The sequence below is a fragment of the Leptodactylus fuscus genome, chromosome 1 (assembly GCF_031893055.1).
Source record: "Leptodactylus fuscus isolate aLepFus1 chromosome 1, aLepFus1.hap2, whole genome shotgun sequence".
Classification (NCBI taxonomy): domain Eukaryota; kingdom Metazoa; phylum Chordata; class Amphibia; order Anura; family Leptodactylidae; genus Leptodactylus; species Leptodactylus fuscus.
The window spans coordinates 363,786,193-363,858,281 of NC_134265.1; the positions used below are offsets into that span (position 1 = coordinate 363,786,193).

Genomic DNA, 72,089 nt, shown 5'->3' on the forward strand with positions numbered 1-72,089 from the left:
GGCAGACAGGTCCAGCTACCTTCATGGTTTAATGCCCCCTCCAGTTGTCCCCAGTTTAAGTGCCCCCTTCATCTTCCCCCAGTTTCATGCCCCCCTGCATCTCTCTCCATTCTGCTTAAAAAACAGTGACATAAAAGGGTTTCCGTTTTTTTAAGTGGATTGGGTTTCTGTTTTTCAAGTCCCCAAGTGGACCCAAAGAACAGAAACCCGATCCCAGGTGTGAAGCTCGTGCCCCTTGTACCCCCCATCCATACATCTAATCCCTCTACCTCTCACCTGCCTATACACATACTCTAATACAAGGGGGTATTCACATGCAGTAAAGTGGCGCTGATTCTGCCATGATAACTCGCGGCAGAATCAGCGAATAAAGACTCCCATTGACTTCAATAGTTTCCGTTTTCCACGCAGAACACAATGAAATCAATGGGAGTCTTTTTATCAGCGCTGATTCTGCCACGAGTTATCATGGAAGAATCAGCGCCACTTTACTCCATGTGAATACCCCCTAATTCCCACATCCCCGCACACTACACATGTACAGCTGCACTTTTTCCCTTTAGCCACCTCCCAATATGCAGTCTCATGTAAAAATCTTTACTCCTCTCCCCTCCCCCACCTACAACATAGGACTGCATACAGACAGCACTATCCTCTCTGCCTGCTTCAGCTCCATCCTGCAGGCAGTCCCATGAATAAAGCCGCCCTACAATTTATGCAGTCCCACGCATTTTAATTTAAAAAAAAAAAAAAAAAAAACAACCCCCCCCCCTCTCTAACCTACCAGGACTAAATACTGTCATGTCGGCCGCTGACTGCTATTTTCAGCGCTGAAAAAAAAAGCCACCCATTGAATTCAATGGGAGGTGTTTTTTTCATCGTGGAAAATTCAGCGCCAAATAAAACATTTTCCTCCATGTGAATGGAACCTAGGACCCGCTCTTCTGACAGTGGAGAGATATTGCTGCCGAAATTAATGGCACTGATATCTCCAGCACAGGGGCACATACCGTGACAGCTGGCAGTGCAGTGAATTCAGTATTTATAGTGCTATAAACTGTAATACCACCCAGCTCTGAGGACAGGAAAGGTCTAGGTTTAGGACAGCTATAGGATCTGCTCCATAATTTGCAGCTCTTCAATTTGTCCTGGTCACACGGCTGCAATTTTTTTTTAATTTTTGCAGGACAAATTTTTCTTCATGATGCCACCATTAATTATTCTGTATAATGTACTGCGAAGCAGGAAAAAAATTCAGAATGGGGTGGATTTGAAGAAAAAATGCATTTCTGCGACTTTCTTACGGGCTTTGGTTTTACGGCGTTCACTGTGCAGCCAAAGTGACCTGTCCCCTGTATTCTGTGTTTCGGTACGATTCCGGGGATGCCAAATTTATATGGTAGTAAAGGAAACCAGCTGCATCCAGGAAGACGGTCAAGTAAACTCCACGGTAATTAAAATTTAACTTTTATTTTCCATAGAGGAATAAAAGGTTACATAGTAACTGTTGCGGTTAGTCAGTCAAGAAAAGCGATGCCTTTTGGGAACACATGGTCCCTTCCTCTCGGCTCCAAGCATGGCGGAGGTCCCTGATGGTTTGGGGTTGCTTTGCTGCCTCTGGCACTGGACTGCTTGACCGTGTGCATGGTATTATGAAGTCTGAAGACGACCAACACATTGTGCAGCATCATGTAGGGCCCAGTGTGAGAAAGCTGGGTCTCCCTCAGAGGTCAGGGCTCTTCCAGCAGGACAATGACCCAAAACACACTTCAGGTCAGCACTAGAAAATGGTGGTGAGAGAAAGCCCTGGAGACTTGTAAAGTGGCAGCAATGAGTCCAGCCCTGAATCCCATAGAACACCTGTGGGGGAGGGGGAGAGATCTCTTGGTTGCAGTCTGGAGAAGGCCCCCTTCACATCTCAGGGGGGACCTGGAGCAGTTTGCCAAATAAGAATGGTCTAAGATTCCAGCAGAGCCTTGTAAGAAACTCATTGCTGGTTAGTGGAAGCGGTTGTGCGCAGTTATTGTGTCTAAAGGTTGTGCTACCAAGTATTAGGCTGAGGGCGCCAATACTTCTGTCCGCACCAGTTTTGGAGTTTTGGACTTTTTTTTTCATTCTCTTTTGTGTTTTTTCATTGCAAGCAAAATAAATGAAGATATTACCAAAGAGTTTGTGCTTGTAATCATTATCTGGGAGACACCAAGGATTATCTGACAGGACTGCAGGGGGGGCGATACTTTTGGCCAACACTGTAGTAGATGGTTGTTGAGAAAAAAGAGTCAAGGTCAGGTCAGATCACAGAGAAAATCATCCAATATTAGAAGAATAGTTATAATATACAATGACTGGCACAGACAACAGTGCAGAGAAGATTAGAATACAGAGTCAGTCCCTAATCTACACCCCCTCCCCCATCGATCCACTGAATCCACCGATGTAACCTCCTGTCTAACTTGAATAGGCTGTGTAGTTTTTTTCTGTGATTGACCGATAATGAGCGGCTGTTACAGGAGAGCAGGGAGGTAAGTGTGTACAGCAGCTTAGTATAGTGATAGAAATACATGAGCAGCATTTACTATGGCCTGTAATATGATGAGAATTACAATAACAAGAACCTCAGGAAACTTTCAGACTTGTCCACTACGTGTATGATCTATGTAGGAACCTAGAGATGGCCGATAACCCTGAGCCCTATAATCCCTATCATGTATTACAGGTAATATTATACATAGAAGCCTGTACTATATGGAGAGCGACACTCAGCACTTCTCTTATGGACCATACATACATAAGTAGGACTTACTCTGAACACAATATATCTGGCTCATTTAACTCTGGGATTTTTAGATCTCTTGTAGATTGATATATTGTCAGCAACCCTCAAATAATGAGATCCCCATCCCAGTATCAAGTAGGGGGATGTAACAGATGGCAAGGCGCAACAACCAAGGAGCGGACTGCGACCCGTCCCCTTGGCCGCAGCTGCGGCACTGTCCTAACACTACTCCCCCTCCACGGCTCCGCTCTCCGCTTCCGTTCAAATTGCGGCACAAGTCATGTAGCGTGAACCTGATCCGCGGGTTCCCAAGTACGGTCCTCTGGACCATAATCCGCCCAGTCAATCAGGTAAAACAGCCTACCCCGAATAGTCTTGGCATCCATTATCTTTGACCTCGAAGTCATCCTGAGGCGAGTCAGACTCCTCAGGAAGACGCCTAGAATACTGGGTTAGGACCAGAGGTTTCAGAAGAGAGATATAGAATGAGTTGTTGATTCGCCAAGACCTGGGTAGCTGCAGTTTATATGTCACCTGATTTACTCGGGATAGGACTTTAAACGGACCAACAAACCGTGGAGTAAACCGCAGTGACGGAACCTGGAGACGGAGAAGGCGGGAGTAGAGCCAGACACGATCCCCCAAGGACAATTCCGTCCCAGGCCTGCGTCTGACGTTAGCTGTTGCCCTCATTCTGTCCTTGGCCTGACTCATGGAGACCTGCGCCTGATCCGACACCTCTCTGGCACGCACGGCCCAATTGGCCACAGCCGGCACATCAGAGATCACTGGGATGGGCAGAGGAATGCGCGGATGACGACCATACAGCATAAAGAATGGAGTTTTCTCCATGGAGTCAGCCACTGCATTGTTAAGTGCAAACTCTGCCCATGGCAGCAGGTCCACCCAATCGTCATGGCGGGAGGAGACAAAGTGGCGCAAGTAGGCCTCCATAGTTTGGGTCATCCTTTCCACCAGACCATTTGACTGCGGATGGTAGGACAACAATAGGCATAACTCCACGTGCATCAATTGGCACAGTGCCCTCCAAAAATGAAACTATCTTTTATGGCATACTATGGATCCGAAAGATATGCCTAATAAAAAGACGTGTCAACTCTCTGGCAGAAGACAGTCCTGGTAATGCCACTAAGATAGTCATTTTGGTGAAATAATCTGTTACCACCCAAATCACCTTCCTGCCCCCTTAAGTTGGCAGGTCTGTGACAAAATCCATGTCCACGATTTGCCAAGGTGATTCTGGTATAGGGAGAGGGTGCAATAAGCCCACTGGATGCTGGCGTGAAGAATTGTTGAGCAAATGTCACAAGCTCGCACAAAGGCCAACACATCTTTAGAAAGAGATAGTAGTGTCGAGAGTTAAACTCCCGGGTGCGGCAGAGACCAAAATGTCCTCTGACGCGAGAAGCATGCCCCCACAACAATAATTCTTGTCGCTTTGAGAGAGGAGCCAGAGTCTTCCTAACTGGCACACGAGTTAGATTCACTGGGTTGACCACCAGTTGTTTTTCAGAGGGAATGATTAACCTGGCCTCAGATTCCTCCTCATCAGTTTTGACAAAGGAGCGAGACAAAGCATCTGCCCGCAAAATCTTTTCCCCAAGTACATATTGCAACCCAAAATTAAACCGAGAAAAGAAAAGTGCCCATTGCGCCTGGCGAGCATTCAGTCTCTGTGCTGACTGAATATAGATGAGGTTTTTGTGATCCATGAAAATGTGCACAGGAAGTGCAGCCCCCTCCAGAAGATGGCGCCACTCCTCTAACTCCAATGGTCACCAATCAAGTAATTCCTCTCTGCTGTGGAGAAGAGTTTGGAAAGAAGGCACACGTGACCTTTTCCCCATAGCCCCAGCTCCCACTGAAGATGCATCATCCTCCAGACAGAAAACTCTAGACACATATGGTCGGTGTAAAACTGGCGCTTCCACAAATCGCTGCTTTAGCGTGCAGAATGCCTGTTCTACTGCAGGAGTCCAATTATTAGGGTTAGCTCAATTTTTGGTGAGAGCTGAAAGAGGGGCTACCAGAGTGGAGAAGTGTAGGATGAACTGCCTGTAATAGTTAGTGAAGCCCAAGAACCTCTGAACAGCCTTTAGAGTTTGAGGCTTAGGCCACTTGAGGATTGCCTCATGCTTTTGAGGATCCATCTGGTGGCCTTCGCCTGACACAATGTACCCCAGAAATGGCTCTATCCTGCTCAAATAAACACTTTTCCAACTTTGCATAAGCCGATTGTTACACAGGCGCGAGAGGACCATGCACACTGTTTGCCGTTGGTCAGTCATGTTAGATGAAAAAAATTAGAATATCATCTAAGTATATCACCACTGAGGTCTGCAGGAGATCACGAAAGATGTCACTTACAAATGACTGGAAAACTGCTGGGGCATTGGCAAGGCCAAAAAGCATGACTAGATATTCGTAATGACCATCCCTGGTGTTGAACGCAGTTTTCCATTCATCTCCCTCACGTATACGTATAAGATTATACGCCCCCCCGTAGGTCTATTTTGGTAAAAATGGTAGCCCCCTTGAACCAATCAAACAGTTAAGCAATGAGGGGCAGGTGGTAGCTATTTTTCACCGTGATGGCATTTAGACCCCGGTAGTCTATGCATGGGCGAGGGGAGCCATCTTTCTTCTCCACAAAGAAGAAGCCCGCGCCCACGGGAGACGAGGATTTACATATAAACCCCTCTATATAGATTCTCCTTAATATAGGCTGACATAGCCTTAGTCTTGGGAAGGAAGAGAAGGTAAACCCTTCCCCGATGTGGCGTAGCCCCTGGCAACAGATCTATGGCGCAGTCGTAAGACCTGTGCTCTGGCAGAGTTTCAGTTGCTTTTTTTTTGAGAAAACATCTACAATCCCTGCATACTGAGGGGGCAAGCGCTGCAGTTCCAGAGGCAACAGTGGAGAGATGGTCGGCAGTACAGGTACCATACACCTCTCCTGGCACTCCAGACTCCACCTAATGATCTCCCCCTACCTCCAGTCAATAACTGGTCATGGGGAGACCCAACAATACCGCATCTGCTAAACCCTCCATGACATGAATGTAGAGCTGCTTGGTATGCATTACTTCACTTCGCAGAAACATTGGCGGTGTCTCAAACCAGATCTGCGAGCGGATTTTGGACCTGTCGACCACCGTTATGTCAATGGGGGTCTCAAGCACCCTCATGGGAATGGCATGTTCCTGGGCGAATTGGTCTGAAATAAAATTCCCCATGGCCCTGGAGTCTATAAATGCCTTGGTATTGACCAACCTTCCTCCAGCCTAAGGGCTACTGGAAATTGGATACGAGTAAGTAGTTTTAGTGTACCAAGTAGCCCCCCCCCCCTTGACGGGCACCTGGCAGGCTCGTTTCCAGGTGGTTTAGAGCATTGAGGGGCAATATGACCTGGTTGGTTACAATGGAAACAGACCACCCCCTTAGCGTTCCTTCTTCTGCTGCCACCAGAAGAGGGAACTTGGGAGGTGTTCATGGGTTCCGTGGATCCCTCACCCGGCGGGGCAACAAATGGCTTAGAGACCACCCCGTGTGACATTTGGTTATACTCAACCTCCCGCTCCACCCTTCTATCAAACAATTGTATATCGACACGAGATACCGTGTTGATAAGGGAGGTGAGAGAGGCAGATGGTTCCCTTCCTGGTAATTCGTCCTTTATGTGTGAGGACAAACCTTCCCCAAAAAATGGCCAGTAATACTCTGTCTGGCCAATCCAGTTCTGAAGCTAAGGTGTAAAACTCAATGGCAAAATTTGCTACCGAGTTCTGGTTTTGCCGCAACGGCAAGAGCTGAGATACATAGGTGGACTGGGGCATGGGGCTTTGAAACGCCAAACGTAGTGCTTCAAACAGAGAGGCTAGCATAGCCAACTCTGCTGTGCCCTGTTCTGGGTTAACCAGGCCAAAGCAGGGAGACTACAAAGGCCACCTTAGATTTTTCTACTGGAAAGAGGCTGGGACACACCTCAATATATGAGGTGCATTGGTGAATAAATCCCCGACAACCCCTCGGATCACCTGCGTACCGTTCCGGGGGTAAGAGAGGACACGGTAAAACTGCAGGGGTTGGCAGATTACCCAATAACTGATCCTTAGCCTTAACTAAGCTCTGTGACAGTGTGGAAATGTCAGCGGAGGCAGCCGGTCGAGATTGCTGCAGCAGATGCTCCACTGTGTTCAGGTGAGTATTCAGGCTGCTCACCAGATTTGCCAAATGAGTATGGGAATCCATAATGCAGCGGTGCTCTGGCCCTAATGTACTGTTATGGTTAGCAGGGTTATAAAAAAAAAACCCTAATAAACAAAAACCCTGCGGAGCCCTACTGGGCTCTGAACCGCAGGAACACCCTGGTGTGAACAAGGTCTGGCAGTTAGCGTCACTGCCAGATCACTACACCAACCGGATGTGCACTGCTAAATAACAGAGGAGGACTGTGCAGCTCAGAGCAGCTGCTACTACAACAAGTGTCTAGTCAGGACCTCTGAGCTAGACAAAGACCAATACCCAGTGTGTGTTACCAGTGCAATCAGAACAAGGCAGCTTACTGTTTAACTAACGATGGCTTAGGGGCAATTCTAGCTAAGGCCAACTTAAGATTGTTCAGGCTGGAACCAATTCACACACACTCAGCAATCAGGATCTGGAATGACATTAGGGCAGCGGGCTGAGGAATCTAGTTCCTTAAATAGGGAAAGGGCGGTCCCAAGTGAACAGCCCAGCTGCGCACTCCCAGTGTACATTGGCCGACACCCTAGTCAGTCAGACAGCCGGCCACGCCCAGCTGCTGCAAGAAGATGTTAACCCCTAACCCCTGCAAGTAGGACAATATGAAGTAGGGGGATGTGACAGCTGTCTCACTCTGACTGGGTGATTGTACAGCCTCATAAGGCTATTGCACTGGGTCACTGTATGGCATCTGCCACTGGATCACTGTGTGGCCTCCTCACGCTACTGCACCATCCCCTCTTTGATTTTGGGTCACTGTATGGCCTCATAAGGCTGCTGCAGTCTCCAAATTCTGCTACTGAGTCACTGCATGTCCTCATAATAAGCGCTTCCCATTTGCTGATACAGCTGTTCTGTTGTGCACACTAGCATATTTGCTTTGAGAGTATACCCTTTCCTCAACAACAATTGGCAATTTTTGTGGTGACTGGATCTGGTCATCCTAATGTACACAGAGACCTGGTACACAGGGGACTTAATTCCTGTATTTGATGTATTATACATACCATTATTAGCACTTACCAGAGTCTGAGGATGGTCCTCTTTGGACCGAAAACGTTCACTCAACTGTACACAAAAAATGCTGATTGCACCATAACAATACTTGTGAGGTCTATCCATTACTATTGAGACAGGGTGGGACCCTATCCTCACACACAGTGAGTAATTCCCAGATGATAATCTCATTGAAAAAGGTGTGAGGACAGGTAACTGCAGATTTTAGTAGCTGATGATTCCCTGTTTTTGCTGTACTGCACTGAAAAAGGCTTGTTGTGTTCCACCTTGAACACATAGGTATAAATAATGAGCAGCAGCATAGCGGCATAGTGGCATAGCAGCATAACATAGCTAGCTGTGCATAGCAGGAATGTCATCTTGTATGGTGGGGATAATACATATCATCTTATAAAGTCACCCCATGCTGTAAGGGAATGCTTGGTGTAAATCTTGGATCATATTTTTTTTTTTTTGAGTGTTAATAAACTTTATTTGAGAAAAAAAGAGGACATACAAAGAGAATGTACATCATTTGGTTACAAATCGCTGGTGAATAAACAATATGTAAAAGTAAGGCAAATAAACAGTTAGTACACAGGAACATAGTACCAATTAGAACATATTATTAATTATAAAGAAATCCATGTCTCACAGATAAACATTGAATACATAAGGTAGAACTAGAAAGCTCTGAGGAACATAGATTTCGAAACATATATGTGGCTGCTGGTGGGGGGAGGAACTGAAGGAGGGATCGTGGGATAGTGGTATGTGGTGATGAAACGGGTGGAGGGCTCCTAACTAATCGAGAAGAGGCAGGGGAATCAGTAGGTCGCTTCAAGGAGGTTTCAGTTGGGTAGAAATATGTAAGTGAGCTCTTGTATCTAAGATTAAAAGGAGATGAGTAGGTAGGGGTAATGAAAGCAGGGTGCAAAGAATATAAGGAAAATGTTAGAGAATTAAAACATGTACAGAAGTAGACATGGGAATAGATATAAAGGCGGGTCTGGGCCCGCTGAGACCAAAGGGCAACGGCATGGGCCAGATGTATCAACTGCCACATCCAGCGATCACAGATTCAATTTCTGCCATGGGGACCATAACTTCAGAAATTTGTCATGTTGCCTATCTTTCCAACTGGAGATTTCTTCGAATCTCATTATTTGATTCAGTTTTTCTATCCATTCGTGTTTAGTCGGCGGTGATGAGTCTAGCCATTTGCGTGGGAGCAAGGAATTGGCTGCTGCTAGCATGTGGGAGACCAAGTTCTTTTTGGAAGGTTTATATTCAGGTGAGGGGAGAGAGAGGAAAATCATCTCTGGTGTGAGAGAAAGGGTCAGACTTGTGCATTTGCGGATGAGCACCTGGACATCATCCCAGAACTGTCGTATATCAGGACATTGCCACCAAATGTGTAGGAGGGAGCCAACTTGTTGCTTACATCTCCAACATTTGTCTGAGTCAGATAGTTTCATCCTGTGTAGCCACTGCAGTGTGTGATACCATCTAGTGAGTAATTTATAATGTGTTTCTTGTAAGCGTACACGTATGGAGAACCCGTGAGCATGTGAAAGAATAGTAGAGACCTGTTCGCTGGAGAGCGTGATCTGGAGGTCCATTTCCCAAGAAGAGAGATATGCAGGCTTAGAAATATGAAGTGGATTGACATATTTGGAGAGAACCTGGGACGTCTTGCGGAGGGACTTACTCTTGGCTGCTACTGACCTCTCGAAAGATGTGAAGTTTTTTTCTAATTGAGTGAGTTTGAAACCATTTTTGAGCCATGAGTCTGATATGTGCCATATTAAGGAAAGAAAGGGGCTCAGCGGATACTAAGGAAGTTAGTTTGTCTATGTCTGGATGTCCATCATCATTCAAAATATCAAACCCCTCATGATAACTTAGTTTATGCCAAAGGGCTTCTGGAAATTTTTTAGAATTGTCATCCCAAAAAGGAAGGATACCAATTGGTGTGATGGGCGAGATACCTGGCGCCAGGGAGTCAGAAAGAAGAATCCATGTTTCAGCCGCACCTAGTAGCAATTGATCTATATTTTTGCACTTATGACCCGGTTTGGCGTGAAGCCAGAGGTCAGCTAGTGAGGAGGGGCCAAAGGTATTCAATGACATTGAGAAAATAATGGGATTCACTTTGGGAGTGGGAAGTTCAATCCAACGTTTAAGTTGAACTGCTTTGTAGTATTCCTTGATATCGGGTAATCCTATACTACCAGCCGCCTTCTTCTTCATCAAGGACAGACGGGGACGTTTAGATTTTCATAAGAAAGTAGTAATAATGGAATGCATGGATTTAAAAAAAGAAGGCGGTAGACGTATCGGGAGCATGTGAAGACGATAAAGAATCATATGTCTGGAGTAGGCTTCGTCTACCAAACCATGAAAATGGAAAGGATGTGTATGAGTTCAGTTTAGTTTTGATATCAGTCAGGAGGGGAAGGAAGTTTTCTTGGTATAGAAGGTCAGGGTTGGCTGTCAGTTTAATACCAAGATATTTGACCGACTTGGTCGTCCATTTTAGGGGGAACATCTATTGAAGGGAGTTCATTCGGTGCTTGGGGATATTAATGTTAAGAACTTCCGATTTTCCCAGGTTTATTTTATATCCCGAAACAAAACTGTATTGGGTTAGGGTTTCTAAAATTTTTGGTAGACCTGTCTCTGGGTTTGTTACTAGGAAAAGAACATCGTCTGCAAAGGCTGCTGAATAAAAAGTGTGTTGGCCGATCTTGAGTCCTGAGATCTCGGGGTATAATCTGACAGACTGTAGAAGGGGTTCTAAGGTGAGAATGAAAAGGGATGGGGAAAGTGGGCACCCCTGTCTCGTTCCATTGTGTATGTCAAAACAGTGCATGAGCGTATCGTTTATTTTGAGGCGGGCATGAGGTTGGTCATAAACGGTAAAAATTGCCGAGATAAACTGGGGAGGGAAATTGAGTTTATGTAGAACTGATTTCATAAAATGCCAACTAATCCTGTCAAACGCTTTTTCTGCGTTAATCTTGGATCCTATTTTGTGGTGTATTGTGTGTAAAAGATTTTAGAATTTATGTATAATAAAGAGATTTAGTATTTTTATATGAAATTATACCTCCATTGATGTATTTTTGGATACAGACTTAACTGGACATGTCCAACCTGGAAGATGGTAAATGAGGACACATCTATAGAGATCTGATAGGAGAGTTCCCTATAAATCTGTCCCCTGTGTGTACATGTTTATGAAAGGGAACATTAGATTGTGGCCTCAGTAGTGTCAGGGGTTAATGTGAGTGGTGACAATCTTTGTACAGGGCTGTGGAATATGTCTATGGTATATTCTGTATAACACAAGGACGGCTGGGACTGGTTATTTCTTCTACAATTCTCTATAGTAAGGACGGTTCAGAGCACAATCCTCGGAGAGCAGATCCAGAATGATGTGCGGTGAGAGCAGAGAATGTAACATCTATCCCATCATACTGTATAAAAGGAGGGGAGATGAGAGCAGTCACCATATAGCATGTCCTGATCCTGGGGGCCGTGCTGTCTGTGTCACTGCTGCCTCACTGCTTCTATCCATCATGTCTCACTGAGGACTGGAAATACGTCATTGTCATTGTCCTGTTCCCACAAGGAGATGTGCAGTTTCCTTATTCTGTTGCTTTTTTCACAGTTTACTCTTACACAATTATTCTGTGACCTGAAGATAAGGAACATTGAAGATGAGACAGAGGAACGTTACTGGGATGGGGATCTCATCATTTGCGGGTTGCTGACAATACATGAAAATACAATAGATGAGGAGATCCCAGAGATAAATGTGCCAGATATATCGTGTTCAGAGTAAGTCCTACTTATGTATGTATGGTCCATAAGGGAAGTGCTGAGTGTAGTTCTCCATATGGCACAGGCTTCTATGTATAATATTACCTGTAATATATGATGAGATTTATGGGCTCCAGGGTTATCGGCCATCTGTCTGAAAGTCTGAAAGTTTCCTCAGGTTCTTGTTATTGTAATTCTCATCATATTATAGGCCATAGTAAATGCTGCTCATGTATTCCTATCACTATACTAAGCTGCTGTACACACTCACCTCCCTTCTCTCCTGTAAGGTGGATCGATGGGGGAGGGGTGTAGATGAGGGACTGACTATTACAATCTTCTCTGCACTGTTGTCTGTGCCAGTCATGGTATATTATAACTAGAGATGAGCGAGTAGTGTTCGATCGAATACTACGGTATTCGAAATACTCGTACTCGATCGAACACTACTAGCTGTTCGAAGTTTAATGTTCGATGCAGAACCAGCGTTGATTGGCAGAATGCTATACATTCTGCCAATCAACGCTGGTTCTTCTCTTACCTTTCCGAAGTCTTCTCCGCGCTGCATCCCCGCGTCTTCTTCCGGGTGGAATTCACTCTGCCTAGGCATCCGGCCTAGGCAGAGCCGACTGCGCATGCGCGGGTATGCATGCGCATACACGCGCATGTGCAGTCGGCTCTGCTCAGGCGTCGGGCCGGATGCCTAGGCAGAGTGAATTCCACCCGGAACTGGGATGCGGGGACCCTGCGTCGGGAGAAGACTTCAAGCGGAATCCAGCCCGACCGTCACTCGTGGACTTGGTAAGTATGATTTTATCGAATGTTGCCTACCCCTGAAACGAGCATTTCCCCCCATAGACTATAATGGGGTTCAAAATCCGTTCAAACAGCCAAACAGTGTGCGACTGTTCAAATCGGATTTCTAACCTCGGACACTTTAGTGTTCACTCATCTCTAATTATAACTATTCCTCTAATATTGGATGATTTTCTCTGTGATCTGACCTGACTTTGACTCTTTTTTCTTTTTTCCTCTACTGTGTGATCTGTGTCTTGTTTCTAGACTGTCCATTTGCCTTATGTTCTGGAACGTTCTGTACTTTAGATGGATTGTGTCTCTGATATTGGTTTTCTATTGGCTATAGCATGTTCCCTATTTACCCTTATTCATGAGGATCTGACTAGTAAATATTTTTGTTTTGTTTTTGTTTTTTTGTTTTTCATATTATTTCTTCAGCAATTTTGGTATAGGGAAAGGAAGAAAAAAACAAGACCAACCTTACAAGGTTCTATAAATATACTGTACATTGTACATCCCTCACATAGTTACACATAATACATGCACAATAATTTCTACACATTACATACATATTACCTACATATACAATTATATACACATTACATACTGTAAGCCGATGGCTGGTCATGTAATGGAGGGGGTGTACATCTCACCCAGACTACTCAGGTGGGTGAGATGAGAAAACTCCAGAAAGGATGGTTCTCAGCAGATAACTACTGAGGGTTATTTCAAAGTACTGTTTACTGGGCTGGATTTTTAGGAATGGCAGGTAGGATTGGTAGTGGGACCTGTCATTCCACCCCCCTCCAGTCCACACTTTGGGGATGTTCCGGCAGCAACTCATCTGCAGAGAGTCTGCTCATCAAGGAGGCTTAAGAAGTCATCTCCAGCAGACATTGGGCAGAGCTTGGCTGGAGAGCTGACAGAGAGGTCATATTTTTGGAGCTGTGTCCTGAATGATTCTACTGGATCTTGATTTCTGTTATCCTAGGTGAGGTAACCTATTCTATGTTTAGTTAGAGCCTAGCCGGGCAGGGATTTATTTTTGAATTGTTTCCTTTTGTTGCTGCACTACCTTTTGAGTGAAAATAAACTCTACCTTTGTTTTGGACTAAGGAAACTGGACTTGTGTATCTATGCCACCCCACCTAGCAACCTCCGACCCTGAAAATAGGTGGAGGATGCCGACATACAGCAGTTACTAGGGTAACGGCACGTCCACTCCTTGCTGGAGACATTTTTTTTTTATGTCCTGGGTGAAGGCTGCTGCCGCTATACAGACCTGGACTATGGAGGAGATACTGAAGCATCTTGTGCAGTCCACTGTGCAGCAACAACAAATGAATCGTTTGCTCATGGAGCAAATTGTGCTCCTTAAAGAGACTGGTGTCACTAGCCTGCAAAGACCTGTGGAGCACAGAGATGAGAAGCGGGCTGTGCAAAGAGCTCTGCAGAAGATGACCGCAGATGATGACGTGGAGGCCTTCCTGACTGTGTTTGAGAGAGTGGCCAAATGGGGGAAACTGCCAGCTGTGGACTGGGAAGATGTCATTGCACCCTATCTGACCGATGAGCTCCAGAAGGCCCATTATGACCTTTGCCAGCAGGATGTCCAGGATTATGAAAAGTTAAAGTTAATTCTTGCTCGGCTGGGGGTAACCACTGCTGTCAGTGCCCGGCGGGTACATACCTGGAGCTACCATATGGACAAGCCTGCCAGATCCCAGATATACGACCTGATTCAACTGGTGAAAAAGTATCTGGAACCAGACACCTGTACCCCTGCAAAGATGGTGGAGAAGTTGGTCCTAGACCGGTTCACCAGAGATCTTCCTCCTGCGTTGCAGTGCTGGGTTGGACATGGAGACCCCAAAGATGCCAACCAGCTCATCAGCCTTCTGGAGAGGTACCTGGCGACTGAGGCTGAACTCCATGATGACCCTACAGCGCGACCATCCCCCAAGAACACCCAGTGGAGGGCGCCTCCCGGTAATACTGTTCCATTATTTGACAGCGGAGGGAATAGATCTGGAGATGTGTTTTCTAGGCCGTCCACCAGCCCAAGAAGGGACTCTCTGCTAGAGAAACCACGGCTGGTACAGTGTTGGAGATGCTATGAGCGGGGACATATTGCTTCCCAGTGCCCATTCACCTCTGAGCCAATAGACTGTGATGCTAGTGAGCGTCGATCATTATTTGCCAGCCCTGTCTGTGCTGTGGCACCGTTACTAGAGACTGGGCCTCAGGTCTGCCAAGTTGTGGTGAATGGCTGTCCGGTCCAGGCGTTGTTGGACTCTGGTAGCCTGGTCACTCTGGTGCATGCCAGCTTGATAGCTGGGGACTTTATCCCAGACAAACGTATGAGTGTTTGTTGCATCCATGGGGATATCAAGGATTACCCCATGTCCAAAGTCACAATAGAGACTATAGTAGGATTTGTTTATTATGAAGTGGGTGTTGTAAAAAACCTTATATATAATGTGATTTTGGGACGTGATTTCCCTTTGTTCTGGGATTTGTGGGGAAAAGGTAAAGGCACACAGCCAAAGGTGGAAACCCCACCTACACCCAAAGTGCATGAGGAGGGTGACACCTTTCCGTTACAGGTCCTAGCTGGGAGCAAGATGATGCCTCTTCCCCAGCCTCTGAGCCTATTATACCTGAATTAGAGGTCTCACAGGATAGTTTTGGTACTGCACAGTTGAGAGATCCCACTCTTGCTTGTGATAATGTGACATTTATTAACAATGTGCCCCAGGAACCTGATGCTGACCACCAATTCCCACAATTTGCTTTGAATAATGACCTGTTGTATAGAGTTGCAAAAAGTAATGGGGAAATTGTGGAGCAGCTTCTCGTACCAAAGCCATACCGCCATGTGGTACTTGATATGGCCCATAATCATGAGCTTGGGGGACACCTAGGTGCGAAGAAAACACAGGAGAGGATTTTCCAAAGATTTTGTTTGCCAGGTGTATACAAGGAAGTGAAGGAGTACTGTGTGTCCTGTCCTACGTGTCAGGTACATGCCCCAGCCACACATTTCCGTAGTCCCTTGGTTCCCCTGCCCTTCATTGAAGCACCTTTTGAAAGGATTGGTATGGACTTGGTTGGTCCAGTAGTCAACTCAGATAGAGGTCACCAATATATTCTGGTTGTCTTAGATTACGCTACTCACTATCCTGAGGCGGTTCCCTTGCGTAATACGACATCAAAGAGTATTGCCCGTGAGTTATTCTATATGTTTTCAAGAACCGGCATACCTAAAGAGATACTGACCGACCAAGGCACGCCCTTCATGTCAAAGGTGATGAAAGAGCTATGCAAGCTGTTTAATATTACCCACATACGGACCTCTGTGTATCAACCCCAGACAGATGGGTTAGTGGAGCACTTTAATAAGACTCTCAAGCATATGCTTAAAAAGGTGGTAGAAAAAGATGGTGGTGACTGGGATTGCCTGTTGCCATACCTGATGTTCTCTATTAGAGAGGTTCCACAAGCGTCTACAGGTTTTTCCCCTTTTGAATTAGTCTATGGTAGACACCCCAGGGGCTTACTAGATATAACCAAAGAAACCTGGGAAACAGAGGCTTCCCTATACTGTAGTGTCATAGAGCATGTAGCTCAAATGCAGGACCGCATTTCAACAGTCATGCCAATTGTAAAAGAACATGTGCAAAGAGCACAAGAGGCCCAAAGCAGAATTTACAATCGTTCTGCCAGAGTCCGAGAGTTTAACCCAGGGGACAGAGTCCTTATTTAGATGCCTACTGCGGAGAGCAAGTTCTTAGCGAAATCGCAAGGCCCATGTTAGATTGTGGAAAAAGTAGGGCCAGTCAACTATAAGGCTCACCAACCAGGGAAAAGGAAGCCTTTTCAAATCTACCATGTGAATTTGATTAAGCCCTGGAACCAGAGGGAATCCTTGGTGGCCTCAAATACAGAGGTGGGTGATTTGTTGCCACCAATCCCTCCAGTCCGTGTGAATGAGACCCTCTCAGTACCCCAACAACAAGAGGCAAAAGAGTTCCTGCAGAAAAATAGACGCAAGTTCTCTGATCTACCAGGGCGTACACACCTGATAAAGCACCATGTAGTGACAGAACCTGGGAGGAAAGTAAACCTCAAACCCTACAGAATACCAGAGGCATGTAGGGAGGTAGTGTCAGCTGATGTTAAATGTATGCTGGAGTTGGGAGTGATTGAGGAATCCAAAAGTGAGTGGTCTAACTTAATTGTGTTGATACCAAAGCCCAATGGTACTTGGAGGTTCTGCAATGATTTTAGAAAATTGAATGAGATTTCCAAGTTTGACGCTTATCCCATGCCCAGGGTTGATGAGCTGATTGAGAAGTTGGGTAATGCCAGGTACATAACCACACTGGACCTGACAAAAGGTTACTGGCAAATACCTTTGGTTAAGGAAGCCAAGGAGAAACTGCCTTTGTTGTTCCAGAAGGGCTGTTCCAGTACAGGGTTATGCCATTTGGTTTGCATGGAGCTCCTGCTACCTTTCAGAGGTTGATGGATCAGATCTTGCGGCCACATCGTGACTATGCAGAGGCTTACCTGGACAATGTGGTCATTCATAGCCCAGACTGGGGAAGTCACCTCTGTAAGGTGCAGGCAGTATTGGACTCCATAAGTGAGGCAGGCCTTACTATCAACTCTGAGAAATGTGCTTTAGGGCTGGAGGAAGCCAAGTACCTGGGCTATGTCATTGTCAAAGGGGTAATAAAGCCACAAATCAATAAGGTGGAGGCAATACAGAACTGGCCAAGACCGCTAACCAAGAAGCAAGTCCGGGCTTTTCTTGGCATTGCTGGCTACTACCAGAGGTTTGTGCCAAACTTTGACTCTATTGCAGCTCCTCTCACTGACTGGACAAAAGGTGGGAAGTCAGTGATGATCCACTGGACACCAGAGGCAGAGGAAGAAGAAGGAAGTAGTTCCTGGTGCAGACAGATGCCTCAAATGCAGGTATAGGAGCGGTGCTGTCCCAGGTGGTAAATGGTGAGGAGCATCCAATAATCTACCTGAGCAGGAAGCTGTCTCCCGCTGAGAAAAATGACACTATTGTAAAGAGGGAATGTTTGGTCATTAAGTGGGCGCTGGATACTCTGAGGTATTACCTCCTGGGGAGAAAGTTTAAGTTAATAACTGTCCATGCTCTTCTTACATGCATGAAAATCAATAAAGACAGAAATGCTAGGGTTACCAGATGGTTCCTATCCTTGCAAAATTTTTATTTCAGTGTGGAGCATAGACCAGGGAAATTATTGGGAAATGCTGATGCCCTGTCACGGGTCCATTGTATGATGGCTACAAATGCCCAGCCCTCCAGTCTAGAGAAGAGGGGGGATCTGTAAGCCGATGGCTGGTCAGGTAATGGAGGGGGTGTACATCAGTTAGGATTGTGCAGTAGCTGCGGCCATGATATGGGCGTCACTGCCTATTCCTCTGCACAGTCCAGAGTTAACCTGCCTTGCAACAGTCGGGCGTGGTCGACTTTTTAACAAACATAGATATCGACCAATGAACGTTCGGCGTGGGCTGCTGGGCTATTTGCTTGTGACCGCCCCTTGCCTATATAAGGGGCTGGTCTGGATGCCTGGCTCTCTAAGATCAATTCTCAAAGCCTGTATGATAGGTGTGTGTGTGCATGGGTTCCAGCCTGAACAAATACTTAGTTGGCCAAGCTAGCAAATACCCCCCTGAGATAGCAATGCCACTGTCAGTTGGGCAGCATGCAGCCTTGTGTGTTTGTGGGGTGAAGATCTCAGTTTGCTTTAGCTAGTGTTCCCTATGTCAGTTAGTTTGGCAGTAAGCTGTGTGAGGGGTTGAAATATCTTTTGAAGATTATGTATGAACAAAGGTGGGGGCTGAGACTGCTCTATCTCGCTCTCTCTCTATCTCTGTCTCTAAGAGATGAGCAGTCTGTTACACAAGGAGCCGGTTAAACTGGTTAGACGGAGACACTATGTGCTGTGTACGTGTTGAAGCTGTATACAGAGATCAATCAAAGAGATAAGCGTGTACTAGTTCAAGCTAGACAAACTGGTTAAACTGGGTTTCAACACTGTAAGAAACTAAGAACATGATCAGATAAGGACAAATGTCTTGTAGCTTGGCTGTGACTGTGATGCTATATAAGCCTGCCCTTCTGTGTTAATAAACTGAAAGATTCTGGATATGATACACTGCTGTCTGTCTGTATGTTTCCCGAGCTCGTACCCTACAACTGATCAATTAGAACTACAACAACATAACTCAGGGGTCTTGTGCCCCCTAACAGCTGCATAGGGGGTTGAGTCGGTCTCTGTCTAGACTCTGGCTAGGCAGTTTTTGTTATTGTAGCGGCTGCTCTAATCTGCACAGGTGGCTCTGTGAATTTAACAAGAGCACACCCATTTACTTTTGTTTAGCTGGAAGTGACACTAACTGTCAGACAGTATTCACACTTAGGTGTTAGCAGTCAGAGTCCAGAGGGCTCCGCAGGATATTATTTCTTTTAGTTTTTTTAATATAGCCTGCTGAACGTAACAACATCTCACCCAGACTACTAAGGTGGGTGAGATGAGAAAACTCCAGAAGGAATGTTTGTTTTGGTAAATGCTCAGTATTGGGCTGGATTTTTAGGAATGGCAGGTAGGTTGGTAGTGGGATCTGTCATTCCACCCCCTTCAGTCCACACTTTGGGGATGTTCCAGCAGCTACTCAGCTGCAGAGAATCTCCACGTCAAGGGAGGCTTGATGCCCAGCAGCAAACTGTGGGCAGAGTTTGGCTGGAGAGCCAACAGAGAGGTCATATTTTTGGAGCTGTGTCCTGAATGATTCTTCTTTTGGATTTCTGTTATTCTAGGTGAGGTCACCTATTCTATGTTTAGTTAGAGACGGGCAGAGATTCATTTTTGAATTTTTTCTTTTTGTTGCTGCACTAGCTTTTTGAGTAACAAACTCTACCTTTGTTTTAGACTAATGAAACTGGACTTCTGTGTCTATGCCCCCCCACACACCTAGCAACCCCAGACCCTGACAATATATATATATATATATATATATATATATATATATATATCAGATAATGAGATAGTGAAAGTTACACCATGGAACATAGATGTTGACTCACCTACATAACCACTGTGACCCTATAACACACCTCAGTGTTCACCTGGAGTACATGACATCAACCAGGAGTTTGTAGGAGAATGCAAGGGGAACACTGGAAGCAGAGAGGAAGCCCAGGTAAGCTCATGCTTTTGATATTATTTCCAGAGATATCACTGCTTGAAATCACAATCCAGGTTACTATATTTATATGCAGCTGTATAATATATGATATAAAAATTACAATGCCATCTGATTTTTCAACTAGTGATATCTCTGGAAATAAGATAGCACTGTTAAGGTAAGTTCACACGGAGTAACGTGCCGCGTGATGTGGCACGTATACGACGTGTGAGACTTTGAGGGCCGTATACGCTCCCATTGATTTCAATGGGAGCCTGGATTGTATACGCCACATTATTTTGCGGCCGTGATTTTGCGCAAAATCTCACGCCGTATACGTGCCAGATCACGCGGCATGTTACTCCGTGTGAACTCCCCCTTACAGTGACATTCAGTGAGAGGCAGGAACAGATCTCAATACAGAAGGAAGGGGAAGAATAAAGAGAGGCCGATGTCACAGAAAGGAGATAAGATGTGTTATAAAGTCTATTACAGAAGGTATTAATGACACAAATACTGCCAGGAAATCACAAGTTGTCAGAAAGTTTACTTACACGTTCATGGATGAGGTTACATCATGACCTACATAGACATCATGTCCCCGTTGCCACTTTCTTTTTATTGATCTGCTTTTATCATTCTCCTGTTGTACAGGACACAGTTCACACCAGCAGGTTGCGTCAGCTCTTCAGGTATTTTGTCATTAGTTCTTCTCAGGGCTCGTTCACATCTGCGCCTGGCACTCCGTACCTCAGGTTTCCATTTCCTGCATAAAACAGAGCAGGAGATGGAAACCTGCAGGACTCTTTCTTATTCATTTGAATGGGTGAGAGAGATGTCCGGCCATGAGCGGCGGTGAGCGTTTTACGCTCTCTGCCGCAAAACCGGGTTTTTTAATCCGGACACAGAGTCGGACATGCAGTACTCTGTGTCCGGATTGAAAAAACCGGTTTCGCGGCGGAAAGCATAAAATGCTCACCGCCACTCACGGCCAGACCTGGTCTGTGCTTTCCGTCTTCTTGCATGTAGAAGACGGAAACCACAGAACGGAGACCAGAACGCAGGTGTGAACCTAGCGTCACTCTTCTTTTTCTTTCCTCCTCATCTTACAACTGGACACAATCTGATATGTTACAGTATATGTGAGTGTAAGGTAAAGCTAGGGGGTCACATACTTTTCTCTACATTGTGTATAGCAAAGCTAATAAGAAATGAGCAGGACTATCTCCTCTTACTGAGGTGGTGTAGAGCGGAGTCAGTTCCTCACCCGGATGTATCTTCATCTATTTACAGGCCACAACTTCAGGGGATTATACATTATCTCATTTTCATATTTGCCATTGATAATATTAACCAGAATCCTGACATTTTACCCAATATTACACTGGGATACCATGTTTATGACTCCTGCTTAGATGGACGAGTGGCGGTAAGCCGTATATTACATCTTCTATCTGGTCCGGATAAGGTGATACCTAACTACTCCTGTAGGGGGCATGGCCAGCTGGCCGGTATCATTGGAGACCACCACTCATCTACCACTATTCCAGCAGCACAAATCCTCGGACTATATGGATATCCTCAGGTATTAGATACTCCGGCATTGTCTATTAGTGTATAGCAGACATGTAATATGATTGGAGTAGGATATATGAGTGATGTGTGTAGTATGAATGATAGGGGTTAGATGTTACCAATATACATTATATGGAGACAATGATTGGTTCCCAGCTTTTTCTCATTGAATTCCAGTGCTTTATTTACAGCCATCGCCGCAGCGTCTAAAATCCAGCCCCTCACCTTCAAACATTAGTAGACATCGCAGCATCAAGTCACAACCTGACATTTATTTCCTCCTAGATATTAGTTTGAGAAAGGGAAAGAGGCCTAACATGACCCAACCTGCACCTCTGTGAGACAAAAATGGACCATAAACGTGGCAAGAACTTTTATAACAACTAATAGGAGGTGTAAACCTAGACTAGACAGTGTAAGAATACACCAGATTTATCAAACAGATTCGGACACTTTTTGATTGTCTAGTTTCTTTTTGGTCTGAAACTAAACAGGTGGAGAAATCTCAAAAATGTTTGTGAATTTTTGAGAGGTTCTCCCATCTCTATGTAATGGAGCTGATCTCTTACTAAATTAAAACAAAGAGACAAACTAACTATCTTATATCAATCTCTGTTGGTTACTCTGTACTAGGGATGGGCAAACCAATCTGTTTAGAATTGGATTCTAATCCAAAATTACCAAAAGTTTTGGGGTTGCCAAACACAAAACCTTTGAGGTTCATCACCCAAGAAGCACTATAAGGGCCCCTTCACACGGCTGATACGCTGGCTGCTTTAGAACTTGTAAACATTCCGTAGCAGCGGCGTCTAAAGCAGCCCATTCATTTCTATGGCGAGCGCGCGTCTGCCGGCCCCCATAGAAAACAATGCGATCTGCTTTAGATGCCGCTGCTACGGAATGTTTACACGTTCTAAAGCAGCCAGCGTATCAGCCGTGTGAAGGGGCCCTTATACTCAGGGTATGGTAGGGAAAATAAACAGTAATAATTATTTTGCCTCTCCTGGGCATGGTTGTGGCATCCAACAATCCCCGGCGTCCTCTTCTGGCCTCTTCCGGCCTCTGGCTGATGTAACATATTGTTTATGTATGATGGATGTGTTAATGTGTGGAACTGCAGAACCCTTTTTAGGACCATATACAGATACAGTCCTGGGGTGGAGATGTGCAGTACTGAAAGGACAGTATATAAAGGCATGATCTTTGTCTCTTGTGTCTTGTACAGATCAGCTATGGAGCCACCGACCCCTCATTATCTGATAGACTCCTCTATCCACATGTTTTCCGGACAGTCCAAAATAGCCACATGCACAATATGGTGGTCACCGAACTGTTGGAGCACTTTGGCTGGACCTGAGTTGGAATTTTAGTATCAGATGATGATAATGGAGAGAAAGAACTGCAGATACTGAGAAAGTCCATGAGAGAGCGCGGGATCTGTGTGGCCTACACCATAAAACTTACAGAGGAGAATAAACAATATAATGAGAAGATATCACATATGTTAAGTAATCCACAAGTCAGGGTCATTATAATGTGCGGGACGTTTTCTGTGGATGGAGTTCATTTACTGATACACTATGAATTGGTATTTTCAGACAGAACTCTCATCCTTCCACCATCATGGGCCTCTAATTCTTACATTACAGAACAACAGTATCCAGAATTTCATGGAAGTCTAGCCATAGACATTCTATCACAACCTTTTACAGAAGTGGAAGACTTTGTGAAAAGCTACAGGAAACTCCCAAAAATACTTTTCGTTGAGTCTTTCTGGAAACAAATAGAGCCAATAATAGGAAATGAAAATACAGATCCCTTCATTACATTAAATTACACTGATGAAGACAATAATGAGAGTGTAATGTATACTGAACCAAGCCTGAGATATCTCCTCACATCGGGCGTCTCTCCAAGACTGTACGAGGCTGTAGAAGTCCTGGCAAAAGCTCTCCATGAAATGTTCTTATTTATAAAAGACAAAAATCCAGAAAATCCAATAACTGGACTTACCCAATACACACAGAAGTTACAGCGCCACCTACAGATGACAAAGCATCTGGATCCAATGAGTCCTTCATATTACTTCAGTGACCTGGGGGAAGTCGTACATCCATATAAGATAATAAACTGGATCATTGTAAATGGATCTGCACAGCCCATACGTGAGGTCAATGTAGGAAATGTTACCCCATGGGCTGTCAGTGATCAGAAGCTTTATATAAATAACTCGTCTATAACATGGAGTCACAGCCAGGAGGTAAGAAGCCTTCCATTATACATGAGATTATAGAAAGCTTCTCTCTGCCCTTATACATCATTACATAGCTCACAAATAGAATCAATCTATGTCAGTAGTTCAGTTACTTTGTATACACATTATACTTAAAATTGATAAAACCCATTGGCTGCCGAAAACGTGACCTCCCATTCATAAGAACGGCTGCAGCCCTATTCGCCATTTTAGTGGTCAGACATAGGGAGAGAAACATACCTGCTGAGGGCTAGATAGCGATTAGATAGGCAGGGAAGAACTAAAGAAGAAAACCAGCAGCTCTTCTCAGAGCTATACACTGTAGGGACATCAGTCCAGCTTTCCCCGGACGGTGGAAAACAGGGACACACAACAGATACAACTTCATATATAGCGGAGAAACAGCTTTTATTGTTGGCTGTCCGCATACAGAATAGCCAGAATCCACAGCAGTGACTAGATCATATAGAGCTGGAAAAAGCCTTGATTTTTTTGGGGGGGCCTTAAAAATTGCAGTAATTCACTGCATTTCCAAGTTCATATAGAGCTGGAAAACAGCTTTCCTTTGTTGTGTATAGACCATCAAAAAGGGAATAGTACATCCAAAATGTGCAAAGCTAGCGCAAGGGGACGGGGACGGGGGCATGGAAATGCAGATGTTGAACAAGGTTGCGCTCAACCAACAGCATCTACTGCGCCTACAGCTCTGCAGCAGCAAGCATTAGGCTTCCCCACAGTCCCTGGCTTGATGACCAGATTGAGTAGACTGCAGGGTACAAACCTAAGTAAGTCTGAGCACAAGGAAGAGATGTTACAATGGCTGGCGGACAATGCTTCCAGCACATTCTCCACCAGCCAGTCAGCCTCTACCTCAACTCCTCCTCCTACCCAGCAGACTGCTCCTCCTTCCTCACAACATGCCCAATCTTCCCAGCAACCTAATCCCACCTTTCCCACCTCCCAGGAGCTGTTTTCGGCTCCATTCACTATCCCTTTCTCTGTCCCACCACATCCTGAATCACCAGAGGTAACAGATGACTTCCCTGATGCACAAACACTGGAGCATCTGTTATCTCTGGTTGTTGTTGTTGACCAGCAATTGGCCCTCAGTGACGACGATGACGAGACACAGTTGCCATCAGGGCAGCCTGTTGCCGTCATTGTTGCGCAAGAGAAGGAGGAGGAGCCGTTGGAGGATTTGGAAGAGGAGGTGGTGGACGATGAGGCCACTGACCCGACCTGCACAGGGCGGATGTCAAGTAGGGAGAGCAGTGGAGATGTGGAGGGAAGTGCAGCATCAAAGAGGGTGGCTAGAGGCAGAGGCATGTCCAGAGGCAGAGGACAGCTCTTCACCGAAGCCAGGCCACAGCCAGAAGGGCCCAAAATGTTCCCTCTTGTAGCCAGCCTAGAAAAACTCCCCCATCAAGGCCACGGTCTTTGGTGGTGTGGATTTTTTTTTATGTCTGTGCTACGGACAAATATAGTGCCATTTGCACACTCAAAACTGAGTAGGGGCTCTGTAAAGAGCAACCTCACACACCACTGCCATGTGCCGTCATTTGGAAGGCAAGCACTGGGCTCAGGGGCAGAGAACAAATGCTGTACTATTGTCATCCGGCATTGCCGCCACTGCCTCTCCCACTCTTTCCAGTGCTGGCGCTGCAGTCCAGACCAGCAGCCAGGAAACCTCCACATCTTCCTCCACCACTTTGGGGACTTCTCCCTCATGCTCCCCTTTTCCAGCCTCAGCTCCTTCTCCTGCCTTACCTCCTTCTCCTGCCTTACGTCCTTCTCCTGCCTTAGCTCCTTCTCCTGTACCATCATGTGTGTTCTCAAAACAACCCACCATCTCCCAGACTTTTAAGCACAGGCAAAAAATACAGCGCTACCCACCCCAATGCACAAGCCTTAAATGCACACATCTCCAAACTGCTGGCCCAGGAGATGTTGCCGTTCCGACTTGTTGAAAGTCAGGCCTTCCGTGACCTGATGGCAAGTGTGGCACCTCGCTATGCCGTCCCTAGCCATCACTACACAGCACATGTCAAGCAACATCTGGAGGGCCCTAAGTTCCGCGATTTGCACAAAGGTCCACTTGACCACCGATGCGTGGATAAGTGCATGCGGACAGGGATGCTACATTTCACTGATGGCACACTGGGTGAATGTAGCTGAGGCTGGGAGCAGGTCACAATCTGGGGCGGTCTACCTCATTTCCCCGCCCAACATTCCTGGCAGGGGCTCTGAACCATTACCCTCCTCCTCCTCCACATCCTCCGCCATCACATTGACCCCAGCTCCCAGTTGGAAACGCTGCAGCACTGGCGTGTGGAGACATCAGCAGGCCGTGCTGAAGCTCATAAACTTGGGGGACAGACAGCACACTGCCTTAGAGGTGAGGGATGCCCTCCTTGATGAGACGGCAACATGGCTTTCGCCGCTGCACCTGGGCCCAGGCATGGTCGTGTGTGATAACGATTGCAACCTGGTAGCGGCTCTGCAGCTTGCCAACCTCTGACATGTTCCATGCCTGGCCCATGTGTTCAATTTAGTGGTGCAACGTTTTTTGAAAACATACCCCAATGGAGCCGAGCTACTGGTGAAAGTGCGGCGCTTGTGCGCCCACTTTTGCAAGTCCACAGTAGCCGCTGCTAGCCTCCGAAGCCTCCAGCAATGCCTCCAGAACACCGGCTGATGTGCGACATCCCCGCACGCTGGAACTCCACGTACCACATTTTGAGTAGAGTGTGTGAGCAGCATAGACCCTTGATGGAGTACCATCTCCAATACCCAAGGGTTCCTCAGAGTCAGCTTCCGCAGTTTCTGCACCATGAGTGGCCATGGATGGCAGACTTATGCGAGATCTTGCGTGTTATGAAGAGTCAACCATGAGGGTCAGGTGTGATGACACAATTGTGAGTGTCACAATCCCCCTGTGTGTGATGCAAGAATCCCTCATCGCCATCAGGGATAATGCATTGGACGCTGAGGAGTTGGGCATAGGAGCAGAAACATCCCAGCAGGATAGTCATGGCACACTCCTGTCCGCTTCACAGCGTACATTGAGGGAGGAGGAGGAGAACAAAGTGGCAGATCTCATTGTCACACAGGAGGATGAGAGCAACGACTACTGGATTTTTGCAATCCTCGACCCCCCGGTATAAAAATTTTCTTTGTAATTTTATTCCAGTAGAGGGGAGGGCCAGTCACATGAGAGATTGCCACAAGCAACTGGTGCAGAATATGATGGAGATGTTTCCATCAGCTGTCGTTGGCGGCACACAAGAGAGTTCCTCCAACAGGCGACAAACTGTCATCCGGTCCACACCCGGCAGGGGCACACTCTCCAAGGTCTGGGACACGTTAATGGCACCCACTCGCCAAAGTACCGCCACTGAGAGGCCTAGTGTCACCAGGAGGGATAAGTATAGGCGCATGTTGCGGGAGTACCTGGCCGACACCAGACCTGTCCTCGCCGATCCCTCTGCGACCTATACTTATTGGGTCTCCAAGTTGGATTTGTGGCTGGAACTTGCGCTGTACGCATTGGAGGTCCTTTCCTGCCCTGCCGCCAGCGTGCTTTCCGAAAGGGTCTTCAGCACTGCCAGTGGCATAATTACGGATAAGCGCAGACGGCTGTCAGCTGACAGTGCTGGCCGGCTGATGCTCATCCAACTCTGCTGGTTAGAGTGTCTACTTACTCTAAGGGCCAAAAACCCTGCTGTTGCAAGGACCTACTCACTCCAAGGGCCAAAAACACTGCTTTCTAAAGGCTCTACTCATGCCAAGGGCCAAAAGCACTGTAGTTTAACCTTTTCGCTGCCAAGGGTCTCTGGAAATTTTGCACCTCCAGTAGCCAGAGCAATTTTCACAGTTTTGAGATGGACAAATCAAACCTAAATTGCAACATTAAAAAAGCATCCAACCCCCCCATACCTATATATTTTCTTAAAGTAGACACCTGCAGCATTGTCAGAATGCCACTTGGTACTGTATACGAACAGGCACCTTCATGCAATTTTGATTTAAAGTGAATGTTTTATGAAAAAATGCAAATAAATGTATATTAGTTGTTAAAAGCGGAAACCAAACAAAAAATTTAATGCACCAAACCTCATAAAAATAAGAGTTCAACATGTGCAGAGTTCATACATATCACTATGGCCTGAACCCGCATGCACGTGTCTTCAGAAAATCGTTAGAACTGGAAGGAACAAAATTCTGCTTTGAAGCTGGAAATATTAAAAAAGTATCATCCTATAAAATGCAGGGATTACACACCATGAAAAGTAAGTGAACCCCTAAACCCTATATATTTTTTGAAAGTAGACAACCTGAAGATTACAAATGTCTTAATGGGTCATCAATAGCCACATCCACCTTCATGCAACTTTGCGACCAACACAAATAATTTTTTGAAAAAATACGCTACAACACATATTTGCACCTAAAACTCCTGTTCAATCTCACATTCATATACAAAATACTTTTAAAAAAATAGCTTATGGTGTATACAATGTGTATATATACTATATCTACCGCAAACATAAACTACAACAAGAGCTCGGAATCCCAAAAACACGAATACAGAAGACAAGCAGGATTTTGCTGCTGTTCACTAATATGTTAAAAAGCTATACTGCACCTACCAAACTGTGACTGTGATACCAAAATCTAACTTTTTTCAGAGTACACAGCATACCGTATATAAAAACACAATTTAATAGTTTATATATACAACCACCTTCATTCAACTCTGCCGCAAACAGAGATTGCTAGCAAAAATTGTGCAAAAATTCTAATTTGCCACTAAAGTGCGGCTCAAGAAATCCCTTTCTGCAAACATAATGTACTGTCCATAAAACTGCAATATGTGAGGAGTTCATACATACATTCACACATGTATATACAGTACATACCACACATGTATATATTTACAGGGGCGGGTGTTAAAGAATTGCCAAAATCGCAGAAATGAACCATCCCATTTTGTGCATGCAAATTAAATAGGACTTTACATAAAAATGTTATTTTCCATCCCCCTATAATAATTTTAGCAATCTATCCGTTCATCTCTAGTGATAATCGTTATTACTATTATTTTAGTGTGTAACGGATATCACTAGAGACGTATTTTACTGTAGAAAGCTCAGGTATAGACAGGACAGGGATTGGGTGAAATGTAAACTTTATTTGAGACTTTATGTATATGTTGTGTAAGTGTTTGGTGCGACTTTTTTTTTGGCTCTGCGACCTGGACAATGGTAAACGTCTGGGTCACAGTGCCAACAAACTTCCTGGTTATGTTCAGGAGGTATAACATAAGAATACCCCACTAGAAAAGCTCAGGGGGGAATTACATTATAACTGTATGTGACAATCAGAGACAAATGTATAGTATACGCTCTGATTGGCAGGAGAAGGGTTAATAGGGACAATAGAGTCCCTGCCACCCCCCTCCTGCTGTCACATACAAGTTATGCAGAGAGAGAGATCGTTTCACTGTTCTCTCTCTCTGCTGCACAGCTCCGTGTCCCTCTTGTTAGATCGCAAATTGCTTGCTTAGACAGGAGGGGGGGACAATTTGAAGCTCTATATCTTTGGACTGCATCAACATATCTTGATGTTTTCAATTGCATTTTAAAGAGGAGAATCTCATCTTTAAAATGTTATCAAGAACTCGATGATTGGATGTACAGTTTTGGAGAAATTCACTGTTGAAACGCTGTCGGGAATTGAAATCTGCAATTGGATCTTAATGCCAAATAGTGTTTTCAACAGTGAATCACTACAAAACTGTAAGTAAAATCATCAAGTCCCTGGTATCATTTTAAAGATGAGAGTCTCTTCTTTAAAATGCATTTTAAAGCATCAAGATATGTTGATGCAGTCCAGAGATATCATGGATAGCATTAGTAGGGAGGACGTACTAAGTACGTCCTCCGCTATTGAAGTGCCACCTTGGGAGCACGTACAGTGTACGTGCCTGGCAGCGAAAGGGTTAAAGGCTCCAATCACACCAAGGGCCAAAAACACTGTATTTTAAAGGCTCTATGCATGCCAAGGGCCAAAAACACTGCTTTTTAAAGGCTCAACTCACCCAAAGGGCCAACAAATCTCTGCTGGTGCAAGGCTGAACTAAGTGAAAGGGCCTAAAACTCTGCAGGTAGAGGCTGAAGTCACCTGAAGGGCCTCAATCTCTGCTGGAAGGGTTCATGTTAAGGGCCTTAAAAGTGAATTTTGGAAGATCTTACCATATCACACAAATCCACAATGACAGTTCAGGGTGGGTACTGATGGATTTCCCATTGTCTATTCCATCATGGTTGTCATGGGGAACGTGATTTAAAGGGGTGCTTGTTAATGTTTGTTGAGCTTAAATTGGGGTTTGTGTCCATCCATTTGGGGAGTAAAGAATGTTTCCAGGTATTTTCCCACTTTGATAGAGATTTTTTTGAATGTGGAAAGTGTGTAGTTGTTAGGCTGTGATGTTGGGGTAATAGAGGGTCTTTGGTGTGTTAGATGCCCCCAGACATGCTTCCCCTGCTGTCCCAGTGTCATTCCAGAGGTGTTGGCATCATTTGCTGGGGTGTCATAGTGGACTTGGTGACCCTCCTGAGACGGATGGTGGGATCCCCTGAAACGAAGCATTTTCTCCCATAGACTATAATGGGGTTCGATATTCGTTCGAATAGTCGAATATTGAGATGCTATTCGGAACGAATAATGAACATCAAATATTTTACTGTTCGCTCATCTCTATTAGTTGTGAATATGCAAAAGTAGAAAATGGAGATTTGTTTACCCATAACTTAGCTCATACATAGTTGTAAGGGTTTTCCCATCTCCCTCTAAGCAGTTTGCCTGCTCTCTCTTCTTTGCACTTCCTATATTCTTTTACAAGCTGGGGGCATCTTTGATTGACCAGGACACAATGAAGTACCTCATTAGATCTAAAAATTTTCTTTAATATGAGAGATTGTTCATTATGATTACTAGAAATCTATATATTTATAAAACTCAAATTCTGTAGTAGTCTTGTCTATACAAATCCACAGTTCTCGCCCAATTTGGGTGAAATTTGGCACACCCCTTCTCCAACCACAGGAGTAGAATACTGCGCACACATATGCTGAGAAGAGAAGATATACTAGGAGTCCATATCAGCTAAGGAACAGAAGAAAGAAGGAGGACCTATGATAGCGCTCCTTCTCACACTTGGGGTGAAGCAGATGGTCACTTACAGAGCTGCCAAGTGCCGTCAAGGTCTCATACATGGGGTGGGAGATGTTCTCCAGCATGGAGCTCACCATGGACAGTGTCCTTGTGTCACCCACCACCTTTACTGGGTCCAGGGAGCCCCCCAGAACAGAGCTAGCCCTCCTGATCAGCCTGTCAAGTCTATTTATGTCCCTGGTTGATATACTGCTCTTCCAGCAAGCTACACAAAAAAAAAAAAAAAATGTCTGAAGCAACCACAGAGTTGAAGAAGGCCCTAAGAAGTGGCCCCAGGACTCTGAAGGCCCTCAGCCTCCTGAGCAGGTAGAGCCTGCTGTGACCCTTTCTGTGCAGCGCCTCCAGGTGATCAGCCCAGTCCAGTATATTATTGAGGATCACGCCCAGATACTTATAGGTCCTGACTATCTCAATACATGTTCCTTGGATCTCCACCGGGATTGGAGTACTTCTCCATTTACTAAAGTCCACCACCATCTCCTTGGTCTTCCCAGCATTAATCCTGAAGTGGTTCTGCTTGCACCATTCAACAAAATCCCAGTATAAGTCTCTGTATTCCCTATCGTCGCCATCAGTGATAAGGCCGACTATAGCAGAGACATCGGAGTACTTCTGTAAGTAACAGCTGGATGAGTTGTGCCTAAAATCAGCAGTGTACAGTGTGAAGAGAAATGGGACATGAACTGGACCTTGTGGTGCCCCCGTACTACAGATCACAGTGTCAGACACACAGTCCCGGGCTCTCACATATTTAGGGCGGTTTGACAGGTAGTCTAGGATCTAGTTGGACAGATAATGATCCACTCCACCAAGTTTCAGCTTCTACCTCTGTACGAATGGGAAAATTTAGCATCACAAGTCGGTTAAAATGTAACTTTTATTCTTCCATTAAAAAAAGCGTTCACAGAATACCCAAAGGTAATACGGGATAATTACATCTTTCCCCTCAGTAGCCCTGGCTGAATGGTGTTGAACATACTGGAGAAATCAAAGAACATTATTCTCACAGTGTTCCCAGGTTTCTCCAGGTGAGAGCTCTGTGAAGAAGGTGAATGATGGTGTCATCTACCCCAATGTCCAGCTGGTAGGCAAACTGGAGGGGGTCCATAGAGGAGCTCACCAGAGGGCGAAGATGTGTCTGGACCTGTCTCTCTTGGACCTTCATCAGGTAAAAAGTCAATGCTACCGGTTGGTTAGGGCCATAGAGTGTCACAGAGATGCTCATTTGGGCCAAATATTATTACAGGTCATTTTCTATGGGTTTAATTTAAAGCTAAGCCTTAAGAGGTCTCATTTTGGCTCTGGTTATAATCATATTTTGGGGTGCCTGTACTTATAGTGAGGTCAAGATGATTTACTTTATATGAATGGACAGTTCACCTTCTATAGTCCACCCTCCGAGGTCACCTCATTACTGCTATCATACATGTCCATTCTGTGTCTCTTCAGTAAAGGTTCTTGTCTTCTCCTTCAGGTCCCAGTATCCCGCTGCTCAGAGCCATGTTTACCTGGAAGCAGAAAGAAGGCAAGAGAAACAATTCACACCTGCTGCTATGACTGCGTGCCATGTTCAGAAGGAGAGATCTCCAATGTAACCGGTATATGATAGTAGGAGTAGTAGTACTGTCTTACCAGTGTAATGATGTTCTAGTTGTTATGTCAGTCCAGGTAGCTGCAACGGGGCTAAGGGACAGCAGTAGGGAATCTCGCCCTGCACTACTCCCACTAGCTATCCCGGTCCCTGCCTCACGGGTGTGGGTCGGCTGTACTCAGGCTAAGCCTGACCCCGACAGCTCCTCTCTCACCGATTCCGTAGGCCTAGAGGGAAGTGGGAGAAGGAATGCCCTATAAGACCTCTAGGGACTGGAGACTAAAGGGGGTCACCCCTAACGAACAAGTGAAGCTGCTACTGACAGGGACTGACAAGGGTGTGCGCTGACTAACAACACAAGCAGCACACAGGAAAAATGTGGGAAAGGATTCCCCCAAACCAATATGGGAAGGAACCATACACTAGGAAACAAACACAGGGAAACTAAGTAGAAATCAAAGGATAAGGCAATTCACTCACACAGTCAATAACACACAGAGGGAGGATTGGTGAACACAGAAGGGAAAACACACAAACCAACTCGTTCACCCAAACCTCCCAAAAATCAACCACGGAACTTCCTCTATCCCAGAACACCACCTACTCCTCCTGCTAAGGCCTAGCTCTGTAAAAGCGACACTCAGCACAGAACCATGGGAGGCATGGGTTTAAATACAGAGTAGAGACCACTCCTCCCAGGTGCAAATGGGAGGACAGACTAATCAACCAGGAAATAAAGCTGCCTACCATCAGTGCGCACGTGCAAGTCAGAAGGTGTGCACCAATACTCACGACAGGACAACCCCGCAGCGCCAGGATGCCACCCCAGACACTGCGCAGCCAAAAACTCCCCAGGTAAGAAAAATAGAAAGTAAAGAACCTAAATACTCCTAACAGGATCCTCCCCTCAAGGAGAAGACTCCGGATTCTCTAGGAGCATCCTTCTTCGGGAACTCCTTGTGGAATTTCTCCACGAGTCTGACACATCCGACTCCAGGACCCAAGAATTATCCTCAGGACCGTATCCCTTCCATGCCACCAGATACCATAGCTTCCCCCGAACATATTTGCTATCCAGAACTCGGGATATTTCATACTCCTCGGACTCAGAAACTGGTGGAACCTTAACTGGAGACGTTCCCTTCTTGGCCTTCTTTAACAAGGAGACATGGAAGACCCGGTTTATCTTCCACCTTTTAGGTAGTTGCAGCTGCGCCGCCACTTCATTTACCATCTTGATGATCTTAAAAGGACCCACAAATCTGGGACCCAGCTTCTTGCTAGGAACCTTCAACCTGATATTCTTGGTGGACAACCAAACCATCTCACCAGGGAAGAACTGCAACTCTCCTCTCTTCCGATCCGCCTGGACCTTAGCCTGGTGCGACGCCCGCACCAGATTCTCTCGGATACGGGACCATACCCCTTGCAGCTTTTTAGAAAATAGCTCCTCCTCCGGAACTGGGGAAGAAATGGAAGAAAATACTCCGAAAACAGGATGTCTACCACCGGAGCAAAAAAAAGGTGTGGTACCTGTGGCATTGGAATCATGGTTGTTTAGGGAAAATTCTGCCAGGGGGAGAAAGGCAGCCCAATTATTCTGGTTCTCTCGAACAAAACACCTCAAAAACTGTTCCACATCCTGATTCTTCCTCTCTGTTTGTCCGTTAGACTCTGGGTGAAACCCGGAGGAAAACGACAGTGTAACTCCCAACCTGCTGCAAAAAGCCCACCAGAATTGAGCCACAAATTGCGGTCCCCTGTCCGAAACGATCTCCTCAGGAAGACCATGCAACCTTACAATTTCTTTAATAAACGCCTCAGATAGTGTCTTGGCACATGGCAGCCTGGAAAACGGGATCAAATGGCACATTTTCGTGAAGCGGTCAACGACTACCCAAATGACCGTGAAACCCTTAGACACCGGAAGGCCCGTGATGAAATCTATAGACAGATGAGTCCAAGGTGCCTTAGGAGGTTCCAATGGATGTAGAAGACCGTGGGGACGGGTATGCGACGCCTTGGCTCTTGCACAGACCGAACAATTTTGAACAAACTGCAAGACCTCCTTACTCCACCCTGGCCACCAAAAATTCCTAGACACCAATCTCATGGTCTCTGAAACCCCTGGGTGACCAGCAAGAACCGACTCGTGACACTCCCTCAGGAGACTTTGTCGGAGAGTAGTTGGGACAAAAAGCTTGTTTCTTGGTATCTTGGAAGGTGCAGTGTGTTGCGCTTCGATCAAGGCCTTCTCCAATTTCGCGCCCAATACTGCTACCACCACTCCATCCCCAAGAATAGTGGCAGGCGCCTCTCGTTCCTCCTCAGTCGACATATACCGGGATAAAGCATCAGCCTTAACATTCTTTGAACCCGGCACATAAGTCACGTTAAAATGGAACCGCGCAAAAAATAGAGCCCATCTGGCCTGCCGTGCATTTAATCTCTTCGCCGACCCAAGATAAATCAAATTCTTGTGGTCAGTAAATACCTGGACTGGCCTTCTGGCCCCCTCCAGGAAATGACGCCAATGTTCGAACGCTAGTTTTATTGCTAGTAGTTCCCTATCTCCGATGTCATAATTCCGTTCAGAGGCAGAGAATTTCTTAGAAAAGAAGGCACAGGGATGCGTACCCTCCTCGAACTCCTGAGAAAGTACTGCTCCCACCCCCACCGAGGAGGCATCCACCTCCACTCGGAAGGCCAACCTCTCATCCGGCTGTCTCAAAATGGGAGCGGACGAGAATCGCTTCTTCAGTTCTTCAAACGCAGCTAGCGCCTCTGGCGACCACTTAGCACAGTCAGCCCCCTTCTTAGTCAAGTCCGAGATAGGTTTCACAACCTCAGAAAATCCCTTGATAAACTGGCGATAATAGTTGAAGAACCCCAAGAACCGTTGGACCGCCTTTAGGTTCTCGGGTCGCGGCCACTCCAAGACTGCCCTGACCTTCTCAGGGTCCATCTCGAACCCCTTGTCCGATAGGATATAGCCAAGGAAACATAATTTATTGACCGCGAACACACATTTCTCCAGCTTAGCACGTAATTGGTTAACCCTCAGGAGATCTAAAACCTCTCTCACTCTCTCCCAATGAGTCTCCAAATCCGGGGTGTAAATGAGTATATCGTCCAGATAGACCACAACCCCCCTCCCTATGACGGCACTTAGTACATCATTAATAAAATTCTGAAAAAACGCAGGCGCATTGGTTAGACCGAAAGGCATCACAAGATTCTCAAAGTGTCCTAGGGGGGTGTTAAACGCTGTTTTCCACTCATCCCCCTTCTTGATTCTCAGCAAGTTATACGCCCCACGTAAATCTATTTTACTAAACCAGCAGGCTCCCGTAATCTGGCTGAATAGATCCGAGATCAACGGAATGGGATAGGGATTCCGCACCGTGATTTTGTTAATCTCCCTAAAATCCAAACAAGGGCGCAACCCTCCATCTTTCTTCTTTACAAAGAAAAACCCCACTGCTACTGGGGACTTAGATGGGCGAATATGCCCCACCTCTAGACTCCCCTCAATATACTCTTTGAGCGCCTCCCTCTCCGGAATAGTGAGATTGTACAACCTTGTCTTGGGTAACACTGCATTTGGTATAAATTTAATCGAGCAATCATAGGTGCGATGTGGTGGTAATGTCTTGGCTGCCCTTTCCTCAAAGACCTCCCTGAACTCACATATTTCTTGAGGCAAATTGCCTATAGACAAAGACATAACGGATATGGGCAGACATCGACCATTACACCCCTGCCCCCAAGAAACTACTGACTCGGTCTCCCAGTTGATAATAGGGTTATGCTGCTTCAGCCAGAGCCACCCCAAAACTACTTGTGCTGGTAACTTAGACAACAAGAACAAGTCAATCTCTTCCCTGTGGCCACCCACAATAAACTCCAAACCCTCCACCTGTTTGGAGATGACAGCTTGCTGTAGAGGGGTCTTATCAATAGCCCACACCGGTATCTGAGACTCCAAGACCAAAGGACTCACCCTTAATTGCTCACAAAACTCTGAGTCAATAAGGTTGACTGCCGAACCACAATCAACCAAAATCCGGCACTTCTGCCCATTTACCCATCCTTCAAGGGTCAACCCGGCAGTCTGAGTACAGGAAATATGCACACCTCCCTCCTTAGTAGGTTTTCTCCCTTTACCCTCAATAGACCTGGGGTTATTACTCTCCTTGGCGAACCATTCTCTGGAGGGGCATACCCTTGCTACATGTCCCATCCCTCCACACAAAAAACAGCGTACTGTGCGGGACCCTTCACTCTTGGGTCTAGCACTTCGCACAGTGGCCCCAATCTGCATGGGTTGGTCCCCCGGGTCCTCTCTAAAAACAGAGAGTTGAGGAGGGCTAAGCCCCCCAGGACTCTTGTCTCCACGCTCCCGGAGGCGCCGTCAAACTCTAATTGCCAGCTGCATGGCCTCATCTAGATCTCCCGGAACAGGGTGAGAAACTAGATGGTCTTTAACCTGGTCCGAGAGCCCTGTCTCAAACTGACTAAGTAGAGCGGGGTCATTCCAGTGTACTTCTGCTGCCCACCTACGAAACTCTGTGCAATATTTCTCTATAGCGTGATCCCCTTGCACCACACGTCGTAGGTTATACTCAGCCGTGCGTACCCTGTCTGGGTCGTCATACAGTAACCCCATTGTGGAGAAAAACGCCTCTACAGTTAGTAAGCAAGCTGAGTCGGCTGGTAATGAATGTGCCCAGATGAGGGGATCATCTCTCAATAAAGTAATAATAATCCCAACTCTCTGTACCTCAGAACCGGAGGAAAACGGCCATAGCCGGAAATACAAAAGACAGTCCTTTTGAAATCGGAAAAAATCTGACCTCTTACCTCGGAAGGGTTCAGGTAAGCTGACTTTTGGCTCCAGAGGCCGACCCACAGGGGCGCTACTCACCTGCCTCTGTATGCCCTCCACCTGAGAGGCTGTGTGTTGAGCCAACTGCTGTACTTGAGATACGCCAGAAGCTTGGATGGCATCCATTCGTAGCTTGATCCCCTCCATCTCAGTGGAAATCTGCTGCACCGCCTGGTACAACTGTTTCAGGTACGTCATAATGCAAACAAACCTTTTTTTTTTTTTTTTTTACCGGCTGAGTGTACTGTTATGTCAGTCCAGGTAGCTGCAACGGGGCTAAGGGACAGCAGTAGGGAATCTCGCCCTGCACTACTCCCACTAGTTATCCCGGTCCCTGCCTCACGGGTGTGGGTCGGCTGTACTCAGGCTAAGCCTGACCCCGACAGCTCCTCTCTCACTGATTCCGTAGGCCTAAAGGGAAGTGGGAGAAGGAATGCCCTATAAGATCTCTAGGGACTGGAGACTAAAGGGGGTCACCCCTAACGAACAAGTGAAGCTGCTACTGACAGGGACTGACAAGGGTGTGCGCTGACTAACAACACAAGCAGCACACAGGAAAAATGTGGGAAAGGATTCCCCCAAACCAATATGGGAAGGAACCTTACACTAGGAAACAAACACAGGGAAACTGAGTAGAAATCAAAGGATAAGGCAATTCACTCACACAGTCAATTATACACAGAGGGAGGATTGGTGAACACAGAAGGGAAAACACACAAACCAACTCATTCACCCAAACCTCCCAAAAATCAACCACAGAACTTCCTCTATCCAAGATAACCACCTACTCCTCCTGCTAAGGCCTAGCTCTGTAAAAGCGACACTCAGCACAGAACCATGGGAGGCATGGGTTTAAATACAGAGTAGAGACCACTCCTCCCAGGTGCAAATGGGAGGACAGACTAATCAACCAGGAAATAAAGCTGCCTACCAGCAGTGCGCGCGTGCAAGTCAGAAGGTGTGCACCAATACTCACGACAGGACAACCCCGCAGCGCCAGGATGCCACCCCAGACACTGCGCAGCCAAAAACTCCCCAGGTAAGAAAAATAGAAAGTAAAGAAGCTAAATACTCCTAACACTAGTAGGAGTAGTAGTACTGTCTTACCAGTGTGATGATGTTCTAGTAGGAGTAGTAGTACTGTCTTACCAGTGTTATGATGTTCTAGTAGGAGTAATAGTACTGTCTTACCAGTGTGATGATGTTCTAGTAGGAGTAGTAGTACTGTCTTACCAGTGTGATGATGTTCTAGTAGGAGTAGTAGTACTGTCTTACCAGTGTGATGATGTTCTAGTAGGAGTAGTAGTACTGTCTTACCAGTGTTATGATGTTCTAGTAGGAGTAATAGTACTGTCTTACCAGTGTGATGATGTTCTAGTAGGAGTAGTAGTACTGTCTTACCAGTGTGATGATGTTCTAGTAGGAGTAGTAGTACTGTCTTACCAGTGTGATGATGCTCTAGTAGGAGTAGTAGTACTGTCTTACCAGTGTGATGATGTTCTAGTAGGAGTAGTAGTACTGTCTTACCAGTGTTATGAAGCTCTAGTAGGAGTAGTAGTACTGTCTTACCAGTGTGATGATGCTCTAGTAGGAGTAGTAGTACTGTCTTACCAGTGTGATGATGTTCTAGTAGGAGTAGTAGTACTGTATTACCAGAGTGATCATGTTCTAGTAGGAGTAGTAGTACTGACTTACCAGTATGATGATGTTCTAGTAGGAGTAGTAGTACTGTCTTACCAGTGTGATGATGTTCTAGTAGGAGTAGTAGTACTGTCTTACCAGTGTTATGAAGCTCTAGTAGGAGTAGTAGTACTGTCTTACCAGTGTGATGATGCTCTAGTAGGAGTAGTAGTACTGTCTTACCAGTGTGGATGATGTTCCAGTAGGAGTAGTAGTACTGTCTTACCAGTGTGATGATGTTCTAGTAGGAGTAGTAGTACTGTCTTACCAGTGTGATGATGTTCTAGTAGGAGTAGTAGTACTGTCTTACCAGTGTGATGATGTTCTAGTAGGAGTAGTAGTACTGTCTTACCAGTGTGATGATGTTCTAGTAGGAGTAGTAGTACTGTCTTACCAGTGTGATGATGTTCTAGTAGGAGTAGTAGTACTGACTTACCAGTATGATGATGTTCTAGTAGGAGTAGTAGTACTGTCTTACCAGTGTGATGATGTTCTAGTAGGAGTAGTAGTACTGACTTACCAGTATGATGATGTTCTAGTAGGAGTAGTAGTACTGTCTTACCAGTGTGATGATGTTCTAGTAGGTGTAGTAGTGCTGTCTTACCAGTGTGATGATGTTTTAGTAGGAGTAGTAGTGCTGTCTTACCAGTGTGATGATGTTCTAGTAGGAGTAGTAATACTATCTTACCAGTATGATGATGTTCTAGTAGGAGTAGTAGTACTGTCTTACCAGTGTGATGATGATCTAGTAGGAGTAGTAGTACTGTCTTACCAGTGTGATGATGTTCTAGTAGGTGTAGTAGTACTGTCTTACCAGTGTGATGATGTTCTAGTAGGAGTAGTAGTACTGTCTTACCAGTGTGATGATGTTCTAGTAGGTGTAGTAGTACTGTCTTACCAGTGTGATGATGTTCTAGTAGGAGTAGTAGTACTGTCTTACCAGTGTGATGATGTTCTAGTAGGAGTAGTAGTACTGTCTTACCAGTGTGATGATACTCTAGTAGGTGTAGTAGTACTGTCTTACCAGTGTGATGATGTTCTAGTAGGAGTAGTAGTACTGTCTTACCAGTGTTATGATGTTCTAGTAGGAGTAATAGTACTGTCTTACCAGTGTGATGATGTTCTAGTAGGAGTAGTAGTACTGTCTTACCAGTGTGATGATGTTCTAGTAGGAGTAGTAGTACTGTCTTACCAGTGTGATGATGTTCTAGTAGGAGTAGTAGTACTGTCTTACCAGTGTTATGATGTTCTAGTAGGAGTAATAGTACTGTCTTACCAGTGTGATGATGTTCTAGTAGGAGTAGTAGTACTGTCTTACCAGTGTGATGATGTTCTAGTAGGAGTAGTAGTACTGTCTTACCAGTGTGATGATGCTCTAGTAGGAGTAGTAGTACTGTCTTACCAGTGTGATGATGTTCTAGTAGGAGTAGTAGTACTGTCTTACCAGTGTGATGATGTTCTAGTAGGAGTAGTAGTACTGTCTTACCAGTGTGATGATGCTCTAGTAGGAGTAGTAGTACTGTCTTACCAGTGTGATGATGTTCTAGTAGGAGTAGTAGTACTGTATTACCAGAGTGATCATGTTCTAGTAGGAGTAGTAGTACTGACTTACCAGTATGATGATGTTCTAGTAGGAGTAGTAGTACTGTCTTACCAGTGTGATGATGTTCTAGTAGGAGTAGTAGTACTGTCTTACCAGTGTTATGAAGCTCTAGTAGGAGTAGTAGTACTGTCTTACCAGTGTGATGATGCTCTAGTAGGAGTAGTAGTACTGTCTTACCAGTGTGGATGATGTTCCAGTAGGAGTAGTAGTACTGTCTTACCAGTGTGATGATGTTCTAGTAGGAGTAGTAGTACTGTCTTACCAGTGTGATGATGTTCTAGTAGGAGTAGTAGTACTGTCTTACCAGTGTGATGATGTTCTAGTAGGAGTAGTAGTACTGTCTTACCAGTGTGATGATGTTCTAGTAGGAGTAGTAGTACTGTCTTACCAGTGTGATGATGTTCTAGTAGGAGTAGTAGTACTGACTTACCAGTATGATGATGTTCTAGTAGGAGTAGTAGTACTGTCTTACCAGTGTGATGATGTTCTAGTAGGAGTAGTAGTACTGACTTACCAGTATGATGATGTTCTAGTAGGAGTAGTAGTACTGTCTTACCAGTGTGATGATGTTCTAGTAGGTGTAGTAGTGCTGTCTTACCAGTGTGATGATGTTTTAGTAGGAGTAGTAGTGCTGTCTTACCAGTGTGATGATGTTCTAGTAGGAGTAGTAATACTATCTTACCAGTATGATGATGTTCTAGTAGGAGTAGTAGTACTGTCTTACCAGTGTGATGATGATCTAGTAGGAGTAGTAGTACTGTCTTACCAGTGTGATGATGTTCTAGTAGGTGTAGTAGTACTGTCTTACCAGTGTGATGATGTTCTAGTAGGAGTAGTAGTACTGTCTTACCAGTGTGATGATGTTCTAGTAGGTGTAGTAGTACTGTCTTACCAGTGTGATGATGTTCTAGTAGGAGTAGTAGTACTGTCTTACCAGTGTGATGATGTTCTAGTAGGAGTAGTAGTACTGTCTTACCAGTGTGATGATACTCTAGTAGGTGTAGTAGTACTGTCTTACCAGTGTGATGATGTTCTAGTAGGAGTAGTAGTACTGTCTTACCAGTGTGATGATGTTCTAGTAGGTGTAGTAGTACTGTCTTACCAGTGTGATGATGTTCTAGTAGGAGTAGTAGTACTGTCTTACCAGTGTGATGATGTTCTAGTAGGTGTAGTAGTACTGTCTTACCAGTGTATGATGTTCTAGTAGGAGTAGTAGTACTGTCTTACCAGTGTGATCATGGTCTAGTAGGAGTAGTAGTACTGTCTTACCAGTGTGATGATATTCTAGTAGGAGTAGTAGTACTGTCTTACCAGTATGATGATGTTCTAGTAGGAGTAGTAGTACTGTCTTACCAGTGTGATGATGTTCTAGTAGGAGTAGTAGTACTGTCTTACCAGTGTGATGATGTTCTAGTAGGAGTAGTAGTTCTGTCTTACCAGTGTGATGATGTTCTAGTAGGAGTAGTAGTACCGTCTTACCAGTAGGAGTTGTAGTACTAATTATAGTTTCAGTAATCTAGTAAACTTGTTACATTTACTTTCGTAGGAATTCAATGTAATAAATTAGAAGATATTTACGACTTTTGAAAATATATAGAAGAAGAAAAAAAAAGGAAAAAAACAAACAAAACAAAACTGGGCACTCACCATCAAGAGCATTTTTCTAGCCCTATCTATCTATCTATCTATCTATCTATCTATCTATCTATCTATCTATCTATCTATCTATCTATCTGTCTGTCTGTCTGTCTGTCTGTCTGTCTGTCTGTCTGTCTGTCTGTCTGTCTGTCTACCTATCCATTTGCTGTGGTTGCTATTTAACCTGATGTAAACTTCACATTGTTGCTTGGAAAAGGTTCCTGAGAGGACTGAAACGTTGCCTGTCTTGGATTACACTACTTAGCTTTTGCACTATTTTTGGTGTGCAGCCATTTTTCTAGCCCTATATCTGTTTTTGAGGACTTGCCATCCTCTGATTTGAATCTGCACCCACTTTTATATCTGCTGTACTGCTCTTTTTTTTTTTTTTGTTCTTGGATGGATGGATGTTACTTTACATGTGATATGTTATGGACTTTCCCTACAGATGCCGTGAACTGCATGAAATGTCAAAGTGATGAATGGCCGAATGAGAAGAGAGACCGATGTCTGCCCAAAGTAATGGAATTCATCTCTTACCATAATGACACCATTGCTTCTGTATCTTCCTCCGTCTCGCTCTTCGGATGTCTTGTGACCGGCTCTATATTTAGAATATTTATTTCCTACCGGGACACTCCTATTGTTAAAGCTAATAACCGGAACCTGAGTTATCTCCTCCTGGTCTCCATCATCCTTAGCTTCCTCTCTGTCTTCTTGTTTCTTGGCCGTCCCAGTGATATCACTTGTAGATTACGTGAAACCAGTTTTGGAGTCTTCTTCTCAGTCGCCGTCTCTTCTCTTCTGGCCAAGACTGTTATGGTCTGTGCTGCTTTTAAGTCCACCAAGCCTGGAAGCCCCTGGAGACAATGGCTGAATGTGAAGCTGCCCTATACCATAGTGTTGTTGTGTTCATCCTTCCAGGTTGTCATCTGTGTTCTGTGGTTGTCTATTTCTCCCCCATTCCAGGACCTGGACACTCAGTCTTATCCTGAGAAGATCATCATTCAGTGTAATGAGGGCTCAGATCTCTGGTTCTACTCCATGTTGGGTTATATGGGGCTCCTGGCCGCTGTCAGCTTTCTTCTGGCTTTCATGGTGAGGACATTACCGGACAGTTTTAATGAGGCCAAGTACATCACCTTCAGCATGCTGCTGTTCTGTAGTGTCTGGATGGCCATGATCCCGGCTTATCTGAGCACCAGAGGGAAATACATGGTGGCCGTGGAGATATTTGCAGTAATGGCTTCCAGTGCTGGACTTTTAGCTTGTGTGTTTTTCCCAAAATGTTTTATTATTTTATTTAGACCTGAAATGAACAGAAAAACTGATCTGCTGGGGAGAAGGAAGGAATGACTGTAAAATATTAACCTCCTGACAATAGGGATTGATCCTGAGCATTAGATATAGTATATAGAAATGAAAATGTATAGATGAATTATATATATATATATATATATATATATATATATATATATATATATATATATATATATATATATTTATATCTGGTCAGGTAAAGGAGGGGGTGTACATCTCACACAGACTACTCAGGTGGGTGAGATGAGAAAACTCCAGAAGGAATGTTTGTTCTCAGCAGACAACTTTCATCTGCTGAGCATTTCGGTAGAGGCTCAGTATTGGGCTGGATTTTTAGGAATGGCAGGTAGGTTGGTAGTGGGACCTGTCATTCCACCCCCCTCCATTCCTCTATTATGGTGCATATTTATCAAAATACACGCATAAAATAACGCAAAGTGTTTTCCAGCCCATATTCATGGCCACAGCCCAAAAGGGCTGGGCCGGGGGTGTACAGCAGCTAGACGGGGACATTATAGTGGAGGCAAGTAGAGGCAGACAGGTCCAGCTACCTTCATGGTTTAATGCCCCCTCCAGTTGTCCCCAATTTAATTTCCCTCCAGTTTAAGTGCCCCCTTCACCTTCCACCAGTTTCATGCCTCCCTCCATCTCTCCCCATTCTGCTTAAAAAATAGTAAGACAAAAGGGTTTCCGTTTTTTTAAGTGGATTGGGTTTCTGTTTTTCAAGTCCCCAAGTGGACCCAAAGAACGGAAACTCTATCCCAGGTGTGAAGCTAGTGCCCCTTATACCCCACATCCATACATCTAATCCCCCTACCTCTCACCTGCCTATACACATACTCTAATACAAGGGGGTATTCACATGCAGTAAAGTGGCGCTGATTCTGCCATGATAACTCGTGGCAGAATCAGCTAATAAAGACTCCCATTGACTTCAATAGGTTCTGTTTTCTACGCAGAACACATTGAAATCAATGGCAGTCTTTTTATCAGCGCTGATTCTGCCACGAGTTATCATGGAAGAATCAGCACTACTTTACTCCATGTGAATACCCCCTAATTCCCACATCCCCGCACACTACACATGTACAGCTGCACTTTTTCTCTTGTGACAGTGGAGAGATATTGCTGCCGAAATTAATGGCACTGATATCTCCAGCACAGGGGCACATACCGTGACAGCTGGCAGTGATTTCAGTCTTTATAGTGGTATATACAGTGCCTACAAGTAGTATTCAACCCCCTGCAGATTTAGCAGGTTTGATAAGATGCAAATAAGTTAGAGCCTTCAAACAAGAGCAGGATTTATTAACAGATGCATAAATCTTACAAACCAAAAAGTTATGTTGCTCAGTTAAATGTTAATAAATTTTAAACATAAAAGTGTGGGTCAATTATTATTCAACCCCTAGGTTTAATATTTTGTGGAATAACCCTTGTTTGCAATTACAGCTAATAATCGTCTTTTATAAGACCTGATCAGGCCATCCCAGTTCGGAAAGTAATAATGAGATGGAGATTAGATTAGGCCTTAGCCAATAGTCATATGCCAGGTTTATGTTACAACTCTACAACCAATCATGTTATGCCAACCATGTTATGTTATAGTCCAACCTGCTTTTGTCTGTATTGTATTTAAACTACCTTTTTGCACCATTAAATTAGAACTCACTTGATACACCATCAGCTGTGTGTGTGTGACTTCTCCAGGCCTGATATCTAACTACAATAACATAACTCAGGGGTCTTGTGCCCCTAACAGTGGATAAAAAATATGGTCATGTGCATTACAAGTTATGCTGTGTTCACACCAGCGTTCGGGTCTCCGTTATCAGGTTTCTGTCTTCTGCATGCAGAAGATGCAAACCTGTCATGCTGAATCTGGTCGTGAGCGCCGGTGAGCGCTTTATGCGCTCCGTGGCGAAGTTGTTTTTTTTAAATTCGGACACAGAGTACTGCATGTCCGACTCTGTGTCCGGTTAAAAAAAAAACAGTTTCGCCGCGGAGAGCACAAAACGCTCACTGGCACTCACAGCCACGGACACTTTGTAAGATGCCTGCAGGTTTCTGTCTCCTGCCCTGTTTTGTGCAGGAAACAGAAACCTGCAGAACGGAGACCCGGGCGCAGATGTGAACAAACCCTGAATAGCTCCATGTGCCTCATAGTAATAGCAGTTAACCCCATTGTGTCCCTCACATTAACCCCTGTGTACCTGCCATAACAGATACTGATATGTGAGAGACATGGAGGTAATAATTAGGTATCTTCATTTTTATTACCACCATATGTCTCACACCTCAGTAACCCTTATGTCAGGCACACAGGGGTTAATGTGAGGGACATGATGGGGTTAACTGCTATTAATGTGAGGCACATGGAGTTACTGAAACTAATGTAATCCCCCAAAATGCCCCCATGTACCTGTCGTTTTTTTGCTTTCCGTCGTCATGCCCGGATGCCTGGCAGAGTGAATTCCAGCCGGAAGACGCCGCGGGGATGCTGCACGGAGAAGACTTCTAAAGGTAAGAGAAGAACCAGCGTTGATTGGCAGAATGTATAGCATTCTGCCAATCAGCGCTGGTTCTGCTTCGAACCTTAAACTTTGAACAGTTAGTAGTGTTCGATCGAGTACGAGTATTTCGAATACCGTAGTATTCGATCAAACACCTACTCGATCGCACACTTCTCGCTCATCTCTAATGTTTTTTTTTTATTTTTACTTTGGGGCACTTTTGTAATGTAAACTTTTGAAATTAAACATAAATTTGGATATATCAGGGCCTCCTTCTGCTGTATAGTTTGTGTATTTAGATTTTTCTGTCATTTTTTACCTTCCAAACTATGCAGGTTCGTTTGAAGCCAATGGACCAAATCAGATGCCCTATATGTGGATCGACATGCCCGTGAGGCCAGTTGGCTAACTATCTGTGCCCAACTATTTGATCCGGAGTGGTCCAGCTTTGGTCACAGCCAAAAAATCCAAATTGGTGAGTTGTTTTTTATTTATTTTTTATGTGTTTTTTTAAAATTATTTTTATTGCCTTTTTCCAAAAACCATTTCAGGAACTCTTTTTTTATTCTCGGTGTGTTTTCGGTGAAATGATGTTCGCACTCGGTGGAAGAGTGTGAGGGACCGCTTCATGAGGGATATCCGGCAGGCGGAGCGGAGTGGGGCCTCTCCATCCATGAGGAAGAAAATCGCATATCACCAGGAACTGCAGATCCTGTTGACCAGCATGAGAGAAAGTCGTGTTTTTTCTTTTTTCTTTTAATTTTCGTTGTTTTGTTTTTTTTTGTTTTTTTTTCATTTTGTTTAGGGGTTTGTTTTTTTTAACCAATGTATTTCTGTTTCATTTTTGTAATGTGCTTTATTTTCCTTCGCAGATCTTCTGGCAGTTTCACAGACACAGTGGAACACTCCCCTGCACCACCACACCAGGAGCTGCAGCACAGAGAGGACACCCACCCACAAAGCCCGCCTGTCGGTTGCTCTCATAAACCGGCAAGGGGCCAAACCCAGACCGACAAACATGCTTCTTTCCATCTCTCTAGACTCGACCAACAGGGTTTGAGTTTGAGTAGTATCAGGCTCGTGGGCATAAACACTTGGAAAAAGCGGGCTACCGGGGTGTTGGTCTGGGTGTACTAAGTGAGGTTATGGGAACAGCCATAACCTCACTTCCGCCATCACTGGGCGTTGGTCCGGAAGATGAGACAACAGGGGATGGGCGGGGAGCTCCACAGGCTACACAGACATCTTGCCAATCAGGATTCTGCTGTCTACAGATGTCACAGCTCCACCCATCTCCACTACTCTTGGCGCCATTATAGGGCAGTGGCGCACAAGCAATTATACTCAGCATATTCTTTTTATCATCAAGTTTCAGATAACCAAACAGAGGTTCAGAATTTTCATCTGCTCCCTCGCCTGTCAGTTCTGCACATCCCTCACATTGTAGAGTCCTTGCGACCCCCTCATTTTAACCAAATCTACAGCCGTCTGTGCCCCTATGGGCAAGTTATGCTTGCGTTTTAACAGCCGTACCATGATCTCTTTCCTTAACACCACCAGGAAGCAATCCTATTCACTATACAGCATGGAATCTAACAATTGAACGCTTTAATTGTGAGAATCCACGCTGTGTAGTGAATCACTAAGTAGCCAGAGAATTTTTTTTTTAATCCTCTGGCTACTTAGTCCCCCCTGGTGTCCACTTACCTCCAGAGATGGCTGCTCCGGTGTTCTTCTTCCTCGCTTTGCTGCCACTCCACGCTGCTCTTCTCGCCTCACTGTCCCCTGCCTCCCAGGTTAGGAGAGTGTGGGCGGGTTAGGAGAGTGTGGGCGGGTACTGGTAGGGGAGACGTCACGTCTCCCCGCCCTGTACCCGCCCACACTCTCCTAAGCCACAAGTCCCGCCTTCCTAGCTCTTTAAACACTAACCTGGGAGGCGGGGCAGCGAAGCGAGAAGAGCAGCGTGGAGCGGCAGCGAGGCAAAGAAGAACACCAGAGCAGCCATCTCTGGAGGTAAGTAGCTACTAAAAATGTTACTTTAGTCTCCCATTAGAATGAATGGAGGCAGCTGGCGCACAGAGGGTTAAGGCTGTGTGCCAGCTGCTTCCATTCATTCCTATTGAACCGCAGCGGAACCTTCACACTGAGTGTACACTATATACTTAGTGAGAAGGCTAAGCAAAGCATTGTGGGAAATACTACAGATCTCGATCCCACCTAAAAAGATCATGTTCGGAATTCCGATCGCGATCGTGAAATTTTCTCGATCGCCGATCGGAATCCGATCTTTTCCGAGCATGATCGCTCAACCCTATTTATTATTTATTTCTGGTTTAATTTATTTGCTTCATTTGGCTAACCACATGCTGCAATGTAATCCACATATTCATAAATGCATTATAATAATGGGGAGCAGATAGACTCAGCTTTAATCCTTTGAAGACCCAAAACCTTCATCCCAATCTCTGTGTATCATCTTTTGTAATTTCATTTAATTAGTGAAAATAAACAAATTTATTCCATCAGAAAATTCTCAGACTCTATAATAAGTAAGGGTAAACCAAAGTTGAGGAGGGGCAATATCATGGCATTTCCTAGAGGATTCATCGTGAGACGGAATCGTGTGAACAAATCCAGATAAATACAAAAGCCTTATCATTGGGTATATGGGGTCCATATATTAAGTATTTGCAGAGATTTCACTTTGACCAGCTAGGCAGCTCCGCATATCTAGAGATCTGATTTGGGATTAGGTGATGGATCAAGGTCTGGTGCATGGTGAATCAAGATTGACAAGTAATTCGGTGAAAACAATGTTGTCAGGCTTTATTGAGAAGGTTGGGAATCCAATATGAGTGGACATGACCATCAAATATGGAGTAACAATCTCTTGTGGGAGTTGCGCCTGCAGACAGTCTCGCAACCAAGCCGGGGTCTCATACTGGGAAGGTTAACGCCAGAGTATTTTATAGGCGAGGAGGACAATGCGATGGGTAGAGAGTCTTTGATGGATTTTACAGACGATGGAAGGGAATATACAGTATGTATTATTATTATTAGAGATGAGCGAGTAGTGAAATATTCGAGATTCGAGTAGAGCCTCAATATTCGAATACTCAATCGAATATCGAATCCCATTACAGTCTATAGGAAAAAAAATGCTCCTTTCAAGGGAAACCACTATTCAACTAAAGGAGAGTCACCAAGTCCACAAGTAGCAGGAGGAGAGTGTTTAGGAGGAGCGCTGTGCAGTTATTATAGTCTATGGGGTCCGTGCGCTTTAACTGCACAGCGCTTGCAGTTGCACTGATATTCCTTTCGGGGCGGGGTCCTCCTGCGGACTCCTTCCAGATGGGAGGCAAGCGCTAATGTGAACGGCCTTTACTCGTCCTGCAGAATCATCATGGATTGGCCGATTGCTATAAAGTGTATAGCATTCGGCAAATCAACGCTGGTTCTGCAGCAGGTTCGTCCTTGCTAGTCGGAAGAGCTGGCAGCTTGCGGTTATGCAGGAGCTGACATTTTCTCATAGGAATGCATTGACCAGCGTTGATTGGCCGAATGCTATACAGTGTACAGCATTCAGCCAATCAACACTGGTTCTGAATCAAATCTTTACTGCGAATAGCGATAGTATTCGAACGAGTATGAGTATTTTGAATACCATAGTATTCTAACAAATACCTACTTGATCAAATACTACTTGCTCATCTCTAATTTATTATTATTATTATCATCATCATCATCATCATCATCATCCTTGGAATAGTATCAATACAAAATGTAGTCCATCATGTTAGATACAAGTCATCATCCAGCTCTCTAGATAGAGAACGAATTTAAATTTGTGTGTGATGGAGGAGGAGGAGGAGGAGGAACTCGAGAGCTGGAGCACACACATGGAACTTCATGTTGGGGTGCTTGATACTGGTGGACATGCAAATGATGGGTCTATCCAGTGGCTGTTCATTTTGACCAGCGTCAGCAGGTCAGCACTGTCATCTGACAGATGGCTGCGCTTATCAGTGATGATGCCACCGGCTGCGCTGAAGACCCTTTCCAATAGAACGCTGGCGGCAGGGCAGGACAGCACCTCCAAGGCGTACAGCGCAAGCTCCAGCCTCCAACTTTGACACACAATAAGTGTAGGACGCACAGGGATCGGAGGGGACAGGGCTGTGGTTGGTCAGGTGTTCACGCAGCGTGCGCCTATACTTGTCCCTCCTGGTGACACTAGGCCCCTCAGTGGTATTAGTTTGGCGAGGGGGTGCCATTAACATGTCCCAGACCTTGGAGAGTGGTTCCCCTGCTGGGTGTGGACCGGATGGCAGTTGTTAGCCTCTTGGAGGAACTCTCCTCTCTGCCACCAACGAGAGTTGATGAAAACATTTCCATCATATTTTCCACAAGTTGCTTGTGGCAATCATGAATGCGATTGGCCCTCCCCTCTACCGGAATGAAAGATGATGTATTATTTTTATAACGGAGGTCAAGGATTGCAAAAATCCAGTATTGTTGCTCTCCAGAATTTTGACGATATGTTTTTCACAGGAAAAGCAGCCCAACATGAAGTCAGTCATGTGTGCCAGAGTAACTTCGCTGCCCCCACTGAAAGGGTCACTCTCCATTTCCTCCTCTTCCTCCTCCCCTTCACCCCATCTGCGCTGAAGCAATGGGACGCACTGAGCTTCCCTGCTAGCCTCGTGTGTGACAATGATGTCATCTGCCACTTCATCCTGCTCCTCCTCTTCCTCCGTCATTATAGGCTAACAAGCTGACAGGAGTGTGCACTGACTATTCTGCTGGGATGGGTCTGCTCCTATCCCCGTCTCCTCAGCATGCAATGCATTATCCCTGATAGCGATGAGGGATTCTCACATCACACACAGGAACGGGATGGTTACGCTCACTAGTGTGTCGTCACAGCTGACCCTCATGGTGGACTCCTCAAAGACGCGTAGTATCTCGCAAAAGTCTGCCATCCATGGCCACTCATGGTGCACAAAACTGCCGGACTTGACTTTGAGGAACCCTTGGGTTTTGGAGATGGTACTCCATCAAGGGCCTCTGCTGCTCACACACTCTGCGCAACATGTGGTACGTCGAGTTCCAGCATGTGGGGACGTCACACAACAGCCGGTGTTCAGGCAGATGTAGGCCTTGCTGGAAAGTTCGGAGGCTAGCAGTGGCTACTGTCGACTTACGAGCGTGGGCGCACAAGCACCGCACTTTAACCACTTTAGCTCATGAATGTTGGTGTATGTTTTTAAAAACCATTGCACCACTAAGTTGAAAACGTGGGCCAGGCATGGAACGTGTTGGAGGCTGGCAAGCTCCAGAGCCACTATCAGGTTCTCGCCGTTATCACACACAACCATGCCTGCTCCCAGGTACAGCGACGCTAACCCCATTGCCGTCTCATTGAGGGTGGCATCCGTCACCTTGGAGAAAGTGTGCTGTCTGTTTCCCAAGCTGATGAGCTTCAGCACGGCCTGCTGACGTCTCCCCATGCCATTGCTGCAGTTTTTCCAGCTCACAGCTGGGATCGATGTTGCGGCGGAGGAGGAGGAGGAGGAGGGGGAGGGTGGTTCTGAACCCCTGCCAGGAATCTTAGGCGGGGAGAGGAGGTATGCCTCCCAACTTTGCGACCCGTTCCCAGGCTCCACTACATTCACCCAGTGTGCCGTGAGTGATATGTAGCATCCCTGTCCTCACGCACTTGTCCACGCGTCAGTGGACCTTAGTGCAAAATGTGGAACTAAGGGCACGCCTAATGTTACGCGACACGTGCTGGTACAAGGTTGGGACGGCACACCAGGAAAAGTAGTGACGGCTAGGCACGGCATAGCGAGGTGCCGCAGCTGCCATCAAGTCATAGAAGGCCTGAGTCTCCACAAGCCTGAACGGCAACATCTCCAGGGCCAGCAGTTTGGAGATGTGCCCGTTTAAGGCTTGGGCATGTGGGTGGGTTATGCTATACTTTTGCCTGCTCTCAAACACCTGGGAGATGGTGGATTGCTGGGAAGAGGTGGTGTAGGAGTGGAGCGGAGGCAGGAAAAAGGGAGGATGAGGATGAAGTTCTCAAAGTGACAGAGGCAGAGTTAGATGTGGAGGTGTCCTGGCTGGTGGTCTAGATTGCAGAGACAACACTGGAAACAGTGGAAGAGGCAGTGGCGGCAATGCGTTTGCTTTCTCCCACTGAGACCAGTTCTTGCCTTCCAAATGATGGCGCATGGCTGAGGTGGTCAGGTTGCTCTTCTCAGAACCCCTACTCAGTTTGAAGTTGCACAGTGTGAAAACCGCACTAAATTTGTCCTCCATGCAAACATTGAAAAATCTCCACACCATCGAGGAACGTGGCCTGGATGGGGGAGTTTTTTTTGAGTGGCTAGGACTGGTAAATCTTGGGCCTTGCTGGCTCTGCCCTGGCTTCTGTGAAGCAGCTGTCCTCTGCCTTTAGACATGCCTCTGCCCGTAGCCACCTTTTTTGGTGCTGCGCTTGCCTCGAGATCTACACTGCTTTCCCCGCTAGACATCACCCCTGTCCAGGTCGGGTGGGTCGACTCGTCGTCCACCACCTCCTCTTCCAATTCCTCAATCTGCTACTCCTCCTGCACACCGCACATGACAACAGCCTGCCCTGATGGCAACTGTGTCTTGTCATGATCACTGATGATTGGTTGCGGGTCCACAACCACAAAATCACCATGGCAGATGCTCCAGTGTTTGAGCATCAAGACACAGAAAGACGTCTGTTAGTTCCTGGGATTCGGGAAGTGGTTCAACAGAGTGCAAGATGGTAAAAGCACCCGAAAACAGCTCCTGGGAGGGAGCAAAGGTGGGATGACTGCTGGGAATATTGGGCATGTTGGGAGGAAGGAGGGACAGACTCTTGGTTTGGAAGACAACTGGAGGTAGTGGCTGACTGGTTGCTGGAAAAGCTGCTGGAAGCATTATCCGCTATCCACTGCAACATCTGTTCCTGGTGCTCAGGCCTGGTCAATCTTGTACCATGTACCCTGCTTAATGTGGCCATCGAGCCAAGGATTGTGGAGAAACGGGATGCTGGCTGCCCCTCACCAGTAGCCATTGGATGCGCTATAGCTTGACTGCAACCTTGCTCCCCAGCTGAATTTTCCATGTCCCCGACCTCGTCCTCATCCCTTGCACATTTTGAGATTATTCTCTGTATTAGACATTATTGTATTATTCTCTGTATTAGACATTATTGAATTATTCTCTGTATTAGACATTATTGAATTATTCTCTGTATTAGACATTATTGAATTATTCTCTGTATTAGACATTATTGAATTATTCTCTGTATTAGACATTATTGTATTATTCTCTGTATTAGATATTATTGGATTATTCTCTGCATTAGACATTATTGAATTATTCTCTGCATTAGACATTATTGTATTATTCTCTGCATTAGACATTATTGTATTATTCTCTGCATTAGACATTATTAAATTATTCTCTGCATTAGACATTATTGTATTATTCTCTGCATTAGACATTATTGTATTATTCTCTGCATTAGACATTATTGGATTATTCTCTGCATTGGACATTATTGGATTATTCTCTGCATTGGACATTATTGGATTATTCTCTGCATTGGACATTATTGGATTATTCTCTGTATTGGACATTATTGGATTATTCTCTGTATTGGACATTATTGGATTATTCTCTGTATTGGACATTATTGGATTATTCTCTGTATTGGACATTATTGGATTATTCTCTGTATTGGACATTATTGTATTATTCTCTGTATTGGACATAATTGGATTATTCTCTGTATTGGACATTATTGGATTATTCTCTGTATTGGACATTATTGGTTTATTCTCTGTATTAGACATTATTGGATTATTCTCTGTATTAGACATTATTGGATTAGTCTCTGTATTATACATTATTGGATTATTCTCTGTATTAGACATTATTGGATTATTCTCTGTATTAGACATTATTATATTATTCTCAGTATTAGACATTATTGGATTATTCTCAGTATTAGACATTATTGGATTATTCTCTGTATTAGACATTATTGTATTATTCTCTGTATTAGACATTATTGTATTATTCTCTGTATTATACATTATTGTATTATTCTCTCTATTAGACATTATTGTATTATTCTCAGTATTAGACATTATTGGATTATTCTCTGTATTAGACATTATTGGATTATTCTCAGTATTAGACATTATTGGATTATTCTCTGTATTAGACATTATTGAATTATTCTCTGTATTAGACATTATTGGATTATTCTCTGTATTAGACATTATTGGATTATTCTCTGTATTAAACATTATTGGATTATTCTCTGTATTGGACATTATTGGATTATTCTCTGTATTGGACATTATTGGATTATTCTCTGTATTAGGCATTATTGTATTATTCTCTGTATTAGACATTATTGGATTATTCTCTGTATTAGACATTAATGAATTATTCTCTGTATTAGACATTATTGTATTATTCTCTGTATTAGACATTATTGTATTATTCTCTGTATTAGACATTCTTGTATTATTCCCAGAATTAGACATTATTGTATTAGTCCCTGTATTAGACATTATTGGATTATTCTCTGTATTAGACATTATTGTATTATTCTCTGTATTAGACATTATTGGATTATTCTCAGAATTAGACATTCTTGTATTATTCTCAGTATTAGACATTATTGTATTATTCTCTGTATTAGACATTATTGTATTATTCTCTGTGTTGGACATTATTGTATTATTCTCTGTGTTGGACATTATTGTATTGTTCTCTGTATTAGACATTATTGGATTAGTCTCTGTATTATACATTATTGGATTATTCTCTGTATTAGACATTATTGGATTATTCTCTGTATTAGACATTATTGGAATATTCTCAGTATTAGACATTATTGTATCATTCTCTGTATTAGACATTATTGGATTATTCTCAGTATTAGACATTATTGTATCATTCTCTGTATTAGACATTATTGGATTATTCTCTGTATTAGACATTATTGGAATATTCTCAGTATTAGACATTATTGTATCATTCTCTGTATTAGACATTATTGGATTATTCTCAGTATTAGACATTATTGTATCATTCTCTGTATTAGACATTATTGGATTATTCTCAGTATTAGAAATTATTGGATTATTCTCTGTATTAGACATTATTGGATTATTCTCTGTATTAGACATTATTGGATTATTCTCAGTATTAGAAATTATTGGATTATTCTCAGCATTAGACATTATTGGATTATTCTCAGCATTAGACATTATTGGATTATTCTCTGTATTAGACATTATTGGATTATTCTCTGTTTTATACATTATTGAATTAGTCTATGTATTATACATTATTGTATTATTCTCTGTATTAGACATTATTGTATTATTCTCTGTATTATACATTATTGTATTATTCTCTGAATTAGCCATTATCGTATTATTCTCAGTATTAGGCATTATTGTATTATTCTCTGTATTAGACATTATTGGATTATTCTCAGGATTAGACATTATTGGATTATTCTCTGTATTAGACATTATTGTATTATTCTCTGTATTATACATTATTGGATTAGTCTCTGTATTATACATTATTGTATTATTCTCTGTATTAGACATTATTGAATTATTCTCTGTATTGGACATTATTGGATTATTCTCTGTATTAGACATTATTGGATTATTCTCTGTATTGGACATTATTGGATTATTCTCTGTATTGGACATTATTGGATTATTCTCTATATTAGACATTATTGGATTATTCCCAGTATTAGACGTTATTGTATTATTCTCTGTATTAGACATTATTGTATTATTCTCTGTATTGGACATTATTGGATTATTCTCTGTATTGGACATTATTGGATTATTCTCTGTATTGGACATTATTGGATTATTCTCTGTATTGGACATTATTGGATTATTCTCTGTATTGGACGTTATTGGATTATTCTCTGTATTAGACGTTATTGTATTATTCTCTGTATTAGGCATTATTGTATTATTCTCTGTATTCGACATTATTGGATTATTCTCTGTATTAGACATTATTGAATTATTCTCTGTATTAGACATTATTGTATTATTCTCTGTATTAGACATTCTTGTATTATTCCCAGCATTAGACATTATTGTATTAGTCCCTGTATTAGACATTATTGGATTATTCTCAGTATTAGACATTATTGGATTATTCTCTGTATTAGACATTATTGAATTATTCTCTGTATTAGACATTATTGGATTATTCTCTGTATTAAACATTATTGGATTATTCTCTGTATTGGACATTATTGGATTATTCTCTGTATTGGACATTATTGTATTATTCTCTGTATTAGGCATTATTGTATTATTCTCTGTATTAGACATTATTGTATTATTCTCTGTATTAGACATTATTGTATTATTCTCTGTATTAGACATTATTGTATTATTCTCTGTATTAGACATTCTTGTATTATTCCCAGAATTAGACATTATTGTATTAGTCCCTGTATTAGACATTATTGGATTATTCTCTGTATTAGACATTATTGTATTTTTCTCTGTATTAGACATTATTGGATTATTCTCAGAATTAGACATTCTTGTATTATTCTCAGTATTAGACATTATTGTATTATTCTCTGTATTAGACATTATTGTATTATTCTCTGTGTTGGACATTATTGTATTATTCTCTGTATTGGACATTATTGTATTATTCTCTGTATTAGACATTATTGGATTAGTCTCTGTATTATACATTATTGGATTATTCTCTGTATTAGACATTATTGGATTATTCTCTGTATTAGACATTATTGGAATATTCTCAGTATTAGACATTATTGTATCATTCTCTGTATTAGACATTATTGGATTATTCTCAGTATTAGACATTATTGTATCATTCTCTGTATTAGACATTATTGGATTATTCTCAGTATTAGAAATTATTGGATTATTCTCTGTATTAGACATTATTGGATTATTCTCAGTATTAGAAATTATTGGATTATTCTCAGCATTAGACATTATTGGATTATTCTCTGTATTAGACATTATTGGATTATTCTCTGTATTATACATTATTGAATTAGTCTATGTATTATTCATTATTGTATTATTCTCTGTATTAGACATTATTGTATTATTCTCTGTATTATACATTATTGTATTATTCTCTGAATTAGCCATTATCGTATTATTCTCAGTATTAGGCATTATTGTATTATTCTCTGTATTAGACATTATTGGATTATTCTCAGGATTAGACATTATTGGATTATTCTCTGTATTAGACATTATTGTATTATTCTCTGTATTATACATTATTGGATTAGTCTCTGTATTATACATTATTGTATTATTCTCTGTATTAGACATTATTGGATTATTCTCTGTATTAGACATTATTGGATTATTCTCTGTATTGGACATTATTGGATTATTCTCTGTATTGGACATTATTGGATTATTCTCTGTATTAGACGTTATTGTATTATTCTCTGTATTAGGCATTATTGTATTATTCTCTGTATTAGACATTCTTGTATTATTCTCTGTATTAGACATTATTGTATTATTCTCTGTGTTGGACATTATTGTATTATTCTCTGTATTGGTCATTATTGTATTATTCTCTGTATTAGACATTATTGGATTAGTCTCTGTATTATACATTATTGGATTATTCTCTGTATTAGACATTATTGGATTATTCTCTGTATTAGACATTATTGGATTATTCTCTGTATTGGACATTATTGGATTATTCTCTGTATTAGACATTATTTGATTATTCCCAGTATTAGACGTTATTGTATTATTCTCTGTATTAGGCATTATTGTATTATTCTCTGTATTAGACATTATTGGATTATTCAATCTTGTACCATGTACCCTGCTTAATGTGGCCATCGAGCCAAGGATTGTGGAGAAACGGGATGCTGGCTGCCCCTCACCAGTAGCCATTGGATGCGCTATAGCTTGACTGCAACCTTGCTCCCCAGCTGAATTTTCCATGTCCCCGACCTCGTCCTCATCCCTTGCACATTTTGAGATTATTCTCTGTATTAGACATTATTGTATTATTCTCTGTATTAGACATTATTGTATTATTCTCTGTATTAGACATTATTGAATTATTCTCTGTATTAGACATTATTGAATTATTCTCTGTATTAGACATTATTGTATTATTCTCTGTATTAGACATTATTGGATTATTCTCTGTATTAGACATTATTGCATTATTCTCTGTATTAGACATTATTGGATTATTCTCTGCATTAGACATTATTGGATTATTCTCTGTATTAGACATTATTGAATTATTCTCTGCATTAGACATTATTGTATTATTCTCTGTATTAGACATTATTGTATTATTCTCTGCATTAGACATTATTAAATTATTCTCTGCATTAGACATTATTGTATTATTCTCTGCATTAGACATTATTGTATTATTCTCTGTATTAGACATTATTGTATTATTCTCTGCATTGGACATTATTGGATTATTCTCTGTATTAGACATTATTGGATTATTCTCTGTATTGGACATTATTGGATTATTCTCTGTATTGGACATTATTGGATTATTCTCTGTATTGGACATTATTGGATTATTCTCTGTATTGGACATTATTGGATTATTCTCTGTATTGGACATTATTGGATTATTCTCTGTATTGGACATTATTGGATTATTCTCTGTATTAGACATTATTGGATTATTCTCTGTATTAGACATTATTGGATTAGTCTCTGTATTATACATTATTGGATTATTCTCTGTATTAGACATTTTTGGATTATTCTCTGTATTAGACATTATTATATTATTCTCAGTATTAGACATTATTGGATTATTCTCAGTATTAGACATTATTGGATTATTCTCTGTATTAGACATTATTGGATTATTCTCTGTTTTAGACATTATTGTATTATTCTCTGCATTAGACATTATTGGATTATTCCCAGTATTAGACATTATTGGATTATTCTCTGTATTGGACATTATTGGATTATTCTCTGTATTGGACATTATTGGATTATTCTCTGTATTAGACATTATTGGATTATTCTCTGTATTAGACATTATTGGATTAGTCTCTGTATTATACATTATTGGATTATTCTCTGTATTAGACATTATTGGATTATTCTCTGTATTAGACATTATTATATTATTCTCAGTATTAGACATTATTGGATTATTCTCAGTATTAGACATTATTGGATTATTCTCTGTATTAGACATTATTGGATTATTCTCTGTTTTAGACATTATTGTATTATTCTGTGTATTAGACATTATTGGATTATTCCCAGTATTAGACATTATTGGATTATTCTCTGTATTAGACATTATTGGATTATTCTCTGTATTATACATTATTGTATTATTCTCTGTATTAGACATTATTGGATTATTCTCTGTATTAGACATTATTGGATTATTCTAAGTATTAGACATTATTGGATTATTCTCTGTATTAGACATTATTGGATTATTCTCTGTATTAGACATTATTGGATTATTCTCTGTATTATACATTATTGGATTAGTCTCTGTATTATACATTATTGTATGATTCTCTGTATTAGACATTATTGTATTATTCTCTGTATTATACATTATTGTATTATTCTCTCTATTAGACATTATTGTATTATTCTCAGTATTAGACATTATTGGATTATTCTCTGTATTAGACATTATTGGATTATTCTCAGTATTAGACATTATTGGATTATTCTCAGTATTAGACATTATTGAATTATTCTCTGTATTAGACATTATTGGATTATTCTCTGTATTAAACATTATTGGATTATTCTCTGTATTGGACATTATTGGATTATTCTCTGTATTGGACATTATTGTATTATTCTCTGTATTAGGCATTATTGTATTATTCTCTGTATTAGACATTATTGGATTATTCTCTGTATTAGACATTATTGAATTATTCTCTGTATTAGACATTATTGTATTATTCTCTGTATTAGACATTATTGTATTATTCTCTGTATTAGACATTCTTGTATTATTCCCAGAATTAGACATTATTGTATTAGTCCCTGTATTAGACATTATTGGATTATTCTCTGTATTAGACATTATTGTATTATTCTCTGTATTAGACATTATTGGATTATTCTCAGTATTAGACATTATTGTATTATTCTCTGTATTAGACATTATTGTATTATTCTCTGTGTTGGACATTATTGTATTATTCTCTGTATTGGACATTATTGGATTATTCTCTGTATTAGACATTATTGGATTAGTCTCTGTATTATACATTATTGGATTATTCTCTGTATTAGACATTATTGGATTATTCTCTGTATTAGACATTATTGGAATATTCTCAGTATTAGACATTATTGTATCATTCTCTGTATTAGACATTATTGGATTATTCTCAGTATTAGACATTATTGTATCATTCTCTGTATTAGACATTATTGGATTAGTCTCTGTATTATACATTATTGGATTATTCTCTGTATTAGACATTATTGGATTATTCTCTGTATTAGACATTATTGGAATATTCTCAGTATTAGACATTATTGTATCATTCTCTGTATTAGACATTATTGGATTATTCTCAGTATTAGACATTATTGTATCATTCTCTGTATTAGACATTATTGGATTATTCTCAGTATTAGAAATTATTGGATTATTCTCAGCATTAGACATTATTGGATTATTCTCTGTATTAGACATTATTGGATTATTCTCTGTATTATACATTATTGAATTAGTCTATGTATTATACATTATTGTATTATTCTCTGTATTAGACATTATTGTATTATTCTCTGTATTATACATTATTGTATTATTCTCTGAATTAGCCATTATCGTATTATTCTCAGTATTAGGCATTATTGTATTATTCTCTGTATTAGACATTATTGGATTATTCTCAGGATTAGACATTATTGGATTATTCTCTGTATTAGACATTATTGTATTATTCTCTGTATTATACATTATTGGATTAGTCTCTGTATTATACATTATTGTATTATTCTCTGTATTAGACATTATTGGATTATTCTCTGTATTAGACATTATTGGATTATTCTCTGTATTGGACATTATTGGATTATTCTCTGTATTGGACATTTTTGGATTATTCTCTGTATTAGACGTTATTGTATTATTCTCTGTATTAAGCATTATTGTATTATTCTCTGTATTAGACATTCTTGTATTATTCTCTGTATTAGACATTATTGTATTATTCTCTGTGTTGGACATTATTGTATTATTCTCTGTATTGGACATTATTGTATTATTCTCTGTATTAGACATTATTGGATTAGTCTCTGTATTATACATTATTGGATTATTCTCTGTATTAGACATTATTGGATTATTCTCTGTATTAGACATTATTGGATTATTCTCTGTATTGGACATTATTGGATTATTCTCTGTATTGGACATTATTGGATTATTCTCTGTTTTCGACATTATTGGATTATTCTCTCTATTATACATTATTGTATTATTCTCTGTATTAGACATTATTGGATTATTCTCTGTATTAGACATTATTGGATTATTCTCTGTATTAGACATTATTGGATTATTCTCTGTATTAGACATTATTGTATTAGTCTCTGTATTAGACATCATTGCATTATTCTCTGTATTAGACATTATTGTATTAGTCCCTGTATTAGACATTATTGTATTATTCTCTGTAATAGACATTATTGTATTATTCTCTGTGTTGGACATTATTGTATTATTCTCTGTATTAGACATTATTGTATTATTCTCTTTATTAGACATTATTGGATTAGTCTCTGTATTATACATTATTGGATTATTCTCTGTTTTCGACATTATTGGATTATTCTCTCTATTATACATTATTGTATTATTCTCTGTATTAGACATTATTGAATTATTCTCTGTATTGGACATTATTGAATTATTCTCTGTATTAAACATTATTGGATTTTTCTCTGTATTGGACATTATTGGATTATTCTCTGTATTGGACATTATTGGATTATTCTCTGTATTAGACATTATTGGATTATTCCCAGTATTAGACGTTATTGTATTATTCTCTGTATTAGGCATTATTGTATTATTCTCTGTATTAGACATTATTGGATTATTCTCTGTATTAGACATTATTGAATTATTCTCTGTATTAGACATTATTGTATTATTCTCTGTATTAGACATTATTGTATTATTCTCTGTATTAGACATTCTTGTATTATTCCCAGCATTAGACATTATTGTATTAGTCCCTGTATTAGACATTATTGGATTATTCTCTGTATTAGACATTATTGTATTATTCTCTGTATTAGACATTATTGGATTATTCTCAGTATTAGACATTCTTGTATTATTCTCAGTATTAGACATTATTGTATTATTCTCTGCGTTAGACATTATTGTATTATTCTCTGTGTTGGACATTATTGTATTATTCTCTGTATTAGACATTATTGTATTATTCTCTGTATTAGACATTATTGGATTAGTCTCTGTATTATACATTATTGGATTATTCTCTGTATTAGACATTATTGGATTATTCTCTGTATTAGACATTATTGGAATATTCTCAGTATTAGACATTAATGTATCATTCTCTGTATTAGACATTATTGGAATATTCTCAGTATTAGACATTATTGTATCATTCTCTGTATTAGACATTATTGGATTATTCTCAGTATTATACATTATTGGATTATCCCCAGTATTAGACATTATTGGATTATTCTCTGTATTAGACATTATTGGATTATTCTCTGTATTAGACATTCTTGTATTATTCTCTGTATTAGACATTATTGGATTATTCTCTGTATTAGACATTCTTGTATTATTCTCTGTATTAGACATTATTGGATTATTCTCTGTATTAGACATTATTGGATTATTCTCTGTATTAGACATTATTGGATTATTCTCTGTATTAGACATTATTGTATTAGTCCCTGTATTAGACAATATTGGATTATTCTCTGTATTAGACATTATTGTATTATTCTCTGTATTAGACATTATTGGATTATTCTCAGTATTAGACATTCTTGTATTATTCTCAGTATTAGACATTATTGTATTATTCTCTGAATTAGACATTATTGTATTATTCTCTGTGTTGGACATTATTGTATTATTCTCTGTATTAGACATTATTGTATTATTCTCTGTATTATACATTATTGTATTAGTCTCTGTATTATACATTATTGTATTAGTCTCTGTATTATACATTATTGGATTATTCTCTGTATTGGACATTATTGGATTATTCTCTGTATTAGACATTATTGGATTATTCTCAGTATTAGACATTCTTGTATTATTCTCAGTATTAGACATTATTGTATTATTCTCTGCGTTAGACATTATTGTATTATTCTCTGTATTAGACATTATTGTATTATTCTCTGTATTAGACATTATTGGATTAGTCTATGTATTATACATTATTGGATTATTCTCTGTATTAGACATTATTGGATTATTCTCTGTATTAGACATTATTGGAATATTCTCAGTATTAGACATTAATGTATCATTCTCTGTATTAGACATTATTGGAATATTCTCAGTATTAGACATTATTGTATCATTCTCTGTATTAGACATTATTGGATTATTCTCAGTATTATACATTATTGGATTATCCCCAGTATTAGACATTATTGGATTATTCTCAGTATTATACATTATTGGATTATCCCCAGTATTAGACATTATTGGATTATTCTCTGTATTAGACATTATTGGATTATTCTCTGTATTAGACATTATTAGTTTATTCTCAGTATTAGACATTATTGGATTATTCTCTGTATTAGACATTATTGTATTATTATCTGTATTAGACATTATTGGATTATTCTCAGTATTAGACATTATTGGATTATTCTCTGTATTAGAAATTATAGTATTATTCTCTGTATTATACATTATTGTATTAGTCTCTGTATTATACATTATTGTATTATTCTCTGTATTAGACATTATTGGATTATTCTCTGTATTAGACATTATTGTATTATTCTCTGTATTGGACATTATTGGTTTATTCTCTGCATTAGACATTATTGGATTATTCTCTGTATTGGACATTATTGGATTATTCTCTGTATTGAACATTATTGTAATATTCTCTGTATTAGACATTATTGGATTATTCCCAGTATTAGACGTTATTGTATTATTCTCTGTATTAGGCATTATTGTATTATTCTCTGTATTAGACATTATTGGATTATTCTCAGTATTAGACATTATTGTATTATTCTCTGTATTAGACATTATTGTATTATTCTCTGTATTAGACATTATTGTATTATTCTCTGTATTAGACATTCTTGTATTATTCTCTGTATTAGACATTATTGGATTATTCTCTGTATTAGACATTCTTGTATTATTCTCTGTATTACACATTATTGGATTATTCTCTGTATTAGACATTATTGGATTATTCTCTGTATTAGACATTATTGGATTATTCTCTGTATTAGACATTATTGTATTAGTCCCTGTATTAGACAATATTGGATTATTCTCTGTATTAGACATTATTGTATTATTCTCTGTATTAGACATTATTGGATTATTCTCAGTATTAGACATTCTTGTATTATTCTCAGTATTAGACATTATTGTATTATTCTCTGAATTAGACATTATTGTATTATTCTCTGTGTTGGACATTATTGTATTATTCTCTGTATTAGACATTATTGTATTATTCTCTGTATTATACATTATTGTATTAGTCTCTGTATTATACATTATTGTATTAGTCTCTGTATTATACATTATTGGATTATTCTCTGTATTAGACATTATTGTATTATTCTCTGTATTAGACATTATTGGATTATTCTCAGTAGTAGACATTCTTGTATTATTCTCAGTATTAGACATTATTGTATTATTCTCTGTATTAGACATTATTGTATTATTCTCTGTGTTGGACATTATTGTATTATTCTCTGTATTAGTCATTATTGTATTATTCTCTGTATTATACATTATTGTATTATTCTCTGTATTAGACATTATTGGATTATCCCCAGTATTAGACATTATTGGATTATTCTCTGTATTAGACATTATTGGATTATTCTCTGTATTAGACATTATTGGATTATTCTCAGTATTAGACATTATTGTATCATTCTCTGTATTAGACATTATTGGATTATTCTCAGTATTAGACATTATTGGATTATTCTCTGTATTAGACATTATTGGATTATTATCTGTATTAGACATTATTGGATTATTCTCAGTATTAGACATTATTGGATTATTCTCTGCATTAGACATTATTGTATTATTCTCTGTATTATACATTATTGTATTAGTCTCTGTATTATACATTATTGTATTATTCTCTGTATTATACATTTTTGTATTATTCTCTGTATTAGACATTATTGGATTATTCTCTGTATTAGACATTATTGAATTATTCTCTGTATTGTACATTATTGGATTATTCTCTGTATTAGACATTATTGGATTATTCTCTGTATTGGACATTATTGGATTATTCTCTGTATTAGACAATATTGTATTATTCTCTGTATTAGACATTATTGGATTATTCTCTGTATTAGACATTATTGAAATATTCTCTGTATTAGACATTATTGTATTATTCTCTGTATTAGACATTATTGTATTATTCTCTGTATTAGGCATTTTTGTATTATTCTCTGTATTAGACATTATTGTATTATTCTCTGTATTAGACATTATTGAATTATTCTCTGTATTAGACATTATTGTATTATTCTCTGTATTAGACATTATTGTATTATTCTCTGTATTAGACATTCTTGTATTATTCCCAGCATTAGACATTATTGTATTAGTCCCTGTATTAGACATTATTGGATTATTCTCTGTATTAGACATTATTGTATTATTCTCTGTATTAGACATTATTGGATTATTCTCAGTATTAGACATTCTTGTATTATTCCCAGCATTAGACATTATTGTATTAGTCCCTGTATTAGACATTATTGGATTATTCTCTGTATTAGACATTATTGTATTATTCTCTGTATTAGACATTATTGGATTATTCTCAGTATTAGACATTCTTGTATTATTCTCAGTATTAAACATTATTGTATTATTCTCTGTATTAGACATTATTGTATTATTCTCTGTGTTGGACATTATTGTATTATTCTCTGTATTAGACATTATTGGATTATTCTCTGTATTAGACATTATTGGATTATTCTCTGTATTAGACATTATTGGATTATTCTCAGTATTAGACATTATTGTATCATTCTCTGTATTAGACATTATTGGATTATTCTCAGTATTAGACATTATTGGATTATTCTCTGTATTAGACATTATTGGATTATTATCTGTATTAGACATTATTGGATTATTCTCAGTATTAGACATTATTGGATTATTCTCTGCATTAGACATTATTGTATTATTCTCTGTATTATACATTATTGTATTAGTCTCTGTATTATACATTATTGTATTATTCTCTGTATTATACATTTTTGTATTATTCTCTGTATTAGACATTATTGGATTATTCTCTGTATTAGACATTATTGAATTATTCTCTGTATTGTACATTATTGGATTATTCTCTGTATTAGACATTATTGGATTATTCTCTGTATTGGACATTATTGGATTATTCTCTGTATTAGACAATATTGTATTATTCTCTGTATTAGACATTATTGGATTATTCTCTGTATTAGACATTATTGAAATATTCTCTGTATTAGACATTATTGTATTATTCTCTGTATTAGACATTATTGTATTATTCTCTGTATTAGGCATTTTTGTATTATTCTCTGTATTAGACATTATTGTATTATTCTCTGTATTAGACATTATTGAATTATTCTCTGTATTAGACATTATTGTATTATTCTCTGTATTAGACATTATTGTATTATTCTCTGTATTAGACATTCTTGTATTATTCCCAGCATTAGACATTATTGTATTAGTCCCTGTATTAGACATTATTGGATTATTCTCTGTATTAGACATTATTGTATTATTCTCTGTATTAGACATTATTGGATTATTCTCAGTATTAGACATTCTTGTATTATTCCCAGCATTAGACATTATTGTATTAGTCCCTGTATTAGACATTATTGGATTATTCTCTGTATTAGACATTATTGTATTATTCTCTGTATTAGACATTATTGGATTATTCTCAGTATTAGACATTCTTGTATTATTCTCAGTATTAAACATTATTGTATTATTCTCTGTATTAGACATTATTGTATTATTCTCTGTGTTGGACATTATTGTATTATTCTCTGTATTAGACATTATTGGATTATTCTCTGTATTAGACATTATTGGATTATTCTCTGTATTAGACATTATTGGAATATTCTCAGTATTAGACATTATTGTATCATTCTCTGTATTAGACATTATTGGATTATTCTCAGTATTAGACATTATTGGATTATCCCCAGTATTAGACATTATTGGATTATTCTCTGTATTAGACATTATTGGATTATTCTCTGTATTAGACATTATTGGATTATTCTCAGTATTAGACATTATTGGACTATCCCCAGTATTAGACATTATTGGATTATTCTCTGTATTAGACATTATTGGATTATTCTCTGTATTAGACATTATTGGAATATTCTCAGTATTAGACATTATTGTATCATTCTCTGTATTATACATTATTGTATTATTATCTGTATTAGACATTATTGTATTATTCTCTGTATTAGACATTATTGGATTATTCTCTGTATTAGACATTATTGAATTATTCTCTGTATTGGACATTAATGGTTTATTCTCTGCATTAGACATTATTGGATTATTCTCTGTATTGGACATTATTGGATTATTCTCTGTATTGGACATTATTGGATTATTCTCTGTATTAGACATTATTGTATCATTCTCTGTATTAGACATTATTGGATTATTCTCAGTATTAGACATTATTGGATTATTCTCAGTATTAGACATTATTGGATTATTCTCTGTATTAGACATTATTGGATTATTATCTGTATTAGACATTATTGGAATATTCTCAGTATTAGACATTATTGTATCATTCTCTGTATTATACATTATTGTATTATTCTCTGTATTAGGCATTATTGTATTATTCTCTGTATTAGACATTATTGGATTATTCAATCTTGTACCATGTACCCTGCTTAATGTGGCCATCGAGCCAAGGATTGTGGAGAAACGGGATGCTGGCTGCCCCTCACCAGTAGCCATTGGATGCGCTATAGCTTGACTGCAACCTTGCTCCCCAGCTGAATTTTCCATGTCCCCGACCTCGTCCTCATCCCTTGCACATTTTGAGATTATTCTCTGTATTAGACATTATTGTATTATTCTCTGTATTAGACATTATTGTATTATTCTCTGTATTAGACATTATTGAATTATTCTCTGTATTAGACATTATTGAATTATTCTCTGTATTAGACATTATTGTATTATTCTCTGTATTAGACATTATTGGATTATTCTCTGTATTAGACATTATTGCATTATTATCTGTATTAGACATTATTGGATTATTCTCTGTATTAGACATTATTGGATTATTCTCTGTATTAGACATTATTGAATTATTCTCTGCATTAGACATTATTGTATTATTCTCTGTATTAGACATTATTGTATTATTCTCTGTATTAGACATTATTGTATTATTCTCTGTATTGGACATTATTGGATTATTCTCTGTATTAGACATTATTGGATTATTCTCTGTATTGGACATTATTGGATTATTCTCTGTATTGGACATTATTGGATTATTCTCTGTATTGGACATTATTGGATTATTCTCTGTATTGGACATTATTGGATTATTCTCTGTATTGGACATTATTGGATTATTCTCTGTATTAGACATTATTGGATTATTCTCTGTATTATACATTATTGGATTAGTCTCTGTATTATACATTATTGGATTAGTCTCTGTATTATACATTATTGTATTAATCTCTGTATTAGACATTATTGTATTATTCTCTGTATTATACATTATTGTATTATTCTCTCTATTAGACATTATTGTATTATTCTCTCTATTAGACATTATTGTATTATTCTCTGTATTAGACATTATTGGATTATTCTCAGTATTAGACATTATTGGATTATTCTCTGTATTAGACATTATTGAATTATTCTCTGTATTAGACATTATTGGATTATTCTCTGTATTAAACATTATTGGATTATTCTCTGTATTGGACATTATTGGATTATTCTCTGTATTGGACATTATTGTATTATTCTCTGTATTAGGCATTATTGTATTATTCTCTGTATTAGACATTATTGGATTATTCTCTGTATTAGACATTATTGAATTATTCTCTGTATTAGACATTATTGTATTATTCTCTGTATTAGACATTATTGTATTATTCTCTGTATTAGACATTCTTGTATTATTCCCAGAATTAGACATTATTGTATTAGTCCCTGTATTAGACATTATTGGATTATTCTCTGTATTAGACATTATTGTATTATTCTCTGTATTAGACATTATTGGATTATTCTCAGAATTAGACATTCTTGTATTATTCTCAGTATTAGACATTATTGTATTATTCTCTGTATTAGACATTATTGTATTATTCTCTGTGTTGGACATTATTGTACTATTCTCTGTATTGGACATTATTGTATTATTCTCTGTATTAGACATTATTGGATTAGTCTCTGTATTATACATTATTGGATTATTCTCTGTATTAGACATTATTGGATTATTCTCTGTATTAGACATTATTGTATTATTCTCTGTATTAGACATTATTGTATTATTCTCAGTATTAGACATTATTGGATTATTCTCTGTATTAGACATTATTGTATTATTCTCTGTATTAGACATTATTGGATTAGTCTCTGTATTATACATTATTGGATTATTCTCTGTATTAGACATTATTGGATTATTCTCTGTATTAGACATTATTGGAATATTCTCAGTATTAGACATTATTGTATCATTCTCTGTATTAGACATTATTGGATTATTCTCAGTATTAGACATTATTGTATCATTCTCTGTATTAGACATTATTGGATTATTCTCAGTATTAGAAATTATTGGATTATTCTCTGTATTAGACATTATTGGATTATTCTCTGTATTAGACATTATTGGATTATTCTCAGTATTAGAAATTATTGGATTATTCTCAGCATTAGACATTATTGGATTATTCTCTGTATTAGACATTATTGGATTATTCTCTGTATTATACATTATTGAATTAGTCTATGTATTATACATTATTATATTATTCTCTGTATTAGACATTATTGTATTATTCTCTGTATTATACATTATTGTATTATTCTCTGAATTAGCCATTATCGTATTATTCTCAGTATTAGGCATTATTGTATTATTCTCTGTATTAGACATTATTGGATTAGTCTCAGGATTAGACATTATTGGATTATTCTCTGTATTAGACATTATTGTATTATTCTCTGTATTATACATTATTGGATTAGTCTCTGTATTATACATTATTGTATTATTCTCTGTATTAGACATTATTGAATTATTCTCTGTATTGGACATTATTGGATTATTCTCTGTATTAGACATTATTGGATTATTCTCTGTATTGGACATTATTGGATTATTCTCTGTATTGGACATTATTGGATTATTCTCTGTATTAGACATTATTGGATTATTCCCAGTATTAGACGTTATTGTATTATTCTCTGTATTAGACATTATTGGATTATTCTCTGTATTAGACATTATTGTATTATTCTCTGTATTAGACATTATTGGATTATTCTCTGTATTGGACATTATTGGATTATTCTCTGTATTGGACATTATTGGATTATTCTCTGTATTAGACGTTATTGTATTATTCTCTGTATTAGGCATTATTGTATTATTCTCTGTATTCGACATTATTGGATTATTCTCTCTATTATACATTATTGGATTATTCTCTGTATTAGACATTATTGGATTATTCTCTGTATTAGACATTGTAACGGAGCAAAGGTATACGTCTTCCTCCGGATGGTCTTTTGAATCAACACGGACGCAAGAGGTCGGGAGACAACAGCAATTTATTGTAATCCACAAAGTTAGTAGCCGGCGGCGGTCACATCAACCGTAATAACAATAAGTCCACAGAAGTCACAATCCAATGATAACTTTGGTTCCTTGGTCCTGTAACTAAGTCCTGGCTCTCTGCAGAGCTGTGCACAGGCCGGCTAACACATACTAACTGCAAGCTACAACTATATACTAAGACTGTTACTTCCTCTATCTGTGGGTGGGAAGGGCTGAGTCACAGATCCTTCCCCCCTCACCTATACCAAGGAGAGCAGACTCCCTGTCTACTATGGACAATGCACCATCCAACATCTTCTTGGAGACACTGATCAGATTATCTCCACCCATTGTCCTCACTGGTCCTCACTAGTTAGAGGTATTTGCATACAATGTGCTAACACACTAGACCCTAATCAGCCAACTACACATTGATGTATATAACAGGTTAGAGAATACATTCCACATGAAATATATATTACACATTGCCTATTGCCGGACTCTAACCATCCCGTGACAACCCCTCCCCCTCTCAAAACATGTGCATGACACAATTGGCCTACACAGGTAAATTGGGGAATGCACATCAGTCTCTATAGCTCATATGTCCTCCTGCCGGGATAACCCATCTGTGTTCTGGTGTTGGTTCCCTCGGCGGTGCTGAATGGTAAAGTTGTAGGG

General features: G+C 40.7%; 1 pseudogene; it reads left to right on the plus strand.

Moving 5' to 3' along the window:
• Positions 1–14,121: 14,121 nt before the first annotated feature.
• Positions 14,122–43,718, plus strand: LOC142187379 (vomeronasal type-2 receptor 26-like; annotated as a pseudogene).
• Positions 43,719–72,089: the final 28,371 nt, after the last annotated feature.